The 56,121-nt window shown below is 34.4% G+C and overlaps 3 protein-coding genes across 5 annotated transcripts; 1 reads left to right on the top strand and 2 right to left on the bottom strand.

Annotated features, from left to right (window-relative positions):
- Positions 1–9,190: 9,190 nt before the first annotated feature.
- LOC112017154 (peptidyl-prolyl cis-trans isomerase CYP28, chloroplastic) lies at positions 9,191–11,978 on the bottom strand. Its single transcript, XM_065781822.1, has 3 exons — positions 11,659–11,978; positions 10,889–11,475; positions 9,191–9,553 (listed from the first exon to the last, which is right to left on the bottom strand). The coding sequence occupies exons 1-3, from the start codon at positions 11,841–11,843 to the stop codon at positions 9,345–9,347; spliced, it is 981 nt and encodes a 326-aa protein (XP_065637894.1). The 5' UTR covers positions 11,844–11,978; the 3' UTR covers positions 9,191–9,344.
- Positions 11,979–25,586: 13,608 nt separating this feature from the next.
- On the bottom strand, positions 25,587–26,273 carry LOC112017141 (uncharacterized). The gene has a single exon (XM_024049603.2). The coding sequence runs from the start codon at positions 26,096–26,098 to the stop codon at positions 25,778–25,780; it is 321 nt and encodes a 106-aa protein (XP_023905371.1). The 5' UTR covers positions 26,099–26,273; the 3' UTR covers positions 25,587–25,777.
- Positions 26,274–37,131: 10,858 nt separating this feature from the next.
- LOC112017144 (uncharacterized) lies at positions 37,132–48,633 on the top strand. Of its 3 annotated transcripts, none has more exons than XM_024049605.2 (8): positions 37,132–37,438; positions 37,764–37,915; positions 43,824–44,691; positions 46,434–46,525; positions 46,955–47,029; positions 47,225–47,286; positions 47,408–47,477; positions 47,644–48,633. In XM_024049605.2, the coding sequence occupies exons 1-8, from the start codon at positions 37,255–37,257 to the stop codon at positions 48,391–48,393; spliced, it is 2,253 nt and encodes a 750-aa protein (XP_023905373.1). In that variant the 5' UTR covers positions 37,132–37,254; the 3' UTR covers positions 48,394–48,633. The 3 variants fall into 3 exon arrangements, with proteins under 3 accessions (XP_023905373.1, XP_023905374.1, XP_065637896.1); XM_024049606.2 differs by having other exon boundaries at positions 37,132–37,414; XM_065781824.1 differs by lacking the exons at positions 37,132–37,438; positions 46,434–46,525; positions 46,955–47,029; ... (1 more) ...; positions 47,408–47,477; positions 47,644–48,633 and adding an exon at positions 38,602–41,956 and having other exon boundaries at positions 37,834–37,915; positions 43,824–43,941.
- The last annotated feature ends 7,488 nt before the right edge of the window (positions 48,634–56,121 follow it).

A 56,121-nucleotide genomic window follows, 5' to 3' on the forward strand; every position in this document is an offset into this window, starting at 1 on the left:
TTGTAAAACAACCACGTTTGACTAAATAACAAAAAGTTAGGGGTGTTCGGTAATATTGTTCTACTAATGTTATTTGTATTTTTTGAAAATAAATATAAGTAAAAAAGTGTGTGAAAAAATGTATAATGTTGTTTAAATATGGAAAACTGTTGTTCAAAACACTGTACCAAATAGTCTCTAAAATGCTTAAATTTAGCTTGATCTTGAGCACAATGATAATGTTTAAAAGTTTAAGATCAGTCCTGCTTAACTTGATTCATTTGTCAAGTTGAGTTGGAGCTCAAAATCCAATACAAGTACTATATTAATTCTAATCAAGTTTATATTAAATCCATTTGGTTTGAATTTGTAGTCTCAAATCTCAACTATCAATTAATCAAAAGTTTAGTATAATATGAGTTCATATATCAATTTTGTACCAAACTTATTGAACATGTTTCACTTCTATCCTTAAACTTTAAAAATGATATATTTTTATCCCTAAACTATTGAAAAAAAAAAAGTTCATTTTTTGTCTCTAAACTATTGATTTAAAAAAAAAAAAAAAATTTCTTTACAAAGTTTAGGGATAAAAAATAATTTTTAAAGTTTAAGGACAAAAAAAAAAAAAAATTGTTCAAGTTTAGGGACCAAAATAATATTTTACCCTAAAAAAAAAGTTTAGTTCCAAACCTATTTAGAGTTATCTTGCTCTAACTTACTATATGGTAATTAAAGAGGCCATTAGTATGTAGTTTTAGTCTTATGACTTTTTTAATGAATCGTGTGATTTATTTAAATAATATATATGAATAGTTTTATAAACCTCCATATATTGGTTTGGAAAAGATAGTTTCAAACATTTTTGGATCCAATCTTTTTTTTTTTTTGACACTTAATAAACTAACTCTTGGAAAAGATAGTTTCAAAACTAACTCTTCATTGAGTTTTTAATAGTCAAAATAAGTAAATGAATTTTCTCCAAAAAAAAAAGGTAAATAAAATTAAGAAAGAAAATAATTATGACTGTTTAGTCACATCTTGAAGGGGAATCTTATCCCGATTGAATTTATGGTAGTTTTGGTATTCTTCTTTGTGACTGGCTTGCAAAATGTATTGCGAGTGGTTGAGTTTGTTGTATTTTAGAGACAACTTTTAAATAATTTCTTTGTATTAATAATTTATTGAGTGGGTGTAAATTTGTTCAAATGAATGACAAGGTCCGTGTCTAAATCTCTGACTCACCTCTTTTACAAACCATTTAAGAGTTCTTTGAGATAAAGACAAAATTTCTTCTATTCTCATACATGATACATACTGTACATTAATTTATCTATAACATTATAAATTTGAGATTTTTTTCTTATGTCTACTATCAAATATCTCAAAATATCCTCCCTTATAGTTAAAACTAACATTTATGAATTCCCATCACCAAAAGAAATAAAATTAACATCAAACAAACTTACGATTAAAAAAAAAAAAACGCAAATGCTAAATTTCAAATTTCTAAAATATTTTTACCCAAAAAAAATTCTAAAATATTGGTATTTATTTTGTTGAAAATAATGTAACTTGTTTTTTGTTAACTTCTTGTTAATTAAAGCGATATTGTTAACTTCTCACTATGTGACTTAGCAACTAATTTATTTGAAATCTAAAATTAGAAAAAAATGGTTCACTAACGAATGTCTTTAGACCATTCATTAAATTTTCCCAATTATCAATATAGCTATATATACTCATGGCATAGGTGTAATTTTACATGAGATATTTTTAAGAATGCGCAAATTTTTTGAAAAGAAACATAATTTTTGTATCAAAATTTTTGCATTTAACGGAATATATTAGTGATAGAGGACAATTTGTCAATTACCAATCAATCAAGGAGGACATTGCCCGGTTTCATAATTTAGTGAGGACTTGAATTGACCCAAATAATTAAGATGGAAAATTACAATTAACCCAAACACACTATTTTATTTATTTATTTATTTTTAGTTGAGAAGAAACAAATTATTCTTTGTAGGACTGATAGTGGCATTTTCAACACGACAATTATACTTTAATTAAAATACTCGTGGTGCATCTTGATTCAGTGTTACTCATCGTATTCTATTATATATGTGTGTGTCATGTTTACCAGTGCCCTTAGAACAATTGATAATAAATCATTATAAGAAAATTTTTATACTACTTTAATAGAAAATATAAAAAATCGTAAAAAAATTAATTATTTTTTCATTTTTCTATAAAATATTTCTAAAAATAATTCCTAAACCAATATTTTTAATCTTAGATATCCATTAACATTTCTATATATATATATATATATATATGTATATATAATGAGAATGTTACATATATTTTCTTCTAAAAAAAAAGTTTGGTCAAGAGGATTTATAAATTATAGGCTATTTGGTAATGTTGTTTTTATTTTTTAGAAATATGTGTAAGTGAAAAGTATGTAAAAATACGTTAATATTATTTAAAAATTAAAAAATATTGTATTAATTAAAATCACGTACCAAACAGCCCCTAATGTCTTACAATGCATGTGATTTGTTGAATTGCGACCCACCCATCAATTCTTATGACTTTCATGCCTATAACGTGGTTGCTGCCTACTAGGTAGGATGCATTTATTGGAAAATTTCAAAGTTGCAGACTTGCAGTTACTTAAATTACTATAATTTTGAGAGGCTATTCCCAATTATGATGCAGTTGGTGGAGACCTCTGTGTTGTGCAGCGGGCAATTGGCCAATGGCCATTTGAAACGTTTGAAATGAAATGAGTTTTAAAAATGGATTTTTGAAATATTTTTTATTTTGACTTTTTTTCTACACAAACAAACAGAACTAAACCATGTGTTTATTTTGAACGAAAAATGTAAAAACGAGACCTTCTAGAATTTCAGATGTTTTGAATTCTAACTGAAAATGCAAGTCGACAAAAAAAAAAAAAATCTATTTCAACAGAGAACAAGTCTATTAGGGTTAGAAAAACTCTCCTAATTGACTATCTATTAACTTTTTTTCAAATAACCTTCTTGTTCACACTAATTATTTCTCACTTCTTTTTGTGCAGATTTCAAATTTGGGGGTTTGTTTTCAAATTTGAGGCTCTCTAATGATCTAAAATAGAAAATGTTTTTCTATTTGGAGTCTATTTTTGTCTATGAAAGTGTTTGTTTATTCATAATTTTTCGTGTAAGTCAAATAACAGAAAATGTTTTACTTATTTTCAAGATCATAACCAAACACCAAAAAAGAAATCAATTTTTCAAAAAAAATAAATAAAATAAAGCCATTTTATAGAAAAAATTGTTTGTTGAAACAAATAAGAGTTCCAAAAATACAAAAGCTCCTCCCCAAAGCATTTAAAATCTTTTGGGAGTAGTGAAAAGCCTCTTTTTGCATAATGACACTTATTATGGCTCAATTGAACTCTCCCTATATGAGAAAGTTCAAGTTCACTATAGCATACAAACATATCATATGCTCTTGTCACAACTACCAGCCAGTGAGGCGAGAAAATGGGTCGATGTTTCCTCACCATGAAATTCCCATCACTTTGCGTTTTGTACGACCTTTGACCATATCATAAGGTGGGGGAACGATGTCTACTGTTTTCGCATGATGCCTACGCCTATAGCTCTTACTATGAGTGATCAAAGGATGCTCAGTCCAATGTAATTAGATAAGCAATAACAAGCTACTTTGTCTCTTTAGTCTTTAGGGGTTAGAGCACTCCCATCCGGCTTAATGAGATTTTATTCAAATTTGGTCTAAAAAGCTATTTTAATTAACTAATTTACAGATACTCTTACATCAGATTCAATATTCTATTTTTAAAATTTTAATTTATTCATTATTCATTGTTTTTCTCTCTCTTACCCATTGATTTTTTCTTCCTCTCTCCATCTCTCTTCCTAGATCAACACCTTCACATACAACCAAAATAAATTGTGGCCAACGTCCTTCCCCGTGAGCTTTGTCGTGACTAAAGTCAAGAGAGAGAGAGAGCTCTAATCTCCAAGAGAGATTTGCTTCACCGTGAACCCCACTATTTTTGATTTAGTGATGCATGAGAGAGAGAGAGAGAGAGAGAGAGAGAGAAGAGAGAGAGAGAGAGAGAGAGAGAGAGAGAGAGAGAGAGAGAGAGATCTATATATTACTAAAAGCTAAAGCGTAGCGTTTAATATTACTGCTCTCATGTTACGCCACATCAGCTGTCACGTCATTTTAATATATATATATATATATATAATTTGTCCTACAATTTTAAAATGATTTTATAATTTTCAGGCTTATAAATACAATCCACTATTTATTTATTTACTTCCACTATCACTCTATAATAAATCCAGCCCACAACTTATTTATTTACTTCCACTATCACCATATAATAAATTTGTATAATTAATCTAGTTCACCTTTTATTTATTTAGTTCCATTATCAAGTCTAACCTAAAACCTTTTCAGTTTAGCTTTAAAATTTTGTGTGAATTTTTCAGCTTAAAGGAAAAAATAAAATAAAATAAAATAAAATAATAAAAAACGTTGAAGCCTTTCAAGCTTTAGGTTTTTTTTTTTTTTTTTTTTCAATTTTCCTATAATTTTTTTAACATTTTTTTTAATATTTACATTTCTCCATCCTTTCTCTCTTCCTTACCATTTCATCTCCCACTACTTCTTCAATCTTTCTCTTCCCTTACCTTTTCATCTCCCCACTACCCTCTACATTAATATCATTCTTCTTTTTCCCTTCATCTTCTTTTATTTTTGCCTCTTCTTATTCACACCATCTTACTATAAATTTGTCGTTATCTCTTGTATTCTATGCATAGTTTTTCCTCACAAAAAAAAGGTACTCTCTCTCTCTCTCTAAATTTTTTGGTGGATTTTTTATTTTTATTTTTATTGCATCTCTACTTTAGGTTGATAATTTTTTATATTCTTTAAAACTCTATTTTGGGTTAATGCAATTTAGTTTTGTTTTTTAAATTGTTGTTGTTGTTTATTTTATTTTTTATTCTCTTTGATTGTTAAATGTTATCTTATTGCGATCTAAAGAATTAAATATAGCGTATAAAAATATAATATTATTCTATTACATAGCATGATTTGGATAATTTGGTATTTATTTTGTTACATAGCATGATTTTTTATAGTGCTCAATTAGGATGTTAAACTATGAGACTTTAATATCATTCTTCCTTTTTCCCTTCATCTTCCTTTATTTTTGCCTCTTCTTATTCACACCCTCTTACTATAAATTTGTCGTTATCTCTTCTATTCTATGCATAGTTTTTCCTCACAAAAAAAAAGGTACTCTCTCTCTATCTGTCTCTCTCTAAATTTTTTGGTGGATTTTTTATTTTTATTTTTATTGCATCTCTACTTTAGGTTGATAATTTTTATATTCTTTAAAACTCTATTTTGGGTTAATGCAATTTAGTTTGTTTTTTAAATTGTTGTTGTTGTTTATTTTATTTTTTATTCTCTTTGATTGTTAAATGTTATCCTATTGCGATCTAAAGAATTAAATATAGCGTATAAAAATATAATATTATTCTATTACATAGCATGATTTCGATAATTTGGTATTTATTTTGTTACATAGCATGATTTTTTATAGTGCTCAATTAGGATATTAAACTATGAGACTTTACTAATTTTTGTTTATTTTCTAATCCTTTGTGGTGGACAAAGTACTTTTAATAGTTGAATTAGAAGTACTCTATAATGCCATTCATTTAAAGAAAAGCAAAGGTTAGCCAAACGAAAATAATTGGATATGTGACAAATTGCAAAAGTTAAAATTTGTATATATACAATAATTGTTTATTTGATAATATGTTTTGGGTGGCCGAAATTATAATTTCTACAAAGAAAATAACCTTAATAGATTATCAAAAACAAAATCTTATCCTTATATTGGTTCAATTAATCATTGTTAAGTTTTATTAATTTTTTTTAGTTTAAATTTTTTTGGTGTTTTAGATTGTTCCTATGTTACATATATGATTGTTCCTATAATAAATAAAAATATAATTACGAAATGCATTACTAATTATTAGATTAGTTTAAATTGTAAATAATAATAATAAAAAAAACCACCATAAAAATAATTATCACGCGCAACGCGCAGGTCCGCGACTAGTTATTATAAAATTTGTTTGTTGATAAACAATGCCTCAATAATAAGTGGAGAAAGTATACCATGCAACGGATATATGCAACATCTCTCATAATAGATGAGTCCCACACATTAGTGGGCTCACCTGCTGATGTGTAAGACCCATCTACTATGAGAGAGATATTGTATTTACCCACTGTGGGTATAAGTTTTCTAATAAGTGTAAGGTATTGGTCATTGTTAAAATTTTTGGGTAAACTATTAAGCATAATGCAGAGCACTTTTAAGGGAGATTTGCTAATTGTAAGCAAACTCTTTGCGCTTAATGGTGTTGCACCATGATAGTTTCAATGGAATTCAACTAGTATCCCCATGTGCATGTTTGGCTTATCTTTCGCACAGGCCAAATGAGAGAGACAGGCTTGAGATATTGTGCCTTCCATGGAGGTGGGAAGCAATGATTGGAGTTCAAATTTTCAAAAGAAAGTTCTATATATATATATATATATATACACACACACTTAAATTAGACTAAAGTAAAATTTCTATTTTGTAAAAAAAAAAAAAATGGTTAATGTTATTCCAGTACAAGTATGATTACACGAGGTTTTTTGTGAAAATCTAGAATTATGACCACAAAGTTGTTGATTTCGAAGTGTAATTATTTATACTTTAATTTCCTTTAATTGCAAACTGGTTTCAAGCTCTTACATATGTTGAAAAAAAAATAAAGGTTCTAACATATGTAAAAAAAAAAAAAGGCTCTAACACAGAGGCTCGTTTGATAAAAGATTTCTAATAATGTTGTTTATATTTTTTAAAAATACTTGTAATATTGTTTAAATACTAAAAACTGTTGTTTAAATAATAGTAACAAACAGGTCCTAGTATTGCAAATAGAAATCTTGAAAAGCATCCTTATTCTATCTAAGAGAAATACTACAAAAACAAATTATTTTACAAAATTTTTCCTTCCATTAATTAGACCCTCTCTAGTTTTTAAGATTTTCATGTATGGTTTTTGAAGATTTTCTAACATAATTGATAGCTTGATGACCAAAACAAGCTAAATTTAGACTGAGCTTATCACTCTCTCACTTCTGTCATATCGGACCCATACCAATTCAATCCAAAATGGTATTTGATTGAATCGAGGGTCCACTTTCAAAAGGCCCTTGTGTGATAGGAATACCGAATATTGAAAGAGGAGGCAGTTTCATTCAAGAACATCATTATTAAGCTAGTTTGGGCTACTATTCCCTATGGAGGCAAAGAAATGAAAGATGTCAAGGTAGTATAGGATTAAATAAAGTGAGAAGAAATCCTGAAAACAATCATGATTGATGTCAGGTGAAGGTTACTGCATAAGAAGAAATTCATGAAAACTCTATCCAAAGTGAAGGGCATTAAGCATGTGCTGCATGTGGAGGTATTGCCTACCACTGTTGTCCATGTTCAGTTGCTTTCAATCCAAGTTTGTTAGGTAAAGAATGCTGTTGTTGACTTCTTGTGAAGTATAGTTTAGATTTTTGCAGCAATGCTGCTTTGTACTTTGGATTGTTTTATGAGCTGTAGTTTTTTATTTTTATTTATTTATTTTTTTTTGATAGGTAGTTCTTTGTTTTTTGTTTGAATAAAATTCTCCCTTCTTTTAAGGGAAGTGTGTTACACCAATATCATCCTGTACTTCGACTCTAATAATATAAAAGCGTTTAGTACTGGGCTTGAAATTTTGCCAAGCTAAAAGTATGAAAACTTTCTGTAGTTTGCAAATTTAACTTCCTTCCTGCTGTTGCAAAACATGTGGATAGGTGTACATTGAATCACTTGCAATTAAGGTAGAAACAGTACGGATATATAAAGTGAAATGATGATTGATGAAGCCATTAGAATGGATGGTCCGAATTCAATTACCTAGCAAAATGCAGGACAGAGCATTAAAACATATATATATATATATATATATAATGCTAATTTAACATAACGAAAAATTATGACTTGTGCTAAACTGCTAATCCGGTTATGTAAAATAAATAGGTGGAAGCCATTTCTTAAGTTTCTACTTTGACAGGATTGAAGGGTATGGGGAATTTTCTTTTGGGCTTAAAAAAGGGTATAAGGATTTAGCTTCTACTCTTTAAATTTATTTTGAGGCCATAGATTCCTCAAAAAAAAAAAAAGTGTTGAAGAGGAGAGGGTAGCATCTCTTACAGTACTGTGTGAGCGTCTCCAAACATAAGGGTGTTTTGAACCTTAGGCTTAGGTTTATCTCACCCCACCTATTGGTGAGACTCGAACCCAAGCGCTTATGGCGAGGAATCTGAGCTCATACCAAACATTGACAAGTTTCCATGGTGTCCAACATATTTTTGATAGAGAAATATTAGCACATAAATGATTTAATATGCAATTTAGGTGATAATTTGTGACTAGAATAACATCATTAATTTATATTAATTATATTATGTTCCAATTATAATAGGTCATATCATTAACAACAATCATTTTTTGATCCATTAGGTAAGCCCCCACCTTAGCTTGGTTAGTCAGGCACTTGATGATTATATAGCAGACAGTTGCGCTACGAATGGCCCAACTCAACTGAACTCGTGTCTGTATATTATTGAGATTTTACTCCACCTCATTGGGCCTATACCAAGTCTGTAGAAATGGAATGAGTTTTAAAAGTTAAAACTTAGTCATTTGGCCTTCTGAACACCAAACTTGGAAGTACAAAGCAAAGCCTCAGAAGCCACCTATAGTCTGAAAGTCTTAAACTTGTCTTCACCCATAAACTTAAAGATTATTTAAACATTTCCAAAAATGCTATAACATGATAGAAGATTAAAAAGAAATTCCCAGTCAATGAGATCAGTGGTTAAAACACGTTCGTGCATAATGGCACTTTGTAGAATATTAAGTAAATAAACTACCTCTTCTCTATTAGACTTTTTCATTGTAATTGGCAAAACATTAGCCTGATGTCTGAGCTACAAACGTACTATATAAATCACAATTCACACCCAAGTTCCATTTAATAGGCACTGCATATGAATTGCATTCAGGAAATTAAAGAATTTTGAACTGTGGTCTCATTTTTCTTAATGAATTAAACCGAGTACAAAAATCTTCCTTTTTTGTTTCCATTCAGGAAGAATAGATATACGTACAAGAAAATTAACAAGTAGATACCAGAAGGACCTTGAATTAGTTAATAATGGTTTTAAGGTAGAGTAGGAGAAAGGGAAGGCTTAGCCACTTTGAGCTCTCCACAGTCGCTGATATATACAGTCTTAAGAGGCCTATTCCATATTGCACGAGCATTTTGGGCTCTTTCATCTCCAAGAAATTTGGCCAAGTCATTGAATTGGCGAATTCGTTCCCCTGGTTTGTATGTAGGGATGGAGGCTATGGCTGCCACAATATCCAAACCTGACATACAGTTCAGCAGAGAGGTTAGTCATGCACTAGATGATGATACAGTAGAAATTCTTTTATTTATAATTTGTTGCTTTGAAGATCCTTTGCATGTTTGCGTTTCTGCTTGTGCCACTGAATTAATTTTGCGGTTTAAAGCCCAAAAATGAAATCTCATTACATCAGAATTTTTTTAATTTGTTGTCCAATTACAAAAGTTCAATGCATAACAGATGAGAGATCTGTAGATGCATGAAATTATATGTAATGATGGGGAAGGTGTTTATCTATATGCAGGGTGCACTACATTCCAGATATCAACTCTTACATGCTACAAGCTGCCATGTACTAGTGAACCAGAAAGCTAGAATCACCAAATCTAGGAGTTTGTCACATGTTTAAAGAAAGCAGTGACATTTTTATTAGACCAATCTTAGATAAACAAATTTTTTTCACAAATCGAGATGAAAGTTATGATTGGTACATCACTTTCACATGGCATATCACTATCATCACTTTTATTGTACTCACAACATGTCACTTTGTTAGTTATGAGAAAATTTTTGAATTTTTGTGTGTAGTATTTCTTGTTTGTAGTATCAGGGTATTTATGCTACGTCTACCAGTAATACTATAAGCCAAAGACAGAATTTTAATGTCTTAGCACCACAAAGAAGATCATTGATGCACTCCATACAGTCCACAAAAGGTGATAAGAGGCACAAAACCATTTTTCACATAAAACCATCATGCCTCATTAGACAAATATTACAAAGAGCTCTTCAAACTTCTATATACTCATTGAACTTCTGAGGAGGACAAAAGAGACACCAAAACTGAGAAATGCATGCGATATTTGTTCCAAAAACAGACTTTTGAGATAGATGCCTTAAATAAAGTATTGATTTAATTAACACATGAGAAATGCTAAAACTATTACCAATTTTACTACAAAAGACTTACAAACCAATATGACAATGAAAGCGATTAGTGCTACATAAATAAATGTATACATTTTTATTCTCTGATTGTTGAAACATCACTTATCTCATGAATTTGTAGTTAAGTCCTAGAATCAATCTTAACTTGAATAACTTCACAACCATACAAAGCAAGAGGCAATGGACTTATATAACATTCCAGTGAATCGGTATGGTAATGTATTATGTATATATAGATACCCCTACAAAAATTACTAGCCCCTGAATTGAATTCTGTCAATTAATTATCAAAACACGAAGCTTGACCAAACACCAACCATATATCTTTGGTCATATCAAAAGAGTTCATTTCTAACAGACTAGTACAAGAGAATTATTCAAAATCACAATAATGTGCACAAAAACTAACCTTCAAGGACGGTCCCGAAAACAATGTTCTTGTTATCGAGTTGTGGACAAGGACCAGGTCCAGTGGTGATCAAGAACTCAACGTTTCTGTAATTTGGATCGAGCTTCATATCTTCATCATCATCATTCTCAGACAAACAAAGCGAAACAACACCAGCACGCGAGTGCGGGAGCAAGAAAGCTTTGGACTCGACAGCCTCAGTGTTGCGAGGCAAGTCATGAGGTGGGCGAACCTCAGCTTTGTCACGGCGGCCCTGGCGACCAGCGAGGAAGAACTGACCCGGAAAGATTTTGTGGACGAGGGTGTTCTTGTATGAGGAAGAGGAAGTGGAGGAACACATGGACTTGAAGTTGGAGACAGTGAGAGGGACGAGGTGGCCGTAGAGGCCGAGAATGAGGCGGCCTAAGAGGAAGGATTCGGTGCAGAGAGGAGTGGAGGGGTCGGGGGAGAGAGTTGGGTTGGTGTTGGGGAGGAAAGTTGTAGGGCAGAGGCTGAAGTCCATGAAGACACGGTCGGTGATGGTGGTGTCAAGTGGAGGAGAGGCTAAGGCTAGTGAGGGTGGTGGTGGTGGTGGTAGAGTGGTTGTGAAGGAGAGGGAAGTGGTGGAGAGGAGGAGGGAGCGGCGGGTGATTATGGGGTTGAAGTGGAGAGGAGGAGGGTCGTGGTTGCGGTGGTGGTAGAGGAAAGTTGTAGGGCAGAGGCTGAAGTCCATGAAGACACGGTCGGTGATGGTGGTGTCAAGTGGAGGAGAGGCTAAGGCTAGTGAGGGTGGTGGTGGTGGTGGTAGAGTGGTTGTGAAGGAGAGGGAAGTGGTGGAGAGGAGGAGGGAGCGGCGGGTGATTATGGGGTTGAAGTGGAGAGGAGGAGGGTGGTGGTTGTGGTTGTGGTGGTGGTGGTGGTGGTGGTGGTGGTGGGAAAGGAGGAGTTGGGGTTGGGGTGTTAAGGAGCGGGCCATGATGGTGGAGTGAACATGTTTTTTGTTTGTGGATGGGAATCATGATGGTAGGGAGCGAGATTGGTTTTTGCTGGAGGATTGGGGTCTACTCATTTACAATATGGATAGAATACGAGCAGTTCTAAACTTCTAAAAATTACACTTTTTTTATTTTTTTATTCAAGTGTGGCATTGTTTTCATTTTTGGTGGAATTCTTGTTTATAAAATCTGATTCTGTTTTCAAAATATTCTTTTTGTACATATCAATAACTATTACAGTATATGGCTTTAGAGCATTCTCATCTTGATGCAAAAATTTCTCTTTATTTTTATATAATAATTTACTTTTTCTATTTTATATACTCACTTTTTAATATATTTCAGATCAAATTATTTTATAGTTTACACTACATTTTATTAAAATGTCAATTTTCTTTAATTTTTTTAATTGTTTTTCTTTCTTTATACACAATAACCATCATCCACTCTCTTTCTCGTCATCGAGATACGTAAAAAAATAATAAACAACTAAATACAAAATAAATAGTATCAATATAAATTTCTATAGTTATTGTTGCAAACTTGTAATTTACAGAGTTATATACAAATTGATGTAAGTTAATTTTAGACAAAATCGTGTAAATTCTATTATACACATACTAATATGAATGCTCTAAGAGATAGGAAAATAAAAGAAGAAACAATGTCATTTTGTTTGCACTTAATAACTAGATCAATCACAAAGATTGACCGAATGCCTATTTTGAACATGAAATCAAATTTGGTGGACAAAAACGAAATCTCAAACTTAAGGGACCAAAATATATAAAATCAATCTCAAACTTTTAAAGATAAAAAATATCAATTAGCCAAAACAATATCAAACATACGAAAATTTTTATTTATTTAATTATTTTTAAAATAACATATAAGATGACATCCTGTGATTGATATAATATAATTCTCATAACAATAAAAAAGGATTAATTTTACTATTTTAGTTCCTTCAGTTAAAAGAGGCTTAACTATTTATAATAGCATCTTGTACTTATACCAACCACACAAACCCATGCGTATGACCAACTACCCAACATCTTCACCAAATCTCATTTGTTAGATCAACTTTGCGACATCGCATCTAAAACTAAGTTGACTTTCGATAACCCATTTTGAAATTTAGGGGAGTTCAGTTGTGAGAGCACTCAATACTCATTAGGTTGCGGGCCAAGCCCATTACTCGGAAACAAGAGTGTGTATTCAATCCATAAACTTGATGAAGCCAAATCAACTCAACCCGATGCTTTGTGTTGGTTTAAATTTTATTTTGAATTTCGGGACGAGGGTGGGACATATGGGTGGCTCGGATTGGAATTTTGATTTTTGCATAGTTTCCTCTGAAGGTACTACCCATTACTGATTACTCTGTCTCGGTAGATAGGGTATCTAATATTTATCATCATATTGTTATGCATGATGAATTGGCTTCTACTTTTATGGAACACAGAATCTGGGTTTATGGGTAATGGATGCAAGCATTTTTTAATATCCGGAAATCTAGCCCGGGTGGCCCTATGACTCGTCACACTTACAAGTTCGGGAGTTGTGTGTTCGGATAGGGGTATGTCGAATTACTGCTCAGGTGGTCCTACACCATCCATTTTTTCTAGCAAAAAAAAAAAGTGATGTTCAGATTTTTCATAGTTCTAAATTATTCCAATTTCAATAAATACCTGCTTTTATCTGAATAAATGAGAACGAATTATCCATTTAAAAAAAAAAAAAATTTTGATAGCTTGTGGACTATTGAAAACTTGGAATAAAATGCAGATGAAAGTGACAAAACATTTGTATCATATATGTCTTGAATACTCAAATGGCATTCTTTTGTGCTACCTTTTCTTTTAATTTTTTGCAAGTAAAAAATTCATTTAAGAAGGCACAAGGAGGAGTGCAATCCTAGTACTTGGAAATATACCCTTTCTTTTAAATAATTCAAAGCAGTAATGATTGTAAATCTACTTTTCTGTTATATGGAAACTTCCAAGCCATTGTGCAACTGGGTTTTTTTTTTTATTTGGGAAGAAAGAGAGATGGGATACAAATTTAGGATTAAGGTCAATAGCAGTTTTGTCTTGATTTGGCTCTGGATCTCATTGTACAAAATGGGGTTTTAACTTAATTTGCTTAGACAAAAATATTTTGGTCAACTTATTTCATTGGATTCAAGTCCTCGTTGTCCTCAATAGCGTTTTTTATTGCTGTCAACTTTTTTGATTTTGTATTCTCCTTGTTTGATTTATTCCTCATTCCAAGAAGATATCCCTACCTCCAGATGGACATTTGAGAACACATTATCCTTGTTTTCGTAAGTGATAAAGTGAGCACAAGGGAACAAAAACATAGAATAATGTTAAGGCCAAGTAATTCGCTAAACAAAAGTTTTGATAATAAAATATGCTTCTCTGTTGTCTGTTTTGTAGACTTTAGTGTTTAGAGAGAGAGAGAGAGAGAGAGGATGCAACTTTGGAATTGTGGTGGAGTGCCAGCAGTGGTGCTTTGTCTTGGTTTGGTCTTGAACTCTTGTTTAAACTGAAGAGAGAGGATGCAACTTTGGAATTGTGGTGGAGTGCCAGCAGTGGTGCTTTGTCTTGGTTTGGTCTTGAACTCTTGTTTAAACTGATGCTTTTAATGTGAGAACAGTTTATGCTTGTTTCCACAATTAGAGCACTGGGGAACTAAAACATAGAATAATGTTCAGGCTAAATACTTAATTTAACAAAAGTGGTAATACTAAAACACTAAGGAGCCACATGACTACTGGTGCTACCCAGGTGATTTCAGTGTAACATTTTTCTGATTTAAATGAATGACCGAAACACTGGTCCGTTACATATCTTTGTGTATCATAAAACATAGGTTATTTAGTGAACCGTGCAGAATGGTCTCCTTTTCGTTCACCATGTTGATTGACTTTTGCTTATACAAAAATATCTTATATGCATAGGCTTCATTTGGATTAGCGGTAGAATGATATTAAATGGTTTGTTTAGCTTATGTACAACTCTATTAATGCTTTACTTTTTTAGGTACAAATGTACTTTTGCCTAGCTTATTTTTAAGCACAATAAACCCAGTGAAAATAAGCTTTCCCAAACAAATGTGCATCTTTCTCCCAGTTTTCTGCCTATCTTAGGACAGTTTGAGTGGCTGGTCTTTCCATTTTGAGGGTTGGCCTTTCTGTATGATGATAAAAGGTAACATTCTTCTTCATCCTAATTCCGTAATTGTTTTGATTTGTAAATAGAACATGCCTAGATTGGTAGATGGGGGGTAATGTTGGTTATATCACTACTACTCTAGAGGTAGCCATTTGTAAATATATATACAAATCCTGATCAACTTTCTTATTTGTGTTGCTGTGTTTCTTTCTCTGCATTGAGATAGAAAAAAGAAGAGAACATCTAAAGACTGAAATTCCTGCAATTTTCCTCATTTAGTGAACATTCTTTTGGAGGAAGAATGAGAAGGTGGGGGGGGGGAGAATTTGTTGTTGGGAAATATTTTATATAACTGTTAATAAATTTCAGCAAGCACAGCGGAAGCACAACCACACAATAATACAAAGATTTACATGGAAACCCTTTCTCCTTGAAGGAAAAAACCACATGACAAATTCTAAATAATTTCACTATATTAAATAGAGATTACAACACTTAGAGATATAACTTGAATAAAGAAAAACTTTCTTTTTCTTTTCACTCACCACTATTTTTCTCATTATATATCTCTCACAGTTTTCTCTTACTCTCTCTATCTTTCTCTTCTCTTTTTGCTTGCTCTCACTCACGCAGTTCTTCAAAACTGCCCTTAGTCCTCACACTCTAGGACTACACTTCTTCAAATGGCCGAATGGCCTCTCCTTTTATTTCTTCATCTTTTCCTTCTTTTCTCCCTTTCACACTCTTCACATCAAGTTACAATAAATGCAAGCCAACTTATCTTGACTTTGCTTCAACCAATTTCTTTTCTTCAGCTCTCCCTTAGCCGAATGACCCTTTTGCTTCTTTCTTTTCTTTCTTCCTTCTAACGGGTCTCACAAGTTTAACATCACATATTCATTTATGTGGCTTGACTTTTGTACATCCCTTCATAAATGTTGCTGGACTTTTTTGTACATAATTATGAAGGAAAAGATGAACCCAATTCTTCTCTTTCGGACAAGCTACTCCAGCAAACTCATTTCATTTTGCTGACTTATCAGCACTTGTCCAACAAGAACAAGCTCATTTAATGAGCTAAGACAAAGTGTTGGCTAGAACATGGTGCAGCGCACCCAACATTTGTTGCCTTAATGCGCTGCACCATTGCTTTCATTGTTCTTAATTAAAATAAATGAAAATTTTTGTTCAATATGAAAATCTCTTTCATTTATCCAGTTCTTGGTTCTTCATTTTCACTTATTCTCACTAAATATATTTACATTATCAAGAACCTCAGTAGTCTTGCATTTGTCGCAAACAACATTATCATTATGACATATTGAGTTTGATTTCAATTATTTTTAGACAGCTAGCTGATGCAAAGAGATGATCATTTACCATAAGAAAAAAGGATGCGCCTGTTCTAGGATATCCCATAGGCTATAGCACACATCCACTTGAACCAGCCTATTACTCCAGCCTACACAAATCCCAGGGATGTATTCAACGAGAGGGGAAAGTGGTCACAGGTGACAATTAGTAGTGCGGTTCAGTGGAAGATTGCTCTCTCTTCTCTGTGTATGTACTTGTGTGTGTGTGTGAGCGCGCGCACCTTTTCTGGGGTGGAGTGTACAAGGCCTGGGAAAAAATTCACCTTGGTGCACTGTGAAGTGCTGAATTCCTTTGACACTGAACCAGGATCTAACAACCAAAGTTTGGTACCTGGCAGTAGCCTAGCTTAGATGTATTCTTTACAATGTCAAGTTTGAACCATGAAGTTTGTTACAATTTATGTGCTTAGCTATAGACACTCCAGTAAATATATTACAAGCAAAAATTGGAGGTCTGCAAACTGTTAGCAGTATCTGCTCTTTTCAAGTTCAATCCTTATCAAGCTATTAAACCAGTGTGGTATCCAGTTATCAAGTAATTATAAGTTGTTATAAGTTGATTTATGTAACCGAGAGTGGTTAAGGCAGTTAGGTGTAGTTTTCAGCTTAACAAACTTGGTTATTCTTTCTTTTAGCAGGTGCCCGAGCATTGAGTCTGTACGTATATAAATACATGATGTACTCCCTTCATAATGCAATGCAGAGATTCATATGTTCTCAATCTCCTATGACTTTCCCTTTATTTCTTATTCTTCAGAATGAGTTTCTGTACACAAACAAGCACCAGACATGTGAATCATATTAATGAATATTGATAGGACTGACGAGATAGACTTTCCAGGATGAATCCTTTAAGACTGACGAAGTCACCTTGACAGACGAAACAACAAAACATCCCCGGCGATATAACCGCACCACTGACGAAGGAAAAGAAGCCATTAAATGAAGTCAATAAATAATTCAGGTGATTACGAGGCCAACTGTGTAGACCATTGGAGGTCCATTAAGGACCATATTTCTGGAGACATTACCCAAAGGAGCATTAAAGCCACCATAATAGCCACAACGGCTAAGGGATACGAGAATATATATATAACACTCCAAGCACCAACATAAGGTACATAGATACACTTAGAAATATTTCTTGTTCCATTACATTATTTTTTTCCAAAGAGTTTCCTTATACTAACTTTAGCATCGGAGACTTTGTGATATGCACCACACCGGTGACCATCCTAAGGAAGCTACTATATCATTTTTATAATCACAGATACGAGGGCTTGGCTCCATCTGGACGCACTTACTTCAATTGACGAGTTTGCACTTCATCAACTATGTAGAAACTTTTGCATGTTTTGTGAAGCATTTATATAGAGCATGGAATTAGCGTATATAGTATAGGTGGGAGTACTCTTGGACAGAAAAAGTTTGTGCTTATGCACCGTTGAACTCGAGAAAAAGTAGTTACACATCTAAAATAAACGTTTTCCTCTAGGAAAGTTTCAGTTTTGGAATGTTGGTCTTTTCCTGTGAGAGAGTGACTTAGGAATTGAGGAGAGACCTTGGTTTGGCTTATTCTTGTTTGCTTGACTTTTGAATCTATTGTAGTCATGGGATTTTAGGCTTGCATAGATTGCTCCGGTAATACTTTTATATAAACCTAACTTGTTTGGAGGATCCTAATTTGTTGTCATGTGTGTTGGGGGCGACTCTTTCTATGCAATAAAGGATATCAGTTTAAGCATCATTATACTAATCAGAAGTAGGAAGCCAAGTATTTGTTTTTCTGAATATACATAATATTGTTCTCTCTCTCTCTCTCTCTCTCTCTCTCTCTCTCTCTCTCTACATATATATATATATATAATTGGTTTTGATATTTGGCTTACACAAGTTCATTACATGTCCAACCTAGCTGCATGTGTCTTATTTGTTGGTTTAGATAAATAGTTCAAAAGTTTTCAACTTGGCAGATGGAAAGAATGCAAAACAACAATGAATTTTGTTTCTATATAACATTTGACTATTAATCAAGTTTTTTTCTGTTTATTCTGGTACACGGTGTCACGAATTGGTGCTTGAAAATATGCCAATGAGCTCTGGCTCAAATGTTACTTCCTCCTCTCACAAGAAGAGGAGGAGAGGATATCATGAGTTTAAAACCAGCTAGTTGTGGGTGTGAACTAGTAAATAAATAAATAAATAAAAACAATGGTGCTTGAAAATGCATTATGTTTGTTGAGACATCACACCTCATATAATTGCATTCAGCAAAACTTTCTTTTTTGGTTCATATTTCTGATCGGCTTCTTCCCTATAGTAAGATGAAGTTTCTGACCTAAAAGTGTAAGAACTCAATGGATCCCCCCCCTCCCCCCCCCACTTGCCCAGACAAATAATGCTCAATGATAATTACCATAATTAGTTGGTGTTTGTTAAAGATGAGAATAAAATAATAAAGAGAAGCAGAAGCAAGAAAGAGAGAAGAATACAAGGGAAATAAAGCCTTAGCGGCTACATCTTTACTATATATTCAAGTCCATTACAACAAACCCTATTATATATAGAGACTAGAAGTGGGCCTCTTGGGCCATTACATCAACATAAAACCAATACTTTAACCGTGTTAAATAATATAACAACTTAATTTGAATCGTAGAAAAATTTTAAATGAATATTGTAGCTCATATGGGCAGTGATAGGAATGCAGTGTGTATTTCATAATTTTGGGTTTTCCCATTGTCACCTTATGGTTGACTCTCCAAATTTTATATATTTATCCATGTTTGCTATACCAATGAGAATACTTTTAAAGAAGAAAATTGCTGGGGAATATCAAACGTTCAGCTACATTTGTAGCTTGAGATTTCTAATGGAATTGATTAACTTTGAGCTTGAAATTTAAATTTTATTCACTCTTTTTAAGCAGCAGTCAGGATTTTCTGAGATTTCTAATGGAATTAATTAACTTTGTGCTTGTAATTTCTTCTATTCACTCTAAGCAGCTGTCAGAATATAGGAATATTTGAGCCCTCTTCTTCTTAATCAATTTTTTTTTGTGGTGGGGGGGGAGGGGGATTGGGTGGTTGGTTAAGTGTGGGGATATGCTGAAGCTGTTATCGTATTATTGTTTCTCAAATGTAGGTAACACTTGCTCTTAGGAGTTGAGAAATAAGAAATTCGCCAACTCATCTACCTGCTGGCTTCCAAGCCATGCTTCAGATTGCATACAAGGTGTATTTTTGTTACAGGTAACTCATATCACATCATATGATTTTTTTATTAAATACAGTTATCTGTTGCTTTATTGGGATGATCATTTTTTCTTTCTTGACGCAGTTTGTATCTCTTAATCCTTGTTTAAATGATTAAATCACTCTCTAGAAGTAGTGAGCAAATTCAATAAATATTTTTTAAGAAGCCAATTGCATTAAAGGTCGATATTACAAGATCATCATCATTGTCTTGCATGATAATTAGATCAAAGGGAAAAGAAAATATTGTGACAGTGGGATTGCGATATTTCTCACTGCCATTGCATAATAAAACCCTATTATATATAGAGACTAGAAGTGGGCCTCTTGGGCCATTACATCAACATAAAACCAATACTTTAACCGTGTTAAATAATATAACAACTTAATTTGAATCGTAGAAAAATTTTAAATGAATATTGTAGCTCATATGGGCAGTGATAGGAATGCAGTGTGTATTTCATAATTTTGGGTTTTCCCATTGTCACCTTATGGTTGACTCTCCAAATTTTATATATTTATCCATGTTTGCTATACCAATGAGAATACTTTTAAAGAAGAAAATTGCTGGGGAATATCAAACGTTCAGCTACATTTGTAGCTTGAGATTTCTAATGGAATTGATTAACTTTGAGCTTGAAATTTAAATTTTATTCACTCTTTTTAAGCAGCAGTCAGGATTTTCTGAGATTTCTAATGGAATTAATTAACTTTGTGCTTGTAATTTCTTCTATTCACTCTAAGCAGCTGTCAGAATATAGGAATATTTGAGCCCTCTTCTTCTTAATCATTTTTTTTTTGTGGTGGTGGGGGAGGGGGATTGGGTGGTTGGTTAAGTGTGGGGATATGCTGAAGCTGTTATCGTATTATTGTTTCTCAAATGTAGGTAACACTTGCTCTTAGGAGTTGAGAAATAAGAAATTCGCCAACTCATCTACCTGCTGGCTTCCAAGCCATGCTTCAGATTGCATACAAGGTGTATTTTTGTTACAGGTAACTCATATCACATCATATGATTTTTTTATTAAATACAGTTATCTGTTGCTTTATTGGGATGATCATTTTTTCTTTCTTGACGCAGTTTGTATCTCTTAATCCTTGTTTAAATGATTAAATCACTCTCTAGAAGTAGTGAGCAAATTCAATAAATATTTTTTAAGAAGCCAATTGCATTAAAGGTCGATATTACAAGATCATCATCATTGTCTTGCATGATAATTAGATCAAAGGGAAAAGAAAATATTGTGACAGTGGGATTGCGATATTTCTCACTGCCATTGCATAATTGAATGACATATCTAGTGTACTCAATTTAATGATGGAGAGATTGAAGTGTATGTGAATCATAAGATAAGAGCAAGGTGAATAAAGTGGAGAAGCACATTAGGAGTACTGAGTGATCATAGAATTCTTTTTTAATTTATGAGAAAATTTTATAAGATTATTATAAGACCAGCTATGCTCTATGCTCTATGATGGACCTCATAACTATGCAATTTGAGAGAACTTAAATGAAAAAGAAAAAGAAATTTTAGATTTACTCTTAAGTAAAGTAGCTTAGGTCACTAGCTAGCTCAAACCTGACCCTTATTCTCACCATATATCCATAGTTGTCAAATCGTGAATCGTATCGTAAATCGATTTTTAATTTTTCTGTATCGTGTATCGTATCAAATCGTGTATCATAAGATATACAAATACCCAATAAAATTATAAAATAATAAGAGATATACATATTCAGGACGAGAAGGGTATGTTAACTCAACTTAAATTAGAATATTGTTATTGAGTCGGCATGTTCTCAAAAGAAATAGTGGTAAAACACCATAGCTACATAAACTCTGCAGAATTTACAGTAATGAAGCCAGAAGAAACTGCTTTCGAATTCTATAGGAGAATTAGAAATAGAGAAACAAAGCAATAATATAGTTTCTTAGTTCCTAACCTTTTTTCCTAACTCATTTGTATCTAGTCCCCAAGAAATTCCTTTCATCCATGTGAAAAGAGTTCCATTGGCTTCTTCTCTGTTTCATACTAAGTGGAGAAGATTGTGAAGAGAATCTGAAAGCTGCCATGTACAGGTTACAATTACTGCATAACTTTTGCAGTGATTGTGAAGGTAATGAAATTTTCCCTTGTTGAGAGTAATCATTGGAGCAAACATTTTCTAACTTGTGAAGTGCACAGCTGCAGTTCCGATGGTAGGGTCTCCTCTCAATCTCCATATCATGCACTGATATGCTTCCATTAAATACACACTGCAGCATCATCTCAGCTGCTCCAATGGCCATTCTTTCCCCTCTCTCTCTCTTCCCTCTTTTAACTTCCCTTACTTTGTGTACGTCTTGGTGGGTTTGTATGTGTTTGAATGTAATTGAGTTGAAACTTTTGCATGCTTGCTATTAATGAAGCATTAATATAGAGGAGGAAATCAACAATTGTTTTTAGTGTGTGGTAGAAATCTAGAGAAACTTTCGTGCAAGTGCTTCCACGTAGAAGAATTCAAGAAGGGTCTGGAGGGTTTTTGGCAAAGCAGTTACCTAACTAAGACAGACGTGTTTAATTAGGGAAGTAATTCTAGCTATAGAGCCTTGGAAATTTTGTTCATAGGCTGTCCTGGCTTACCTTTTGATTTCATTGCTGAATGTGGTATTTTAGCATAGTTTTCTCCGAAGAAATACACTTTGACTTACTCTTCTGACCAGAGGTTTACCAAACTTATATGAAGGTAGGTGACCCTTCCTAATTTCCCTGCAACTTAAGATCTTGGTCAACTGTAATATTTCTTAATACAACAAAAATCCTATTATTTCGTTTTGGTATTGCATTTTGTTTGATGATTTTGATGCTCTGTTTTAATTTCAGCAAGGTCCATTCCTTCCATTCAAATGGTTGGCAGCATATGATATGACACTGTTTTGTTTGGTGTTATCCATAGATGCAAAATTTCTCTTTGCATCAAACAGTAATTAAGGAGCTGCTGGGGATGAGATTCAGTCATAAGCTACTAATCTTATACTGTTAAAGAGCATTAAGGACATTCACATGTTTCCTTTTTCCTCTTCTTTGGGGGGATCATGAGTTGGATACAGCGGAGGATTTGATTGATATTAAAGATGAAGGTGACCCTATAACAGTATATATAACCACTCAAGCCTCAGGATGTCATTACGATTTAATTGACCTAAAACATGAAGGTGACCTATAACGACCCTCAAGTCTCAGGATTTCATTGATTTTCTTGAAGTAAAAAAATTTGATTATCTTCAACCTGTTGTTAATTGATGTTGTAAATCAATTGAAGGCCAATAAGAAGAAATTTTATGCTACAGTATATCGAGGACACAAGTTTCAAAACCGGATTGTGTAAGTACTCGAAGTATCTTGGAAAATTTCAATTTCCAAACAAACACTCAAGGACAAGTTTCATTCAAGTGGAGGAGTCTTGATGTATTTCAAGATTTTAAATTTTTATCATTTGTTAGTTTCGAATTCTTGTGTAATTTTTGTTATTTTAGGATTTTGGATTCTATTTCCTTGATTTTAGGAGTTTTAAGGTTTTTCTAGTCAAATTAAATTCCTATTATTGGTACTATATCAATTAGAATATGTGGAATATTTTTACTTGAAAAATTAGTTTTCTAGAGCCTTTAAATAAACTTGCAATATGTAAAAGGAAAATACGGTTCTTTTTTTTTTTTTTTTTTTTTGAGAGAAAGGAAAATACAGTTCAAAATTTATAATTTGATTAATAATATTTTTTAGAAAGGTTTTCTCTTTTTATTTTAGGTTTTTTTTTTTTTTTTTTTTTTTTGAGAGAAAGGAAAATACAGTTCAAAATTTATAATTTGATTAATAATATTTTTTAGAAAGGTTTTCTCTTTTTATTTTCTAGTGAATTCTAGAGTCTATCTTGAGGGTTTAAAAGAGTAAGCTCTACTATGTTGTTCGTCTTGCATTAGGTAATTACAAAGTGGAAAAATCTTGTTACACACTCACTATTGCATACTCTATACACACTTCTTTTAAAAATATTATTTTAGTCTACATGACCGTGTGTGTATAGTTTGTTAATTGAAATTATGTTTTCAAAACACGGTTTTTTTAGAAATCGTGTTTTTTAATATGATTTCTGTGTGGACAATTTTTGCCTCATTGGAAGAATTTTCTCCCTCTTTAACCAAACTAGTGGTACTCTTAAGCCATTGGTCATTCCTTATAAGGTGGAAAGATGGAGGAAATTGGAAGACCAAACTAGTGGTACTCTTAAGCCATTGGTCATCCCTTATAAGGTGGAAAGAGGGAGGAAATTCTTCCAATGTGGGACTCTCCAAGCAAAAAATGATTACAAGTGCAACACTTGATATTAAACTAGTGGTACTCTTAAGCCATTGGTCATCCCTTATAAGGTGGAGAAAATTCTTCCAATGTGAGACTCTCCAAGCCAAAAATGATTACAAGTGCAACACTTGATCTTAAACTAGTGGTATTCTTAAGCCATTGGTCATCCCTTATAAGGTGGAAAGAGGGAGGAAATTCTTCCAATGTAGGACTCTTCAAGAAATGATTACAAGTGCAACAGGGGACAATTTCAATTCACATGACAGTGTGTGTACAATTTGTTAATTGAAATTATGTTTTCAAAACACAATTTTAGTTAACGTGACAGTGTATTTGAAATCGTGTTTTCTAATATAATTTCAATCCACATGAAAGTATGTGTACTTAATTGAAATCATGTTTTCAAAACATGATTTTAGTCAACATGACAGTAAGTATGTAATTGCGAGTGTGTAATAATTATTACCCTTAGTCTAGGCTTCAATCAAGATGTATAAATATTGCACTCAACTTCCTTTTTATTTGACATGCCCAAACAGGTTCTTTAAATTGTTTATGGTTAAGTTGGCATCACAAGATGAGCTTGGCTACTGGAGCCAACTAGCCAAGGAGATATCGACCATTTGTAGACTTTTGCTAGCAAATACCTTATTTTTTCTGTACTAAGTCTGATACAGAGATCCTTTGCCATTTGGTTTGGATTGTAACTACATGACCATACTACCATTTGATTGGAATAAGAAATGTTCAGACTTTTTGCCTTTGTCATTTTTGACCATTCTCAAACATGGATGTGCCTTTCTTCCCAGTTCTACCTTCCGTCCCATGTGGTCAGCTTTGGCAACACCATAATCAAAGGAGTTCTTATTCATAATTATTATTTATAGAAAAAACTTTTAATTTATATATTCAATTAAGAGGAAGATAAGCCCATATCACACTTTAAGATGCTTTTTTTCCATGTATATTCCTTCCTTTGATTTTATTTTATTCATTCTTTTTCCCCTAGCATTGAACAAGGGAGCCGCCCACATGTGACACGAATTGATGCCCATCTGACCTGCCCATCCCAGCAAGATGTGCAAGCCATTATTTTAAAAAATTGCATCCCTCAAAACCTGATTCTTAAAACCATGATGCTCCTTTTATGAACTAAATTTAGGCATAACTCTTTTAAATAATCATCCTAATGCATCTAAATTGAACGACCTATTATGAATAGGTCACTTGACACTAGAATTAAGAAAATTAAAATAGAAACTTTGATAAAATAAAACTACAAAAAAGTTAATTTAGATTCGGTTTTGATTTTGATGGTGTTTAATAAAGTTTTCCAAAATTGTCATTGGAGATCAAGATTCATAATAGGGTCGAGCTTAATTCGAGTTGGGAATCCAGGTTCCAAAATTCACAAAGAATATGTAGAAGAAAATTTCAATTTGGGTTCTCGATTTTAAAGCAGTACACAGATGCTATTGCGTACACGAAACGAAAGCACCATCTATTCTTCATATTTTTTTTCTTGACAAAAGAAGGGAATTTACGTATACGTTGCACCATATTTACACTGCAAACCATTCCATCAAACACAAAATCCATTTTTGATTAAACCATTCATAAGATTAGGATCACGAAAACTGTCAGGAATCAAAAAAGTTTACAACCATTAATTCCACCAACACATATATAAAATTGTCAGAAATCTGACTTGAACACCAATTTGTTCTAAAAAAGAGACCATGTTTTTAACAAATTAAATAAATAAAAATCATATCTTGAATGTAACATACTCTTCCTCTAGATCACACAAACCCAACTGGTTCCTCCCAGTACCAACCAAAGCTGGTGAAGTTGAAGGTGAAGAACAGTTAGAAGCCGCCAAGACCAAAGACCCTTCACTCCAAGCCCTCCTTATTGGGTAGGACACGTTTTTGCACTTGGGCAATGGATGTGAACATTCTTTACCAGCCTTGTGAAGTGCACAGCCACAGTTTTTATGGTATGGTCTGCGCTCTTTCCCTGTGTCACAGTCAGAAATGCAACCCTCATAGACACATCGGAAAAGTCCATCAGCAGCACCGGTGGCCATTGTCTTTACCACCAACACCACTACTTTTCTGAGTTTTCTCTATGTGCAACACACGACCACCTTCTAGAAAATTTTTCAGTTTGTAGAGCAATGGTGGGCATTTATAGAAGTAGTTATTGATGCTTATATAGTGGTAGTGATGGAATAGTATTAGGCTTTTTTCTCTTTGGGGGGTTTTAGGTGGTGGAGTCAAAATGTTGTTGTTTGCAAGCTGTATTGTGCGGCATTTAAGAGTCGTAGAAGCCGTGTCCGCGTGTCTTGAGGGGTCGGTTATAGAAGTGTAGACCTAGTAAAAATACTAGTAAGATACGTGGCCTTTTGCATGTGTGTTAGGAGAGAAAATAAAGGGGGTGTGTAGTTACCGACACGATTCTCATAGATTGTCCCTAAGCAAACGTTTTGGCCTTTTGGGCTGATATTTTTTTTTTTTTTTTTTTTTTTCTATATTTTTATTGGTGAGATTTGTGGGGGATTGTTTAGCATAATTCTTGCATGATTTGATTTGGTAGTCGTCATAATCTTAGCATTTCTTGTAATTATCGAGTGGTGATCGGTTAGGAGTTTCTTTTTTAACTTTTCTTTTTAATGGGAAAATGATAGCATTCCACAATAGAGAAAAAGTACAAAGCATATAATAAGGGGGGGGGGGGGGGGGAGGTAACAATGTGAGCAAATGTTGTAGCCTTGTGGCTTATGATCCATGCCATTGATGCCAAAAATGTGATTACCGGTTCTTCACTTGGTGAGCGATTCGAGTGATAACTCAAACAAGATTCTAGTGATATACATGGTATTACCTATTACGTGACGAGACTGATGAATTCTCATTGGAAACTTCTTTTTTATTTAGCAAAAACTAAAAAAGAAGGTACGAAGAGATTGTATAATTTTTTTTTTTTTTGTGGGAGAAAGATGCTCATAAATGTAATATGCAAGTGAATCCCACTCTGAAAATAGAAAAAAAATATTTATAGGTTCAGTCAAACGAGAGTTAGAGCAAACTTTCTGTCTAAAGTTTACTAAAGTGAGTTAACACACTAGGTTAAGCGTAGCTATAAGCTACGATTACTCAAGTGAAATGTTGTTGTGCAAGGTCAAGAGAAATTTGAGGCATTTCCAGTATGCTCAATGGTTCAGTCAAGTGAAGTGTGCAAGGTTAAGCACAGCTATATATAGGCTATGATTACTCAAGTGAAATGTTGTTGAGCAAGGTCAAGAGAAATTTGAGGCATTTCCAATGTGTTCAATGGTTCAGTCAAGTGAAGTGTGCATCAAAATCGTTTGAGACTCTAGAATTATTCAGAATTGTGATGAAAAACGTGCCCTAAGTGACCACTAAACTTTTTAACGCCTCTAGTAATAGATTTGACAATATTTTGAAGGTTATAACTTTTGGGGTAGACTTAAATACAATATTTAGATGTTGTTCATTAGGTTTCATTCTTAAGATTATGCTATATGGTTTTTTTCTCATAAATAGAAATGTATTTTTTAGTTAAATAGTCACATAATAGAATTTTAAGAGAAGAATCTAAAAACAACACCTAAAATACTGCATGTAAATAAGTTTTGTCCTAAATTTTCAATGGTGACCTTTCAATAATGCGTTTTCATTTGTCTTGTTGACTGTTCAAATTACTCACCTTCAATTAACTTATTGTCTTATTGAATTATTATGTGAACATTTTTAGTAGTAATATAAAGGGAAGATTACTTTCTTGTATAATATAATTACATTCACATGTCCATGATATAATATTTATCCTCACCACCGTTTAAGTTAAGCATAATTAAAAAGTTTGTGGTGTATGTTTGTTTTAAAATCTCATTCTATCTCCTTTGTGTGTATATGTTTTTCAAAAATAGTAATAGTCAAGAGTATTGTAACTCAATTGACACATGTTAACATCTAGGTTCAAATTTCTCATTCCTCAATTATCAATTTTAAAAAAATAATATAATAGTATTTTCATTAATTAAAGAATATTGCTGGAGAAGTATGGTGTATCAATTTAGGTTGACAAATGCTAGGATTTCTTCTTCTTCTTTTTCTTTCTAACCATTCGGCAATAATGGTAGGTTATATGTCAGGTCAGGTAGTCTCTCTCCAGTTGTCAAAAATAAAAATAAAATAAAAAATTAAAAGAAGAAGAAGAAGAAGAAGGTAGTCTTTCTCTCATGAAAGCAAAACATTAGGGTTGATTTTCGTTATATTTATTACGCAGTCTACCCTACATTTTTAGCCACCTCTATCATTACCAATAAGTTAAGGGAGTAGTTTGGGTTCAGTGTCCAATAGTGGCATTGGACCCGCTGAGATGATAACATGTTTCTACTTTTGGACACGTATCACAATCCGACCGGTCCAATGCACTAGAAGCACTAAACTTAATCTAGACTCCTAAGTTAATACCCTACCAAGCCTACCTAACCATCTGAGAACCGTATCCACATGAGAACATGATCATCTCTATTGTATTTGAAAATTTGAAATAGAAAAAAAAAATCATAGTTAAGATTTTTTTTTTGAATAAAATAATATATAAAATATTATGACATGACATTTATTACACCTTTAAATTCAAACTCATATTTAATTATTTATTAAAACTATAAAATCGTATGGAAAGAAGTTCGAGTTACCTTCAGCACTTTTTAAAAATGAATCTTCTTTTTTTTAATGAGAAATTGCCACATCACCCACTAACTAAATAAATTGTAAGGATTAAAACCTACTACCACTTATTATTATATATTTAAAATAAAATAACATACCCATAAAAATATCATAATACTTCCTATTGTACTATAGCTTCTGTCATCCACACAATCTATAGCTTGGCAAGTGTCAAGTGTCCACTATTGTCCTTGGGACTTTGACACATAACATAGCCTTTATTTAGGTCTTCTAAAAGTGTAGCAAGCCAAACGGTGAGTTTAGTTCAGCTTTTTGATATTATACTTTTTGAAAAAGTAGAAGTTTTAAAAAGTGCGGTATGAAACTAGCTTTTTGGAAAAGTTAAGTGTTTGGTAAAAATTGTTAAAAAGTTTTTTTTTTTGAAAAAACTAAGGGTATGTTTGGTAACTATTTTTTTCCCTTATTTTCTGTTTCCAATTTTTTTTTTGAGACTAAAAAACTTGTTTGGCAACCAAAAATGGATAGAAAATAAAAACTATTCTTAAAACTCAATTTGTGAAAGAAACTAAAAACATGCAAAAGACTGTTTTCAGTTTCTAATTTTCAAAAGTCAATAAAAATACACATTTAATTGAATGAATTTATCTCATTTAATGAGTTAGCATTAGAGTTTAAATCCTAGTAACAATATATTTTACTATTTTCTATTTTTTTTTCAAAAAACTATTCTTTTAATTTTAACTAACCAAAAATATTTTTTATTTCAAAAATACAAGAAAATTATTTTTTCTTTATATTCCCAAAAACGTGTTTTTGAAAATAGAAAATAAAAACTGTTACCAAACATAACCTGAGTGTTTGGCTAGTACTTATAAAGTGGCGGTTTGAGTGATAAATTACCAAAAAGGACAATGTATATATAAAGGAGTTTATTTTATACTTAAATCAACTACTTCATAATATTTAAATCAATTTTTCTTCATTCATTTTCTTCCTTTCTCTCTTTTCTCTTACCACTTCGTTTGCAAGTTTCTTTCCCTCTATCCCATCAAAACACACAAACTTAAAAGTCAAACACAACCACACCATTTGATTCTCATCAAATGAAGATGGAGAGAGGGGGAAATCACCAAGAGAGGAAAATCGCCTATGCTGTTTGCTGATCTAATTTGCCTTCATCGCCACTTGTCTTCCTCCCCACTGCTACTTGATCTCTTCCCCACTGCCAACGACATGCTATAGAAATGGGTCAGATCGGTTTTTTTTTTTTGGTTCTAATTTCATTATTGGGTTCCTTTGTAAAATTGTGTTATAAGTAAAGGAATAAAATTGGGTTTTTAAGAATAACTAGTAGACAATTTAACTTCTAACGGTAACATGAAACACGCTTCAACGCTTTTTTGCAATGGAGCTCCTTGCTACTTTTGCGATTTGGGTTTTTCCTTCATAAATGAAAATACGACTTTTTAGAAAAAACAACTTTTAAAACATTAGCAAACATTTTATTTTTTTGGTTTCAAAAAGCACGTTTCAGCTTCTAAAAGCTGAAACACACGGGCACTACATAGGTGCATTCATTCAATAGCAGAACCAAACTATGGATGGTCCCTGAAAATTCAAAAAAACATAAAAGTCCATAATTATTTTACAATTTTTTTTATATAATTATCGGTATATTCTGTTTATAATAAAGTAAAAAGATTTGACACATAAAACAATTTTTTAACTAGCATAGTAAGATGCTTGTTAAATATGAGTTATTGACTTATTATGGACTCTAATTAATAAAAAATTGGTATGAATTGAATCAATTTATGAAGTGATAAGTTTTTTTTTTTTTTTTTTTTGNGTAAAGGAATAAAATTGGGTTTTTAAGAATAACTAGTAGACAATTTAACTTCTAACGGTAACATGAAACACGCTTCAACGCTTTTTTGCAATGGAGCTCCTTGCTACTTTTGCGATTTGGGTTTTTCCTTCATAAATGAAAATACGACTTTTTAGAAAAAACAACTTTTAAAACATTAGCAAACATTTTATTTTTTTGGTTTCAAAAAGCACGTTTCAGCTTCTAAAAGCTGAAACACACGGGCACTACATAGGTGCATTCATTCAATAGCAGAACCAAACTATGGATGGTCCCTGAAAATTCAAAAAAACATAAAAGTCCATAATTATTTTACAATTTTTTTTATATAATTATCGGTATATTCTGTTTATAATAAAGTAAAAAGATTTGACACATAAAACAATTTTTTAACTAGCATAGTAAGATGCTTGTTAAATATGAGTTATTGACTTATTATGGACTCTAATTAATAAAAAATTGGTATGAATTGAATCAATTTATGAAGTGATAAGTTTTTTTTTTTTTTTTTTTTGAGAAGATATTGAAGTGATAAGTGAAAATTTTGAGAAGATAGTAAACTGATAAGTGAATATATTTGACATAAATAAGTAAATAAATAAAAAATTGATAAGTAACTGTTTTGAAAAGTGTTACTGTTATGTCGCTATACTTTTTTTTTTTTGATGAACATGTCGCTATACTCTATATATATCCTGTTTAGTAGGCTATATTATTAGACACAAACCTAATCCTATATAAATACAGAGGGGCTTTTCAAAGCCGTGGGTATTTCTGGTCCCCCAGCTCCGCCAGCACAACTGTGATTGTGAGAGACTAGGGACATTTGTATGTGAGGCTCAAAATATAACAATTTCTAGGAAGATATTTTTTAAGTAGTTATGGTATGCCTTTTTTGTTTCCTTCTGTGAATAAAATTTTCAGTTCATAACAAAAAAAAAAAAAAAAAATTGTTATGGTATGCTCAGAGAGATTTTTAAGAAGTTACAATTGCTCTACAACCTTTAAATTTAACCCATGATGGATTGGAGAATAGTAACTCTAGTAAATGAGAAAGGATATATCACAACATTTTCAAATACTTTCATAATAAATTTTAAGTGGCAGGTTGTTATTGTTATTATTGATTGGTAAAAAAAGTGATTTTAATTATAGATTCAAATTAGAACCAATAACAACTCACCACATATGAGTTGTTTAAAAGTATTGTGAAAACTTGTGACGTAATTCTCATATTGAATACATTATGATATTTGATATTTATAATTGAGAAGTGCTACAATCACAACATTTTCATAAACTTTCACAAAAAAATGATAGATAGTAAGTTGTTACATGTTTTAATTTGAATCAACCATTGAAATTATTATTTTTGCCTACCAATAAAAGCTAGCAACAACAGATGGTAAGTTGTTACATGTTCTAATTTAAATCAATCACTGAAATTATTTTTTTGCCCACCAATAAAGGTAGTAACAACTACCACATAGAATTTGTTGTGAAAGTTTGTAAAAATGTTGTGGACATACATTTTTCATTACTTTTCATAACAAATGATAGATGGTAAGTTTTAACGGGTCCTAATTTGAATCCACACCGAAATTATGTTTTTTTCCATAATAACAGTCAGTAATAGCCTATTACTTAAAATTTATTTGAAAATGTTGAAAAAATGTTGTGACATAAATTTTTCTTTATAACTTAGAGATTAAATTCAGTAAGGATGTGGTGTAAAACCCAAATTTTATTCCTCAATTTTAACATTCATATCATCATATTACATATTAAAAAATAGATACAACCACATTCAATCAATTTTAATATTCATTTGAAAATCCAACTTAATTGTGAGTTTATTAAGATATTATTATGTTAGAATGTATTGAGTTTTAGTAAAAAAACTAATGTGGCAATCTTTTATTAGATAGTATAAACACAGATTTTACACTCATCTTTACCAAATTCAGATTCAATAATTAGAGTTGGCTGGATAATATTCTGAGTGTCTAGATTGCAAGGCTCAATTGACATGTTGAGAATGATTGATTAATATGATTGCCCTAAGTAGAAAGAAGAGAAACTTTTGTAAGATTACTTCTCTGGAGAGATATCGGTAACCTAAAACAAAGTATAAGATGTTTGAGAGGCAAGATAGGGAAGAGTGCTATTATAGAAGAAAAAGCATACCAAAATACAGTTACCTCTGCTCTTGGTTGTCAACAATTTTCACACCAACTGCACCTAAAATGGATTTTCTACTGCGGAAAGGTAACACTAAGCAAGTGAGCTTTACTTGGGCTAGTGAGCCAACTTTCATTACTCAAAGGTCTCAAGGATTCTTGGTAATTACTCATCCAAAAAGAAAAAAAAAGTTTGCATATAAGATCACGATACTTGGTTACATGAATTTGGAGCTAGATTCCATTAGAGTATTAAGAAAGATTGCACAGACATTAAGTGAAGTGGCCAGGTGAAATTAAATATGGTTGCAACAATCACGAGTTGTTTGAAGGTGAAGAGAGGAAAGTCTTACAATTTTATATGCGAAAATCTCGATCTAGTTGGTGGTGGTGATTCTGGTGGATGCAATTAAATTCAAGTAAATGATATTCTGCCTATAGTCAAGGACTCTAGTTTCTAGAAAGAGTCAAAACAACGAATTTACTTTTGATTTTTTTATATAGAAAAAAGTACACTCTGTACCAGGAGGTCTCCTGATTAAGCAATCATTCATCTAATAACTACTCACCTCATCAGTAATTTGTAAAAAAGTTTGTAACACTAGAATTTTTCTCTTTTTAAAAACCATAAAAAAAAAAAAAAAAAAAATCTATAGATCTAGAATCTAAAACCAAATATACAAGCACAAAAAAAGCAACCCAACAACAAAAATTATCTATAGTAAAGCTAAAAAAAATTAAGCCCAATCATCTAATTTTACCTAAAACAAACAACATGGCCCTTTCAAAAAATTTTAAAATAATAATAATTTTGTCCTTACCTAACAACAGCTGCACACATCAAAGACACACACATAATAAAAAAAATATATAAAAAAAAGCCCCTCAGCAAATTAGTTGTCGCATACAATCAGCAACAGAGCCATCCCATAATTCCAAGCTCTAACTCTAGTTCTAGCTCCATCCCTAACTAGAAGCCCTTAGATTGTGTACAATTGACTGCAATTATTAGGATTACTAGCTAGATTGATCATGCGCATCACCCTTAATTATTTTTTAAAATTTTTTTATTAGATGATCAGGACTAGTTAATGGAGGTAATGCTTGTCATCTCTTAGTGTGAGCAACCATTTGATTTCTTCAATACAACACCAACTCTATGTTTAGATGCAGGAAGATGGTAAAAGAAGAGAAGAGAGTCGAGGGAAAGGAGATTGGAATATAATCTGGCCCTAACCATACTTTTAATATAGGATAAAATACATTCAACGCCCTTATGATTTGGGCTAAAAACTAGCCAAGTCCAAGACATTTTAAAAGTAACCAACTTGGTCCTAAACCCAACTTGGGCACTAAATTGTTACTCATTTTTCTCCACTCTTTTATGGTGATTAGGGACCAAGTTGGTCAGTTTTAAAATGTCTTAAACTAAACTAACATTAGTCCAAACCTTAGGGGTGTTAATTGTATTTTACCCTTTAATATATTTCGGTCACATTCATCTCTACTCTACTCTGTTCTTCTCTCCTCTCTCTTCGTCTCCCTTTGTCTAAACATACTCAAACAAACTTCATTGGCTAGTCTAGCCAACACCTCTTCTTCTTCTTCTTCTTCTTCTCCACCTCTAGTTTTCTGTTTGCCCCTATAAATTATCTTGGTTGTTCATAATGAACGAAGAATTTCCAACTCCCCTCTTGTAAAGAATGTTGGGATGGTGCCATAATGTAATCAGACTATGAGTTGAAAATATAAAGCCATGTAAGCCGTTCGGCCCAGCCCATCATGCATTGTCCATTTGGTCCAGCTAGGACATGATATCATTCAACCTTAATGATAAAACTGCAAACTGGGCTAGGTGTAGGTTAGAGGCCTCACTTTCTTAAAAATAAAAGGTAAACGTTTAAAGGCCCCACATAAAGTGTGATCGGCCCAAGTTCAGTTCGGTTTGTTGTTAATAGTGGACAGAGTCTAGGTAGTGCAAGAGCAAGACCCAAAAAACAAATAATAATAAAAAGCCCATAAAGTCCTCTGTATGTGTTTTTTTTTTTTTTTAATTTGGGAAAGATAATAGTGGGGGAGGACTAAATAAAGCTAGAGTTCATCCACAGGAATAAATGAGACACCAAATATAATATCATTATCACTAGATTATATCATTTTAAGGCCAAATACTTTTTAATATATTCACTTTTACAAATATAAAGTATTGAGTATAAAATATACAAATACGAGCATTTACATTAAACTATACTAATTTTTTGCTAACTTTAATCCAAAAAAATTACTTCATATATTTTAGTTAGTCTTTTCATCAGATGGGTATGCATCAAAACTCTTTGTTTTTTTACTCTATTACTAATTAAATATTATTTTTAATTCTTTTTCTCTCTACTTTTCTAGCCTCTCCCTGCCTTCATCATTGATCCAAAATCACCCATTGCCACCTCTCTCACAAACCATGAAATCCCCATCATCTCCATCAGCTTAATCATCACAAGTAGCTTAATCCTATTCCCATCTAAATTCTCTCTTCCAGCTTATTCTCAATTAATCAAAATGATGACGTCCTAAATCAACCCCGTGGTATGATGGGCTTGGAGATATCATAGACTCATGGTCCTTTGACTTCCTCACAATGCATGAACATGGGGACATGGTGGTAGATGAATACATATGTACATAAGTGGCTTGGTGCATTTGGGGCTTATGGCAAAAATTGAATTGAAGTCTTATATATTTAAATATGACATTAAAAAAAAATATTTCTTAAATTTTATTTTCTTGTTTTATATGCAAAATTACTAATTAACATAAATCATGTGTGTCTATATATATAATTTTTTAAAGTCTTTAGTCACAAAAAAAAAAAAAAAATTTGACAAAACTTTTAGAATTGTTAATGTGATAGATTGATAACAGCAAGTAAAAAAATAATATTGGTGATGAACCTAGATAAGAATTAATAAAAGTTTACCAACTTAACTGTTGTGAAATTTTGTGTATTACTTTTTTTCAATTTTTTTATAAGTTTTATATTTACAACATTTTTCACAACAAATACTATGTGTTAAGTTATTACTAGTTATAATTTGAACTCACAATTGAAATTACTTTTTTATCCATCAATAACATTCAATAACAACCTACCACTTAAAATTTGTTGTGAAAGTATCGCGGATGTATTATTTCTTACTCTTTTTTTTTTCTTTTCTTGTTTTTCATTTGATAAAAAAAAATACTATTTTATTTATTAGCTAGTATTTGGGCTTAATTAGTATTATTACAAAGAAAGAAATAACCTTATTGGTTAAATTTTGAGGGCATTTTTCTAGTTGGGGCCTCAGGTGGCCACCTCATTTGCCTATGCTATAGAGTTGGCCTTGCATATGTAGCGATGGAGATGGTGGTAAGTGAGGTCAAAGATGATGTTGTAAGAGATAGAAGGAAGAGATTAGAGTTTGAGAAGTTTAGGGGAGGAGGGAAAGATAGTATATAATGAGAGAGAGAGAATGTGGCAAAACTATTTTGCTAATACCAATTGCTTTGGCTAGCTTCCAATGTTGATCCCTTCTTTTGGATTGGCTAGAAAAACTTTAATTGAACTAGTCATACCGTTAACAATACTTAAATGAGACTCTTATTAACCATTTCATATAAATCATATATGTGTCAGAATCAAGTTGTAATTGGTATATCTTTTTGTAAAAATTTTATCACTTAATAATGTTTTATTCTATTTAAAAGTTAAAAACCTCATCATTAAATTGCAAATTCTTTTTATTCTTAATACGCACACCAAAATTTCATATTAATTAACTGTTATTTGGCATCCAATCTGCTAGCTTTGCTTTTGATTATAATTCTAAAGTAAAAACCTTTTGAAATTTATAGATATTTTAGATAATAACTTAGTTATTAATCTTTGATCTTACTATTTTTCTTAGTAAAATCAAAACACTCCATACTTGTAATAAATCAAGATGATTGGTGATTAATAACTATTTTATCTAAAAATTTTAAATTTAATTTTTTTTTAATATGAGCCAAAAAAAAAAAAACACGGAAGAGGATTTTTACATGATTAATTGCTGATGACCATGTACCAAAAGATTGTAAAGAGAAGCATGGATACGACAAGCAAATAACTATAGTATAGGAAGCTTTAACAGTAGCTAGCATATGGTATGATTCGCATAGTATATTCCAAGTCCCACTTTTTTCGGCCAACCCTTCCGAGCTCGGACTACGGACAAGGACCTAGTACCTGGGGGTCCTCCACGTCATCAACTTGAGCCCCACGTAACATCAAACGGTCCAGATCCAACAACAGTTGCAATTTCTGTTTGATCAAATCAACGATTCAACTCCAACGCCTTTTGTCCCTTCGAGGGTTCCACAATCCAAGGTTCTCTCCAAAGTCCAAACTAGAATCCATCGCACACACATTGCTTTCTCTTTTGTTTGTGTAGCCATGGCTGGAGGTAGAAGGCGACCTGCTAAAACCCAAAACAACAAAAGCAATAGCAATAGCAATAGCAACAACAAGGGTAGAAGAAGAGGATCAGAACCTTTCCCTGTTAGAGCCGGTTTGTTCGTTGAAGGTGGCTTGTTATCTGATTGGCAAAATCAAAGTAAAAATCAAACCCCTTCTCGAGGTCTTTCTCTCTCCTTAAATTGATCTCTAGCAAATAAAAGTTCTATCTTTGTTTGATTTATTGGCCAGCTTGATGTTTGGTTGCTGGTAAAGCAGAGGAAAGTGTAGGAAAATAGCGGAAATTTTATTTATTTATTTATTTTAGATTAAAGAGAAAAAAGAAGATGACTTTAAGGTTAAGTTTGGTGGATGCTGAACTGGGTAATCCATAGAATTTCTTTTTGGTGTCTTAGATGATAGGAAATGTTATATAGTTACGTGTGTTCCAAATTTCCGGTTCTTCCAAGTTTTTGTTTTGGAATTTTGATTGGTTTTTTGAATTGCAGGGAGGAATTCCAATCCGAATAACAAATCTGGGTCTGTGTCTGTGTCCAAATCTGGAAGCATTGGTAAAAGCAAAGCTTCTGGTTCTAAAATTGAACCTCGGAAAATGGGTGGGAATGCTATTGGGTACCGATACCCTGCGCTTGACTTTGAGGTATGTTGTATTGAATCAAATGTTACATATGAGTTTAATGTTTTAGAAATTAATTTCCGTTCCAAGTAGCTATGTTGGAGAGTGAGCAAGCAAGTAAGCCTTTCTTTTTAGAATAGAAGACTAATTTTTTAAGTGTTTGTCCAGAGCCTTAAGGCCCTTAACTTTCTAATCATATAACTTAAGGAAAGGGAAAATGGGGTAAGGATTGGTTTCCTTGGTTGATTGTGTCCCCAGAATCAAATGATTTTGAAATTTCGTGCATTTTTTTGGGTGTGTTTTTGGGGGGGGGGGGGGGGGGGGGGGTAGTGTATCTACTTGGATGTGGGTTGGAGTCCTCTGTTTTAGTTGATTGTTATTAGTGTCCTCTGTTTTAGGTGTTTGTTATTATCTTTGGGAAGATCTCTATTGTAACGTTAGGATTGTGGGTTAGTTTTGATTGTTTTTCAATTGTGAGTGGGTCCCTAGCATGTTGGGTTGTTGTGCTACAATATCCCTTCATATTAGGAAGAAGCCCTTGTATTTCGTTTTTGTTGTTTTCAATTGCTGTATTTAAGCAGTAAGACAATAATGGATAAATCATCAAAAAGAATTAATTTCGAGCTAAGTCTCAAGAGGTCAGGGTTTCCTCAGTTAAATCCAATTCCTATCTTTATTTTCCCTATTGTTATCACCAAAAACCATCATAGGTAAGGATATTGTCTTATACGTACCAAAGTGGTATCAGAGCTTAGGGATGGACCAGAGGGTGGAGCAGTTAGAACAGAGCATGAGTTCTCTTGTTAGCAACCAGAAACAAATAATGGAACAGTTAACAGAGATTTACGCCAAGCTTGGATCATTATCTTCCAGCCGAGAAGAGGGAGAGAGCTCCCAAAACCGCAATGGCAAGCGGCCAGAAGGAAGAGTGGCCACCGAGGGCGGTCATTCTGGTGGAAGCAATCATTCATATGCTCCTCGTTTGGTGAAACTCGATTTTCCTAGGTTCAATGGAACCGAGGATCCCACGAGTTGGATATGCCATGCTGAGCAATTTTTTTCGCTTCCATGCAACGCCCATTGAAGACCAAGTAGCGTTGGCTTCCTTTCATCTAGAGGGAGAAGCTCAACTATGGTATCAATTGGTGCAGCAAGAAGCAGAGACTCTTACTTGGGCTGCCTTCAAGGTAGGCCTATTAGCCCGTTATGGTCCCACTCAGTTTTATGACTATTTTGGAGAGCTCACCAAGTTACAACAAACTGGTATTGTTAAGGAGTACCAAACCAAGTTTGAGCAACTATTGGCCAAGGTCGGGCACCTCCCACCTGTTCGTCAAGTAAGCTGCTTTGTGAGTGGATTAAAGGAAGGTATCAAGGCTGATGTATTAGCAGGAAGGCCAACTGATTTGTCTATGGCAATCGGGTTAGCCCGATTATATGAAGCTAGAAATTCTTCGCTGTGACGAACACCTGTGACAGTTCATGCAACTACCAGAGTTGCTCCTCAGGTCTCTAGGGAGGATGCCCCACCACGAACCCCCCTTGCAGTCCGACGAATGTCACCCGCAGAGCTTAAAGAGCGACGCGAAAAGGGACTTTGTTACAATTGTAATGAGCGATTTGTACCAGGGCATCGATGCAAGAAATTGTTCCTCATTGAGGCTTGTACCGCAGAGGAAGATGGAGATTTGGACATGGAAGTGGAAGGTCCTTTTGAGGAAGAAGCTCCTGGAATTTCCTTGCATGCTATTAGTGGGGGTCACGCACCAGAGACAATGAAGGTTGTTGGAAGCATTGAATCAGTTCCTGCCACTGTTTTGCTAGACTCAGGGAGTTCTCATAATTTTTTGAGTGAATCCATTGCTCAAAAAATTCAGCTGCAACCAGTTAAGGGCCCTATGATTCGAGTAATGGTAGCTTCTGGAGAAAAGCTTACTAGCAAAGGAAAGTGTGTCAGTGTCATGATAAAGCTCGGGAAGTTTTTTACAAAGGCTGACTTCTACATTTTAGCTCTTGAAGGGTATGATGTTGTTATGGGAACTCAATGGTTACGTACACTTGGAGAAATCATGTGGGATTTTTCTAAGATGATTATGAGGTTCCAAAGTGCTGGTAAAATGATTACTTTGAAGGGCCTTACAGACCAAGTGGTGGACAGTCATGAAATCAATCGTCTATCATCAAAACAACCTGTAGGGGCGTTGGTTCAAATCATGGCTACTGAAGACCATGACCAGCTAGAACAAAGGAGTGATGCACCAGAACTTCAAGAGTTATTAGGCTCATTTTCAGAACTTTTCAGAGAGCCTACTGGTCTACCTCCCAATTGGGTCCATGATCATAAAATTCCACTACAACTCGGCAGCCAGCCTGTGTGTTCTCGCCCGTATCGGTATCCTCATTATCAGAAGGTGGAGATTGAGAGATTGGTGACAGAAATGCTCTCTACTGGAGTGATTCGTCCTAGCAATAGTCCTTTTTCCTCTCCAGTGATATTAGTCAAGAAGCAAGATGGAACTTGGCGCATGTGTGTGGATTATCGATCGTTAAACAGGATCACCATCAAGGACAAGTTCCCAATTCCAGCTATTGATGAGCTTCTTGATGAATTAAATGGAGCAAGGTTCTTTTCTAAATTAGACTTGCGTTCTGGCTATAATCAGATTCGAGTTCAAGATAAGGATGTGCCAAAAACTGCATTTTGCACTCACCATGGGCATTACGAGTTCCTTGTTATGCCTTTCGGTCTCACAAACGCACCATCCACGTTTCAAGCACTAATGAATGACGTGTTCAAGCACCAACTCCGTAGATTTGTGCTTGTATTTTTCGACGACATCCTAGTTTATAGTGCAACTTGGGATGAACACTTACGGCATCTTAAAGAAGTTTTGGAGGTTCTGAGAAGCCATACACTTCATGTTAAATTAAAAAAATGCAGTTTTGGCCAAACTAAGGTCCATTACTTGGGCCATATCATCTCTCAAGAAGGGGTTCTCGTGGATCCTGAAAAAATTTCAGCAATGGTACAGTGGCCTCTACCTCGGTCTCCAAAGGCAATGCGGGGCTTTCTCGGATTGACGGGGTATTACCGAAAATTTATTCAAGACTATGGTAAGATTGCCGCTCCACTAACCAACATGTTGAAGAAGAATTCATTCAAGTGCACTACCAAAGCTGAAGAAGCATTTCAAAGATTGAAGGAAGCAATGACCCAAGCCCCTGTTTTGGCACTTCCAGATTTTACAAGGCAATTTGTAGTTGAGTGCGATGCCTCTGGGTCAGGTATTGGAGCCGTTCTACGTCAAGATCGTCCTATTGCCTTTCATAGTCAAGCATTACACGGGAAAAATCTGATGTTATCCACCTATGAAAAGGAGATGCTTGCCTTACTCATGGCAGTGAAAAAATGGCAGCATTATTTATTGGGAAGGAAATTCATAGTGCGAACAGACCAGCGAAGTTTGCAGTATCTTTGGAGTCAGAAAATCACAACGGAGGCTCAACAAAACTGGTTATACAAGCTTATGGGATTTGATTTTTCAATTGAATACAAGAAGGGTAGTGAAAACAGAGTGGCTGATGCATTATCTTGTCGAGATGAAGCTATGAAGGAGGAGCAATTGTTAGCTTTCTCATCCCCTGTTCCTCATTGGATTGATTCAATAAGGGAAGAACAACAATCTCAGCCTCAAGTACAGCAGCTAATTCAGAAGGTTCAGGATGATGAGGCAGTGGGGCCTTGGGAGCTAAGAGATGGTCTGCTCTTATTCAAGGATCGGATTTACCTTGATTCAGGTTCAGCTATAAGGGTTGATATCATCAACCAGTTTCATGGAAGCTCTCATGAAGGATTCCAAAAAACATTTCAAAGGGTGCGAGCAAATTTTTACTGGGCTAAAATGAGGGAGGACATCAAGGCATTTATTCGGGAATGTGAAATTTGTCAAAGGCACAAGTTGGAACAACTTTCTCCTGCTGGTTTACTACAGCCGTTGCCAATTCCAAGTCGAGTTTGGGAAGATATCTCCATGGATTTTGTGGATGGGCTACCCATGTCTCAAGGTAAGTCCACTATCCTGGTTGTGGTAGATAGGCTTTCTAAATACTCACATTTTATTCCCGTAACACATCCTTACACAGCAGTGAGTATTGCCCAAATATTTTTTGAAAATGTTTTTAAGCTCCATGGTATGCCTAGAACTATAGTTTGTGATCGTGATCCAGCTTTTACTAGTGCCTTTTGGACTGAGTTGTTCCGTCTTAATGGAACTAAGTTCAATTTTAGTTCGGCTTACCATCCACAAACAGATGGACAAAGCGAGGTGGTGAATAGAACCTTAGAAATGTATTTACGTTGCTTCACTAGTGACAAACCCAAGCAGTGGGTCAGGTGGATATGTTGGGCAGAATTTTGTTACAATACAAGTTGGCATTCGGCTATCCAAAAGACTCCATTTGAAGTGGTGTATGGTAGGGAGCCACCATCATTATTGACTTATGTTCCGGGTACTGCAAAGGTAGCTACTATGGAAATAGAATTGATGAAGAGGGATCAGATTCTGAAGGATCTCAAGGAAAATCTCAAGTTGGCACAAGATCGAATGAAGAAAAGATATGATTTGAAGCATAGGGAAAAGGTCTATGAGGAAGGGACTTGGGTGTATGTACGGCTTCAGCCATATCGTCAAGTCTCTGTTTCTTTGCGCCGAAATGCGAAGTTAGCTCCACGCTATTATGGTCCATTTCGCATCCTGCAACGTATTGGACAGGTGGCTTACAAATTGGAATTACCTTCAGATTCTCGTATACATTCGGTTTTCCATGTGTCCTTGTTAAAGGAGAAGTTAGGCACCAAAGTTTTTGCTCAACCTCGGCTACCTATTCCTATGGGAGACCAAGATGAGTTACTAGTAAGGCCACAGGCAGTATTGGATCAAAGAACTCGTCGCAACAGAATTGAAGTGCTCGTGCATTGGCAAGGCTTACCAACTAGTGATGCCACGTGGGAAGACTTAATAGCTATGAAGTTGCAGTTTCCTCAGTATACCCTTGAGGACAAGGGCCTTCTCAAGAAGGGAGGAAATTGATATGTGTATCTACTTGGATGTGGGTTGGAGTCCTCTGTTTTAGTTGATTGTTATTAGTGTCCTCTGTTTTAGGTGTTTGTTATTATCTTTGGGAAGATCTCTATTGTAACGTTAGGATTGTGGGTTAGTTTTGATTGTTTTTCAATTGTGAGTGGGTCCCTAGCATGTTGGGTTGTTGTGCTACAATATCCCTTCATATTAGGAAGAAGCCCTTGTATTTCGTTTTTGTTGTTTTCAATTGCTGTATTTAAGCAGTAAGACAATAATGGATAAATCATCAAAAAGAATTAATTTCGAGCTAAGTCTCAAGAGGTCAGGGTTTCCTCAGTTAAATCCAATTCCTATCTTTATTTTCCTATTGTTATCACCAAAAACCATCATAGGTAAGGATACTGTCTTATACGTACCAGGGGGGGGTGTTGTTGGGACTTGGGAGTTGTTACTTTGTTTATTAAATTCAGTTTCAGTTGTTTTGGTTGTTAATGATGGAGCTCAAATTCTTTAAAAAGTTTCTGATTTTGTAATCATTTCATTTTGGGGATAGTATTTTGGTTAAATCCTACGAGGCACTAAATTTTCCCTCTCTAAAAAATTCTTCTTTAGCTGTAGATAATTCTTAGTTTCTGCAGAAATTGACCAAATGCTTTAATCTTCTTTTAAACTAATGTGAATGTTGGTGACGTTTTATGAGCTCTCATCTGTTTGCTACATTGGAATTTCCATACCCTCCTGAATCATTTCTTTCTAGGGAAAATGTTTTTGGGAATATTTTCCATTTAATTGAAGTTTTGGATGTTCTATTTCCTAAAATATTTAACCTGGAACAAATTTTTGTTTAACAGAAGGGCAATAATGGAGATGACAGTATAGATGAGTCGCACCCCATTGTTTTAGTGGATTCAAAGGAGAATCAAATTGTCGCTTATGTAGATCAAATGCCATCTTCGGAGCCTCGTGATGTGGAATTTACTTATGACTACCATTCAGATTTTGTGTTAGGTGATGGCTCTCATCAAGGCTTGGGATTCCAAGCTGAAACTGAAGGAACCTCATCCTATGAGAAGGAAATTAATGCCGATGAGAACATTAATGATGAGATAGGTCAGATGTCTGAAGAAATTTTGGCCGAGGTATCACCTCCAGGAAAAAATTCGGGATTCTTGTCAATTGGAGGCATGAAATTATACACCCAAGATATATCTGATGAGGAAAGTGATGAAGAAGACAATAGAGAGTCTCTAGATGAGGAAAGCAATGACACTTCTGAGCCTGGAGAAGCAGTTGGATCGTCTGAAAGTGACAGCTCTGAAGACTTATCTGATGATAGTGATTTAGATATTGATGATGAAGTTGCAAAAGATTACTTAGAAGGAATTGGTGGAAGTGACAATGTTTTAAATTCCAAATGGTTGATGGAACAAGTTTTGGATGAGTCAGATGATGATAGTTCTAGCAACGGCTTTGATGAGACTGTAGAGAAGTTGGGTGGAATTGCTCTCCAGGATGCATCTAGGGAATATGGTTTGAAGAAGCCCAAATCAAGGAAGAGATACTCTAAACCTTCCAAAGAGAATTTGTCATTGGCAATAGATGACCTTATGCTCATAAAAGATCCAAGAACTGTTTCTTCAAAAAAAAAACATGTTGCTAGGTTTCCTCGATCTTGGCCTCTTGAGGCTCAGAAGAGTAAAACTTCCAGAAACTTTCCTGGTAAATTTTGCTCAAGTCTGTTTTTATCTTGGATGATGCACATTTTTATTTTCTCCTGGGAAATAATCTTTTATTTGTTTTAAGTTCTCAATTCATAATATTTGGAGGCAGGGATGCATGCTGCAATCATACTTTCTAAGAGATCATGATTTATTTAAATAAAAAACGGGGTTAGAGGGATACCCCAGTGGTTCTAGCACCTCTTGTAGTGCTTGGGCACTGGGGTATGATCCCCACCAGTCCCACTCTCCCAATTTTCTTATATATAAAAAAAAAAGATATAATTTTCCAAAACTAACCTCTTTAATCTAAACTCAAATAAAGCTAATGGAAAAAACAGTTTTGACTTTTCAAATAAAGGGTAAGTTAGGAATGTTATTAATATTATATCTATTGATTTGTCAAAGAGGACCACATTTTGGGATGTCCAAAAATGAAATTGAGGACATGTATTTTTCTCCCAAAAAAAAAAAAAAATATTGAGGACTAGTAAAAAAGGGATGGAAGTAGTAGTACTTTATCAAAATGCTGCATTTAATCGGAGTATAGGGATGAGTTAATCATTGAATCTTATCATTGTTGGTGTGTTCATATTTGTGTAGCTTTATGACCAAAGGGTTGCCTATTTGTGTTGTGTGAACATACACATGATTAAAATCCTATAACCTTGTGAAAGTCTGAAACAATCATAGGTTGATGATTTGAAATCCATGGGCAAATGACTGGGTTGGCTTATTCATATACACAAGGACCTCGTGTATGTAAGATAGTCAGTCTGTTTCAATTCACCTCATACATTTCCTCTTTGTTTAAACATCTTGCAAATGCTAGCATGTCTATGATGGTGCCTTGATGCTGTCATTATTTATGTGCTTGAGGCATAAGTTATATTGTTTTATTAAATCTTTAGTAGGTTGACTGGTTCTCATGAAATTATGAGGCATAAAGCCAAAACCTTAGAGAGCTGGCTTCTTGATCTTTGACACACCTAATGAAACCAAAAGTAACACAAATCTATAAGGATAAGATAAATAAATAATGTTGGGGATAATGGCCAATTCAAGGAATTATAACTTTTACCAAAAATACAAATGATTTTTTGAAATGAATGGGTGATAAGAGCTAGTGGATGATAGTGATCCACATAAAGAGCTTCATTAGCAATGGGATTGGAGAGTTGGTGCTGAATTTAGGCATTGATACATTTCATTTAAAAGAATCATAGAAGATAATCAATACTGTTAAAAGAATTGTATGAATGATAAAGAAACTAGGAAGCAGCATATGAACAGTATGATCATCATCTTAGGAATAAATTAAAGAAATTGATAAGAGTGTCAAAGTTAAGATTGGTTTTTCTGTGCTTGACTAAAGAAATATAACCTTTTGGCAAGAGAGCCCCAGAATAATTTTCTTCAAAAAAAATTTCCTGGTAGGTCTAAAGAAATAGTTTTTTGTTCATACACATGCAAACATTGTTATAGTTTTTCTTTTTATTTATTAATGTAAGTTTGGGCTTTCATGTTTTAGTTTCAAATAGCAATCATGGTTTTAGTACGTTTGTAACAATTAGGAATTTTATTTCATAAATTTCTAGCCATGGGTCTACTTTCTTTAAGCTTACATTTGTTCTTCTCTGTTGGTGAAAATTTTCTAAACTATTATTCTGCTCTGTCTACTAAACTAAAGGGTCTGCCTTCAGTTCATACTTCATATTGTAAATTCTTCTGCTTACCATTCAGGTGAAAAAAAGAAACATCGTAAAGAAATGATTGCTGTGAAACGTCGGGAGAGAATGCTGCTCCGGGGTGTTGATCTGGAGCAAATTAATTTGGTAAAAGCAAAAAGGAAACTTAATGTTGTTGCCCTTCTGTTTGTTGTTTTCATTTCCAATTAAATTATGGAAAGCATACTAATGCCATTCATTTTCTAAGTAGTTTATAAGGGTGGTTGTTTACTGTTGATTACAGGCATGCTTCATGAAGTTTGGTTTGGTGTTTTATTTTTCACCTTAACATCTCGAATGCAGATTTCTTTTTTTGGCTTTCTTGCAATTATTACCAGTTATATTGAAGTGCAAGTGTCCTTATTAGCTAATTAATCAATTTGATTACTGGATATAAACCTTTTCCTTTTCCAAATTGTACCCTTCTAGTTAGATAGGGATTTCTTAATTTGATATCAATTCTTTTCAGACAATCATACTGTTTATATACTTATGATTTTTCAGTATTACTAACAGCTTAATTGGTTTGAACTGTAGAAACTAGAGCGGATTGTATTGGATGGTGTGGATATGTTTTCTTTTCAACCTATGCATTCTCGTGATTGTTCCCAGGTATAAACTTTCTTCACAACCCACCTCCCCCCTTCAAAAAAATAAAGAAAGAAGCGAATATAGCATCATTTTTTTTATTTTTTGGTGGATAAATAAAGCGCAATCCTAGTATGGATTATGTTTAACGTGCTATTGAATTAATCCTAGGAATCTTAAGAATCTTTCATTGATTTCAAACTGTTTTTGATGTATTAGGTACAACGATTAGCTGCAATATATTGCTTGCGAAGTGGCTGCCAAGGTTCTGGAAAGAAAAGGTATATAATGAAATATGTGTGTGTGTGTGTTTACATATGTATGGAGATATACAGACACATACTTTCTAAATTTGTTTAACATAGAGTTGATTTCAAACTAGCTGTTATTTTGTTTTTTCAGATTTGTAACAGTGGTGCGAACACAACATACATGTATGCCATCAGCAAATGATAAAGTTCGCCTGGAAAAGGTTCAGATGTTAATTAAACTGCATACTAAGTATTATGCATTATTTGTTCCTTTTTTTATTGCCTATGAAGTTGTCTTATATGTTTTTCGAAGAATCTAGATTTCTACTGTCTACTTAATCTATGTATCAGCAAACCTAAGATTCGTGGTTTCATTATGAATTTCAGCTGATAGGTGCTGGCGATGAGGATGCTGATTTTGCTGTGACTGATTTCTCAAATTTAAGATCTGCCAATAGGAACAGGGTTAAGAAGACTGCTAAGGGCAGTGGTGAAGCAAGTGAGAAGAAGCGGAGTGGGAAAAAGAGTTCATATGGCAATCAGGTTTCATATGTGGATCAACCCATGTCATTTGTATCAAGTGGTATGATGCAATCAGATGCTGTTGAGATCACAGCAGTTGATTCACAAGAGACAAATGAAAATTGTAAAGATAAAGGTGTAGTTGGCTCGGCAAGTTTAGGTTCATTTGAGGTACACACCAAGGGATTTGGATCTAAAATGATGGCTAAAATGGGGTTTGTCGAAGGTGGAGGGTTAGGAAAGGATGGTCAAGGTATTGCAGAGCCCATTGAAGCTATCAAACGCCCTAAATCACTTGGATTGGGTATGGAGTTCTCTGAGTCAACTAGTGACCCAGCCGGGACCAAATCCGACACAGGCAGGACCAAGTCCCAAAAGGCCCAAGTCTCCAAATCTGGCGGTGACCCAACAAGAAACAGGTCCCAAAAGATTGGAGCTTCTGGGTCCCAAAGGATTGGAGCTTTTGAACAGCATACGAAGGGATTCGGATCAAAGATGATGGCAAAGATGGGTTTTGTTGAAGGCATGGGCTTGGGCAGAGATTCACAAGGCATACTCAATCCTTTGGGTGCTGTCAGGCGACCAAAAGCTCGAGGATTGGGTGCCAAAGGTTAGATATCATTAAAATTGATAGAAAATTAATGTCTGTTAGTTCTCTCAAATTTATTTCTAGTTCCTTGTAAATTAATAGCTAATTATGGCATATTACTTCCATTCTCATCAAATGTGCAAAGATTATTTATTAGTTTCATATTTGTTGCTTCCATGTCTGATAGTCTCCAGCTATCATCTGTTCTTTCAAAGATGATGTGTAATTATTTTATTGTCTAGAGCAAAAATTCTATTATTCAGTTTGATTGGTATTGGTCCTCAGATATCTGACACGTTTTATTCTATTGATTAATAGTATTTTAGCCATCTAGGAAATTAACATGAACTTTTGTCCAGGTTGCTCGATCATAAGCCGCCATATTGCAATTTTCAAAGGAGGCAATATATATATATATATATTAATAAAAAATTTTAGTGGCTATTCTAGACAGCCCACAGGAATATTCTTCTCCTCCCTTGATGGGACAAAATAATTTTTAAAGCTATGCAATTGGTTGGTATTGTAACCAATCTGTCCAGTTTTGGTTAACATCATCATAATATGGCTAGGAAATCGAGAAAATAGAACAAGTAGTTGAGATGAAACTATCAAGGTAGAATAAAATTGGATGTTTGGATTCCAATTGAAGATTAGACGACGAACCAACCACGAGTATGGAATTTTTTGAATACGAAGATATGCTATGATAACCTGTGGAAAATTGGGCGATGAATATTTGAACAAAAAAAAAAAAAAAAAAAAAACTTTTTTTTGCGCAGAGTTTTATTCCTTGAAACAGAGGGATACAAACACCAAGAATTTGGATCACTGGAGACATATTTCCAGTGACATGCAAACCCAGACAACAAAGCCGCCCATGGGGCTTAGCAGGGAATACAAATGAAAAGAAGAAAAAACAACAATATAAAACTAAAGAATGAAACCTCAAGAGCTGGCCTGTGCTTCCATTAGCCTTTGATATTCTGTCAGCAAGGCTAAGGCCCCATCAACAATGGCTTTCGGCTGCATTTGCATATTTTCAAAATAGAATTTGTTCCTAGCATTCCATAGGGCCCATGCCGTTATAGCCCAGACCTCAAGGTCACCACGATCAAGCTTACTCAGCAGCAACCTGAGTAGATCGAAAAAATCAGCAACCGCATTTGGACATTTTTGCAGCCTGCCCCTTACAACAGCCCATGTATTGCGAGCAAATGGGCATTCCCACAGCACATGACAAACAGATTCAGGTTGTTGCTTACAGAATTCACATCGTGGATCCACTGCTATCTTCCTCCTATGCAAATTCTCTCTAGTGGGTAATATGTTTGAGCACGCGCGCCATATAAAATTCCGGACTTTTGGTGGTACATTTAGAGTCCAGATATGCTTCCAAATCTTTTCATTACTCCTATTCTGAGAACTCTCCCCAACTTGCTGATGAGCCAGCCTTAACACCACCTGATAAGCAGACTTGACAGAGAAGCCATGGGCCTTATTATCCTTCCAAATCACTTTATCCTCCTCCTCCACCCGTGTGAGTGGTATTGCCAAAATTTCTTGTCGAGTGGCTTCATCAAACAAAGAGTTCACTTTCCCTCGATCCCATTGCTTCGTCTGCTGATTAATAAGCTCTTTCACACACATATTCTCTGTTATATCCCCAATCAGCCCTGGGGGGTGAGGGACCCATTCATGGGACAAAATTTTTATGGTTTCACCGTTACCAACCTGCCATTTTGAGCCAGCCAAGATTACCTCCCTCGCCGAGAGAAGACTACGCCAAACGTATGATGGATTGTGGCCCATCTCAGCATCCAGAAATGTGGAGGTTGGAAAATATCTGGCGTTATAAATACGGTAAAATAGAGAGTCCGTTTGCTGAACCAATTTCCACGCTTGTTTAGCGAGCAAGGCTAGATTAAAGGCATGTAAATCGCGAAAACCCATTCCGCCCATCTTCTTCGACTTGCACAGCCTATTCCAACTTATCCAATGAACCCTTCCCTCATTACGAAGCTGACCCCACCAATACCGTGCCAAGACAGAATTGATATCCTCACATATTTGCTTCGGAATCTTGAAAATACTCATCACATAAGTTGGTACTGCTTGGGCAACCGTTTTTATGAGTACTTCCCTTCCCGCCTTTGAGATAAACTTCTCTTTCCATCCGGTTACTTTCCTTGTAATTTTCTCCCTCACTCCTTTGAAGGTGTTTGTTTTAGATTTACCTGTAACCATGGGCAGCCCAAGGTAATGCTCACAATCATGAGATATTTGTGCTCCCAGCATGTTTTGTACAGTCAGCTTGATGTTTGCCCTAGTGTTTTTGCTAAAGAAGAGGGCTGTCTTCTCTCTGTTAATAGCCTGGCCGGATGCCATTTCATAACTATGTAGGAGGTGTAGAAGGTTTTGACATTCCTCTACCCTAGCCTGACAGAACAGCAGGCAATCGTCAGCAAATAGGAGATGAGAGACCCGGACTCCCCCTCGACAAGAGAGTATTCCTTGATTTCTTTTCTGCTCCTCGGCTCTCCTAAGCATGGCTGAAAGACCCTCAGCGCATAATAGGAATAAGTATGGTGAAAGCGGGTCACCTTGCTTGATCCCTCTTGTGGGTTGTATAAAACCTTTAGGTTCACCATTTACAAGAACCGAGTATGAAGCTGTATGAATTGTCTCCATTGCAAGTGTCACCCACCTCTCATCAAACCCCAATCTAATCATCATCTTCCTTAAGAATAGCCACTCTACACGGTCATAAGCCTTGCTTATGTCCAATTTGATCGCCACTTGACCATCCTTACCCCTTCGTCTATTCCTCATCCTGTGGAGTACTTCAAAGGCAACGGTAGTGTTATCTGTAATAATTCTTTCCGGTATAAAAGCACTCTGAGCCTCAGAGATCACACTTGGTAAGATCTGCTTTAAACGGTTAGCTAGGACCTTTGAGAAAATCCGAGAGATCACATTGCCAAGATTGATGGGTCGAAAATCACTAAGACTTTACGGGTCATTCTTTTTGGGCACCAAGACAATGTGAGTATAGTTCATTTTATGAAGTAATCGACCAGAATTAAGTGCAGACAGGATAGCACTAGTCACGTCATGCCCAACTATGCTCCAATATTTTTGGAAAAAGAATGGAGACATACCGTCCGGCCCCGGTGCCTTTGAGGGGTGCATTTGAAACAAAGCTCTCCGAACCTCATCCCCTGTGAACGGCTCCAGCAATGTTGTATTCATGTCAACAGTAACACGTTGATCCACTGCTTCAAGGACTTGGCCAACAGCTTCATCATCAGTTTGGCCTGAAGTAAATAAGTTTTGGAAGTACCCCACAGCCGTGTCCGCAATCTGTTCATCATCCGTATACCATTCCCCTGCTGTGTTAAACACCCCCAAGATCTGGTTTTTACGTTTCCTTTGGGTTGCCCTCTGGTGAAAAAATTTTGTGTTTTTATCTCCAGCAGGTAACCAGATTGCTCTAGATCTCTGCCTCCACGCCAACTCTTCATGGTGCAGCATGTTATTAATTTCTACTTTTGTTTCCCTTATTCTTCCCAGAAGTGCTGAGTCGTTTCTACAAGTCAGCTCCTCCAACAACCGTTGCTTTTGTTGAAGAGACGCTTTAGTATCTCCAAATGCCCTCTTTTCCCACCTTATCAAAGCCAACCGTGTGTTTCTTATCTTTTGAAATAAACAAAACATTGGGCTACCACTTTCTACCCTTTGTTGCCATACTTCTTCAATAATCTTCCTACACTCCGGATGGGAAGCCCATTTTTCCTCAAATCTCCTAGGAAATTTCTTTTTCCTCTTTTCTTCACTGTTTGCTTGTATGGCCAACATGATTGGGATATGGTCCGAATAAGAAGCCGAGAGATGCAATACTCGACTCCTTGGGAACAAATCCCTCCAATCTTGATTTGCACAGGCCCTATCAATTCTCTCTTGAACGAACTCCATCCCAGGCCTGCCATTATTCCATGTGAATTTTCCCCCATGGAAACCCAAGTCGATCAGCTCACAGTGAGCTAGTGTATTTCCGAAGGCTAGCATTGGGGGAAAAGCCTTCTCCACCCGCCCTTGTTTTTCATCAGAGGATAGAATTTCATTGTAATCTCCTATGCACACCCACAGCATTGACATTCTAGAATGGAGATGGTGCAATAAAATCCAAGACTCATGTTTGTGACTTTTCTCAGGGTACCCATAAAATCCAGTAATCCTCCAAGGAGGTCCTAGGTCCGTGCGAATGATAGCATCGATATGATGCGGTGAATAAGTTTGTATGTGCAGTTCAACATCTTCTTTCCAAAGCATTGCTAGTCCTCCCCGTCTTCCTCCCCAACTTCTATCACATGGTACTACCAATCCTCCTTGATAGTGCAAACTCTTCTTCAACTTTCTCATTTCGTCAACTGTTTGCTTAGTCTCCATGAGAAAAATAATTTTGGGTTTCTTATCCTTCACCAAGTTGGAGAGGACATTTACTGTGCATTGGTTTCCCATCCCCCGGCAGTTCCAACTCAGGACATCCATTGTGATCGGTGGGGCTGGCAACCAGCCACCCCCGTTGGATCTGTTAATTTGATCCTCTGTGACTCTGTAACGCAATAAAAACCTGACTAACACCCCAATAGTTCCAGTATAGACTCCTCTTACCCAATACAAGAATAACAATTGGAATAAAAGCCACCCACACAAATAATTACTCCAACATCCCGTTGATATCATCACCAACCCATATGCAAAATAAACCAAGTCTGAAAATAGCGCAAACACTAACACATTAGAAATTTTACCGTTTGGAAGGTCCCTCACCGAAGTTCCATTCATTGACGAAGGTTGGCGTTGGTTTGGCTTTGACTGTGATTAGTTGCAGCGAGACCTCCATCCGGGCTTCGATCGACCCCGCTGTGGGTTTGGCCAAAACGCGCACCAGTTCCCCAATCGGCCAGCTGACCCTCTGTACAGGGAGGACAAACCAGACCAACAAAGTATCACCGCTGATTGTCCCCCTGGCTAACTCGTGAGGATGGGTTTGAAAATGTGGGTAACTCAAATGGGTTTTGGGGAAAGCTTTGGGCACCTCAGATTTGATAAAGAAGACCCACAGTGAGAGTAGGGATAAGGAAAGCTACGCTCTGAAAGTAGAGTAGATCCACGCAGAGGTGGAGGGAAAGAAACCACACAGTGGTAGGGAATGATCACCAGAGGTGATAGAGAGACCCACACGGAGGTGGAGAGAAAAACTCCTATAGGGGAGAGAAAAGACTTGCAAAAGAGTTACATGAATATTTGAACTTTGGGTGTGCTAGAAGAGGGGATTTTACTGGCTACGGTGCTGGCCCCATGGCTGAGGCCAGTATCAAGTCTCAACGGTTATTGTTGTAAAATATGTTCTGCAATGAACAACTAATTTAGGTGAAGTTCTCTTATGTCATCCAAAAAAAAAAAAAAAACAGTTGTTTGAGAAATTGTTTTGCGCACTCTTGGATACACTTTGACACAACTTGCACATTTGTTAATGTGTTATTAGATTAAATTACTTTTGTATGTATCCATGATTGATACTTAGTATCTTTTTTTAGTTTTTTTTTTAGTTTTTTTTTTTTTTTGAGAAGAGCATCTCAACAACTATTTTGCTTTTACAGTGGGTCCTGTGTACTGTTTACGAGACTCATAAACCTCTTTTTTCAACAAAACTTTTATTAAAAATAGGTTCCATGACACTATTCACATATTTAAAAATTATTTTGTTATAGTATTTTCAGTTTTCAGCAAAATAAGTGGTATTTAAACATACTTTTAGTGAAAAATAATAATACAATTATGGCTTAGCATAAGTCTGAAATGTGTTAAACGTGTGCCGTCGGAAACTTTTTGTTCAAGAAATCAAAAGAGGAGACAAGTCTAAAATGTGTTAAACTTTTTGTTTGAGAAATCTTAAGAGAAGACAAGTTCAATGAGGGAACTATTGCAGAGTGGCAGTGGTCCGAGGCATGCATGAGTGAAGACATGTACAAAGACAAGGTGGTGCGTACATTGATGGGCAAATGTTCTTATTCCAGTGAATTTTTTTTTTGGCGGAGATGAAGTGAATTGGATTATTAATATTAATATTAATATTATTATTATTATTATTATTATTATTATTACTCACTGCCCTTGGCTTGGAGCCAGTTCTAAGCACCGACACCCCAAAAATAATCAAAAAGTACAGAATAACAAAAAAATAGAGAACTCAATTGTGCCAGCTATATCAAGATCATTTCTCAAAAAGAAAAAGAAAAAGCTTCGTCAAGATCAAGTCCGTCTCAACTACCACATCACATTATTAATTTACATGATATGTACGAAATTAAACAGGAAAAAAAAATGTATATAGGGTTTAAAGACTCTTACCAGGTCTTTTTTTTTTTTTTTTTTTTAAATAATTATTTAGTATTTAAATATTTTTTTTTGGTAACTTATGAGAGTAACTTAAACCTATTTGATGTGATTGAAAATATGGAGGAGAATGTGTTAAACACTGGGTTAAATAATCAAATCAGTACTCAATCACAAAGAAACCAAGTCTTTATTGCTTTAGGTCTCCTCTCTTCATCAGGTCTCAGTTTGCAGTGAAGCACACGGCATCATATGGTCCAATGGGATGCATCAAGATTAAATTAGTGACCTCGGGCCTGTAAAGACAGTTTACTCTTTCTAGCTTAGATTAAAACTAGTATATGATTACTTTGTTTACCTAGATTTAGATCTAAGCTACATCAAGTCTAGCTCTTTTTTTTTTTTGATAGAAAAACTAAAATTTTATAGCTATTTTAAGTCCTAAGATACTGATCCACCATGCTATTGGTTAAAGAACATTGCAATGTCAAGTTCATTGAGCCAAGATGCAGAAACTATAAAAAGTCAAACCATAAAAATTTAAATGGTCTCCATGTTCTCCCTCTCTCCCATTTAAATAATTAAGGCTCTAAATTTGAGTTGCTTCTATATCAGTCTCTTAACTTTAAGAATTTGTAATTTACACCTTCAACTATTATAAACATATCAATATGCTCATTTCATCAAAATCTGTTAAATTTTTTTTAGCACAATGAAAGATTTGCACCCAAACTTGAAAAAACAACTTCTATGGTTGTACCTTCAAAAGGAGATCTCAATAAATTCTATCTTTTTGTTTTTACTGTTTTTTTTTTTTTTGGTTGTAATTTATTGTTATTGTTCAATTCCCTAAATAAGGATACCCTGACTTCAATACACCATCCCTAATTTCTCCCTAATTTCTTGGGCATAATTTCAATAAAGTCTTCTCATTGGCCTATTCATTAAACGAGAAGTCAAAGTTAGGCAAAAGTTTTGATCTTGTTGTTTGGCATATCTTTTGACAATAATAATCACACATGCATTGTCATTCCTGTCAAATGTGAAAATTCTAATTGGGACGAGGATTTTCAAATATCTCCTATCTTACATTCTTACCTTATTATGAATTAAATTGAAATTAACTTTTTGCTCTTTACATATTTAAAAGCAAGTGCTACAGTGTTACTAGAATCCAACATTTATAATCTTCCTTTCCCAAAAAAAAAAAAAAAAAAAAAAATTATAATCTTAACTTAAAATAATCTATACCTTCAAAATATTAAATAAGTCTATGGTTATGGTACAAAATGTTTCACATTTAAAAAAATAAATTTTATTGGCATGACATATTTTGATTAGTGCATAATAAA

The sequence above is a fragment of the Quercus suber genome, unplaced genomic scaffold, assembly GCF_002906115.3.
Source record: "Quercus suber isolate HL8 unplaced genomic scaffold, Cork oak 2.0 scaffold_280, whole genome shotgun sequence".
Lineage (NCBI taxonomy): Eukaryota > Viridiplantae > Streptophyta > Magnoliopsida > Fagales > Fagaceae > Quercus > Quercus suber.

Bases quoted from the DNA above. Each gene is read 5' to 3' on its own strand.
- LOC112017154 (XM_065781822.1), bottom strand. From the start codon at position 11,843: ATGGCCCGCTCCTTAACACCCCAACCCCAACTCCTCCTTTCCCACCAC. The intron at 11,476-11,658 runs ACCCTCACTAGC...TTCCCTCTCCTT, and splicing joins ACTCTACCACCACCACCACC to CACAACCACTCTACCACCAC. The intron at 9,554-10,888 runs GTTAGTTTTTGT...ACTGTATGTCAG, and splicing joins TTTCGGGACCGTCCTTGAAG to GTTTGGATATTGTGGCAGCC.
- LOC112017141 (XM_024049603.2), bottom strand. From the start codon at position 26,098: ATGGCCACCGGTGCTGCTGATGGACTTTTCCGATGTGTCTATGAGGGT.
- LOC112017144 (XM_065781824.1), top strand. From the start codon at position 39,448: ATGTCACCCGCAGAGCTTAAAGAGCGACGCGAAAAGGGACTTTGTTAC.